Here is a 72,089-nt window from a genome sequence, read left to right on the forward strand (position 1 = left end):
TGCCACCTTTACGACGAGCACGCACTGGTTATGTGTAAGAAATAAAACCCCGGCCTTTAGGACGGCGCCGGCGGCTTCCTGTCAGCCGCGCGGTGACATGACAACCCCGTACCGACCGGTCGGAAGGTTGCCGGCGGGTTCACGGGGCCAGGGACGGTGGGGCGGTGCGTATCATAAAGATTAGCGTCGTCGCCGTCGTGCGATATTGAATTTTTCCCTAGCGAGCTGGGAAGTTCCGACGTTTTTGGCCCGGGGACCACGGTCCCCGGATGTCTTTGCCGAGACGGAAGCGTTAAGCCAAGCGGGGTGTTAACCAGACCGAGAAACATCATGCCCAAATCTCCCGGCCAGGCCTAAGGCACCATCGGGGCACCTGGCGCGGCGCGACACTTGCGCGGGGTGGGCCGGAAAAACTTTGGACCCGGTTCGGTGAGCGCCGACCTTGCCCTGAGACCTCCGGAATCCTTCGGGGCATTCGTCTTTTAACGCCTTCGTTCTTCAAACGCTGGGCTCGGGGTTTTCCGGTGCGAAAAGCTCCACGGTTTTACTGTTTAACAGATAAAAGGATAAAGGGACGATGGCAGGCGGCCGTTCCCGGGGGAACGTTCTGGCAACTTGTTGGAACCGGGTGCCGGTTTGGAGAAATTTTTCGTCGGTTGCGGTGCGCACCCGTGGTGCTAATTGACGGTTTCTGAATTGTTTCCCGCAGGTACGCCGCTGCGAAGTTGGTTGTTACACTCGACACCTCCGACGGAAGAATGGCCACGGGTTTTGGGAAGCAGGGTAAATTAATTATGCATGCTCATGACGACGGACGAGACAGTTAGCAAAAAAAATACGCACAAAAAGGCTTGAAAACAATCGTTTCAATCGCCCGAAGTCCGTGTGGTCTGTACCTGACGGGCCACTCTCGGGTTTGGAACGAAGTGCCAAAGTCCAACGTATGTTTTAAAGTGCCTCAGGTGATCGTCATGTTAAGCACGCTTCCGTTCCATCAATGATCATTGACACCATTTCGGCGTGATTTAGCAGCACCACTCATCATCGATGGATGGTTTCTCATGTCGCGCTGCCATCGCCATCACCATTACACGTGCCAATCAATTGCAGACCACTACGGACTACTCTTAACAGGCGTTCCATCATCTATCGGCTGCCAGCGACCAGCGACGACAGACGCCGACCATTGCCCGCACCGCAGCATAACGCGTCACGAGCGGAACAAAGGAAACCATTATGCTGGGGGCGAAAAGTGTTGCGCGAAGTGTGCCTCGGGCTGGTGGCCCCAAAATTGGCCCCATTCTCCGAGTGTCTGCCCAAGCTGTATGTGGTTTTTCACACACACACACACATGCACACACAGTTGACATAGCGGGAAGCGTTGTTCAGAAACAAAACTTTCCCAATTACGGGAACATCGAGGCACAGAAAATGGCTATAATTTTTGGACCCACTTCAGGAAGCACCAACCGCCCGGGCCCGGGAGTCCCGTGTAGCTGCCGGGACCATTTACGTCCCCTACCCGCCCCTACCCTAGAACTCGTGAGAACTCATTTTATGCTCCCCATCCTGGGGGGGGCCCAGGCTACTAATCATGGGGTCATGAGTGGCTATATTTCGTGGCCCGAAATTATTTGCGCACACAACACACAGCATCGAGCATTGGCCGGGCGGAGGACGCACCGTACGCCACTTTCACGCTCCGATTGAAGTTCCGTGGCCAGAACATAACTCATGTCGCAGAGCACACACACACACTGGCTCGTGGGCACTATTAAGTGATTTAGTTTTCTAACGGCCCGCCGGCAACGATTGTTGACCACTTCCTTCCGGTGACGGTAATGGCCACCGTGCCACGAGGTTGGCCGAGATTCGAATATGGTCATTAGGTGCCGGCAACATATTTGCTGGCTCGCGTATGTTTAGCTGGTTCGCAGGAATGAAAGGAACACGGAGCACCAGGCGTGGAGTGAAAATTGAGCGATGGCCGAATACTTCGCGCAAGACACGACACGATCCATTGATTTACTAACTTCTGGGCTCGAAGGGCGGAGTAGCGAATGAGTGAAGTGGGCCATTAATGGGTGCGGTGGTCAAGTAGCGTGCCAAGGATTGTTTGTTTACTATCGGTTCGGTTTTTGCCACGAAGGAGTTGTGTTAACCCATCGACGACGGGGCCGTGTTTGAAGTTGGCGAAAAAGTGTAGCAGTTGGTCTGAGTGTGAGTTCCGAAGTTATCCTAACTAAAAGCCACCAGCCCCCAGAAAGGCCAACTGTTGCCCCAATCGAACTCTTTAATTAATCCGCTTTGAAATTGGGCAACATATTTCTTGGGCAAATGGAAAGTTCCCTTTCAATGGGGCCACGTGCAGTGAGTACGAGCAGGCGATGCTGGCTCGATACCCGGGGCCCAAAAACCGGACTTTCCAATCGAGTCCTACCGGCATCGAAAGTCCCACCGGCACACACCTTGTGAACCGCAGACTCCATCACTCCATTCACGGGGGAGGGGCGTGTCCCGACCGAAACACTGCTCACCGACAGTTTATGGGCCGTGTTGGTATGATTTACTTTACACTTTTCCAAAGCCCCGGAACGACCACGGGGATGTTTATTGTTGGCAGACAATGGAAGAACAATGCAGGGACCTGTCCGCCCGGGCCCGGGCTCCATTATGTTCGGCGACTCCGAAACTCCGGACTCCAAAAGCCGGAAGACTTCTTTGGACTTCCGGAGGGCGCGTGGTGAAGGAAAACTCATAAACTCCTGAACTGTGCTCGGAGGGTGGCGAGGGCTCGTAAGCTTGGGATGGAAAAGTTTCTTGCCCAAAGTCCACCGCCGGAGACGACGGCGGACATAAACGTCACCGACCGCCGGTGGTGGCGATGGTGGTGGGCGGTCATTAAAAAGCAAGCAACGCGTAAAGATACTTTGAGCGACATGCGGCTAGGTGTATGGCCAGATGGCCAGAAGTTGACGATGGCCATGGCGCTAACATCGATGCATTTTATGGCCGTTGGCGCTGGGTAGCATCTGCAAATGCATTCAAAAAGTGTGTTTTTTTTCCTGTTTCCTGTTCCGATGTCACTAGGCTAGGTAGTTAAACGGGACAAGGATTCAATATTATCTGGGGAAGAATATCTCGTTCGCCAGGGCTACAGGACAATACCTCAATTTTGTCGAGAATCATCGAGGTTTCCGGGCTCCGATGTATTGAATGGTTGACTGGCGAATACCTAAGTAATACTCTGTAAAACAAATTCCGTTGATTCCGTTGAAATTCCGTTGATTCTCAATTATTCGAACACTTGAACAAAAAGGACAGCGGGACAGAAAACGCAAGACTTAAGCACGTGGACATAAGAGAACAAAGGGACACAAGACTTAAGACATCTGGTTCGGTCGACTTCCGACGATGAAGTGCGTTTTATTCTCCTTCCGTTAACGAAAATGTCACATTTGACAGACGTCATATTAGACGCGCCTAGGCTGCGTACACGCCTTGAACTTAGGCTGCGCTACAAGGAGGTCTACAACTCAGATGAAAGAATTTTATATTTTTATTTCAATATTCCCATTGAACTCGAAGAATTATGCCTAATTCCAGTACGGCCGATACCCATACACTTTGTGCTTCCAGCTAGAATCTTCGCCCCATTCGAAAACCAATGCCTCACGCCGCACTAAAGTGTGGCTCCTGTCCTCGACCGGAGCCACAAACCGGAACCCGGTCGGCCGAACTTACCGAACCACCAACCACCGCACCCGGTCCCGCCATAGTGTCTGTATTAATAATAAAGTTTTCCCCGAGAAGGAAAATGAAAAATTAAATACCTTTAATTGTCGTGTTTTCGGTCGGCGTTTTATTGTTTTCTTCGACGTGCCGAAGTTCCCGGGTTCCGGTGGCAGTAGGGGGTTCCGTTTTTTATGACACCGAAAGTTAGTTTTATGCCGACGACGAGGCCGGGCCGGGCCGCCGTTAACGGTCGTGAACCGCCAGGCCGTCAGACAGAGCACGAACCGGAAGGGTTCGAGTGCGGGTTTGAAACCAGAAAGTAGGGCCACCGCTTCGAGGTGCATTAGCCACGACCTGAGGAGTCTATTTCCGATTCCGTAGGGTGCTCGGGTGTGGAGTGTGGGTTGATGGCACGTCACTTGTCGACGGGCAGCGCGGAACAGGAAATGTTGAAATAGAAAACTTTCCCGTTCACCGGCCCGACCCGAGACCGAGACCGAGGCGGCGACGAATTCGGTCGTGTGAGGCGCGCCCGCTACATGCCCGTTGGTTCGATTCTCGACATAAAAGTGGTAGGCGGCACTAGGTCCTGGGTTAAATTCCTCCGACTGATCCGACATGGCCCATGGCCGGGGTCGGCGCAGAGCGTGCACTTGCGTGTCAAAGGTGGTTCACCCAGCGCAACCACTCCCGCACGTCGCACGTCGCATGTCACGAACACGGCACGTTACACGCAATCTTCGGCCTCGGAACCCGCGGCATGCCGGGGTCGAGGTCCATCTCCGCCGCAACCCCGTAAGGGACATTGTATTGAGCGGTGTTCGAGGGAAATGTTGATTTTCCGATTTGGCAAATAAATTTGCTCGCTTTGGCGCCCAAAAACGGTTTCCGAACGTCATTGACGTGACTTCCGCCGTGGGTCGATTTAATAAATCATTCAATCGCCGTTCGCCGGTTGACCTTGGTGAGGTTGGTGATAGTTGTTGCAACCGAGGCACCCGTTAATACCAACTTCCGCTGTCAACTTCCGCCAAAGGCCAGCCGGCCAGCCCCGGCCAGTAATGAGTGTTTCCATAATTGATGTTTGGAAAATATGCTGGGCGTTTTCTGTCCTACTCCTGGGGAGTGGTTGGCGTGACTCGGGCGAGTGATGCGAATCACTGTCAGCTTCAATTAACTTGCACAACGGTTGCACTTTCAACGTCAACGTTGCTGATAGGTTATCAGTGAAAGCGCTGATGGACTTGATGAGTCCCCCCGACGCGGTGGGCCTAGGTGACAGACATTTATTAGACAGGGCAACGAATGGTAAGATGGGCCCTATTTGACCCTCGACATACACGACCCGAAGGCGTTACAATGTTGTTTATTGTCGAGCCAACTCCCACAGCGAGGTGGCCTGGTGCCTTCGGCACATGAAAGGTAATTGAGATAAAGATTCGAGTCAACCACATTGCTGACGAACGATTGCAAATAGTTTTACCGTAGTCTTATCGGTATGTGTCAGAGGACCCCCCTGGGGACGAACGTTTGATCCTTTCCCAACAACATACCTAAGCACCGTTCACCGGGCGGGCTGCCCTTAAATTTGAGTCGCCCGTATTGTTGGCGATGGTTCTGCAGCAATTACGAGACACCGGTCGACAGAACATAACCTCTTTCATTTATTCAATTGCCTGTTTTCCAATCCCGCCGACATGGTGATACCAGGTGGCCATTGCGCGGCCGGGGGGAAATCCGGTCAATAATTTGTACTTGTTTTCCCCAGCATTGTCCTGCAGTTAGCAATGGTAATCGAAAATAGATTCATTTCGATTGCATACTCAGGCCCGGGAGCGGCCGTGTCTTCAAGAAAGGATGCTACGGAGCGCCGTAGCAAGGCGATCGCTTTGAGGCGTCAGTGGGAATGGGATGTTTATTCATTCGGCACAGAATGGCCGTTCGGAATGGCTTCAATGTCGGGTTCGGTCGGGTGGTTGGAAAATGAAAGCTCACACCTGGCGTTTAACGGGAGGGTAGAACATTGCCCCGTACATCGGACTTCGGCTCCCAGGATATCCCTTTGATATTCGGTGCCGTTGCAGCTACCAAGTGGTTCACACCGGGGCATCTTGCTTCCGTACGTCTTACCGGGTTTTTTATATTCCTGGAACAAGGCCTACGGAATTGTACGGTCCCTTAGGCTCGCCGATTACCGAGCGCCAATTGTTTCCTCAGTCTCGGTTGTTATCCTCCCGGGGTACCGGAGAAAAGGTACTACCGGAACTGCCGGCCTCGGCCACCTAACGAGTCATGTGTTGATAAATATTTTGCTGCCATAGATAATCCTTTCCAAATATGAGACTACAATTGTGTGGTGTGCGGTCTGGGCCGGGCATCGGGCAGGCCAGGACAGGCCGGGGTGACCGGCGATGACACAGGGGATACAGGGGCGGGGGAAATCCTTTTATCTTAGAACCACCCAATCACGGCCACAAAGTATCGTATTTTATTGTATCCGTTCTCCTTTGCCGTAAGCTTTTGTGTGGTTTTCGATAAAAGAATAAACAATGGCACGGCATTGTTTCTTTATGTAAATGTGATGTCTCGTAATGGTTTTCGCTTTGCTACGGATTCAAAGGCTAGACACCCGCCGGGGCCGATGCTGCTGCTATCAGCCTGGGTGGCACTTGAACCTGATAAGACTTTTATGCAATATTTTGTGCTGAAATCGACATAACAGCTGCAGTCTGTTTGTCATCGGACATGTTTGTAGGTAAATTTCCACTAAAAAATTACGTTTCATCGGTCCATCGTCGGAATAAGTGATTTTTAGCGCTTTCTGGAGATATTGTCCTGTCGGCGCGTCACTCGACAGGGCACTTGCCCTGAATAAGGCCCTGTCAGCCGGGTGCGTCCTTCAACGTCAAATCTTTTTCAATTCGTTGACCACTTTGTGACCGGAAACGCAAAAAAAAAACCGAAGCTGGAACCGAAAATCTCTGAAGCAGCACTTTCCGCCCGGCGCTCGCAAGAAGATGCTTTTGAGTTTATAGAAATTCCTTAGAACCGTTCCGGGAAGCGTTTGGGCGCGGCATTGGGTGCTGCGGGCGGGCGGGCACAAGGGCAAACAATTTTAATTCATACGCTTGCAGCGCTGTCGCCGCGCCCGAACGGAAGTACGGGAATGTAAGTCCGCCCGGGTCGCTGGGTGGTGGTACTTTATCCGGGTGCCTCTTGCCAACTTGATTGACTATCCAGACAAGACAAGATATAAAGAAAACAGCAGCAAGATAACAAGACTTGATTGCGTTCTGAAGCACTTCTCTATTTCGGCCCGGTCCCCCGGCGCACAGAAAGGAAGCTGTCTGTCCGCTGCTAAGTGCTAACCAACTTTACTTGCTACTCGCCTTCGACGACGGTGTGTTCATCCCGGTGACAACGACGTTGCAAAAATTTAGAAGCAAACACCCCGGCCGGATGGATTGATTGTTTTCGAACGATTTCGATCGAGACCGAGGGCCCCGAGTATATGGATACGCACTTACGGTTTGTTGTTTGGCAGACTGCTTTCTTTGGCGTCAAGTAGACTTATTGTGGTTTTTGTTTCGTTTTTTAGGTCAACAGCGATGTTCGCGACGATGAATCGCTCGTAGTGCGGAATGTTATTTGGTTATTTTCCACCGAGCAGCACTTTCAGTGGTTGTTTCCAGCGCTTCGCTGGAATGAAATCATCGTAATCAGAGTACTTCGACCGTCCGTCTGATCTGTCTCGGCTGTTTTCGGTTCGAGGAATCCTGAAGCTTCCGTTGGAAACTGTCTAATGAACGTTTTCGCTGGCTCCATCTCGGTCGGTCGATTCCAATTTCTGCTCCTAGCGACTGGACTAATTAAGGACCTTTCTCACTCACATTTTCATGCCGCCGGAGGGCTAGCTGTTGGTCGCGGGGTCAATGGCAGCCCGAAGGATAAGCTTGGTGGATGGATGATACCAAAAACAATTGGATTATGCCGAATTACGGAGAGATCGAGTTGGATTCGGTGCCGGACAGAAATTGGCATTTTTTGCGCAACGCTAATCTCTTGTCGTGTAGCGGCCGAAGGCTCTTGACTGGATGGATAATGTTCTTGAGGGTATAGAGTTTCAGCTCCGAAAATACCATCAGAGGTCCACCGGTTTGAAGTGACTGCTGGGCTGGGAACGATTAATTTTGATGCCAACATCATTTCTATTAATATCCATCACAACAAGAAAACCATTTTAATTAACAGTCGTTGAGCGGAACCCTTCAGCTACTGCGCCTCCGTCACGTTAATGTAATCATCCGCTCGTTTGTGAGGCAATTAAAGTGAAACTCCCGATACTTGAGCCGTACCTAAACTTTGATAATATCGGATGCTCCGTCAAGTATCATCGAGCCAAAGCGAATGGGCCCGTGCCTTGCCTGGCACAGGGAGAAATTATAGACTCCGGGGTTCCGCTGACGCTGGTCTGGAAACGGGCCCCTGGCCCGGGTAGTGAAGCTGCCTGTCACGGCTTTGGTCTATGCTTTTCTTCATCACAATGTACGACACGCCATGCCAAGGGTGGTTCGGACGTGGTGTCGATGAGTGATGCCGCTTTCTTCGCCATCATCATCTTCGGGCAAATCGAACGTCTCGCATGCAACAGGTCGATGGAAGAGCGTACCGACTTGCCGAAGACCGTCCCGAGACGTTGAACTTCTTAGGGTGGCGGCTAGTAGTGCTCCTGCGTGGGAAAACAATGCACGAGCCACGCTGTGTGTGTGTGTGCTGCCTGTCGTGTTGGCCGTACATCAATGAGTAGATTGTTTTGACACTAAACTTTGGAATCGTGCTTCGGCTATTAGCACAGCTTTGCTAAGAAGACATGTAAACTTTGCGCTGTTCATCCTGAAGGCGGTCCCGAAGGCGGTCTTTCGGATGGCGACATCCGGAGCCGGGTTTGGCAGTTAGCATGTGCGGATCCAGGTGGATGAGAATGACGGTTCTGTAAATGAAATGGACCGAGTTAATCCGATCAGACGACAGTAACGACCCTTCCCGAGGCGATCATTTCTTTTCTCGCAAATACTACAGGTCTTTGGCCTGTTTTTTTTAGGACTTCCTGACCGGGGAAGCCACTGATAAATTTTCACCGTCGCTACAACGATGGAAACAAATTTGGGAGTTATAAACCCTTCCAAACAGACACACACACACATTCGTGGAGTGGCTGTAACGCAGCGTAACGGGATCGGGTTTTCGGTGCAATGAGCATGCAGCCGGCCATGGGCCAGTGGAGAAATATAATTTATTGCGTAATAAATATTTACGGACGTTAATGGGATTCAAACGGACACTTTAATGGCATTTCGATGCTACGGACACGGAGAAGGAGCACCGAACCGAGCCGTCTGGGGTCCGTCGGGATGCCTGGGGCTGCGGATCAAACTGTGGAGCAGCTGCGAAGCTCGGCCAGGTTTGGGATATGTGTGTCAGTACACCAAGTGGGAATGAAGTAGTACCGAAAAGAAGGGTTCTTTGGCAAGCCACTTTTGTGTGTTAAACAGAATTTTCTTACAGTGTTGCAATTTGAAGTAGCTTTAAATTGTGAAACTTTATTCAACTCGCAAACATTACCCTCTTCTCTCTCTCACTCACATCAGAAAACAATAGTTTCTCGTCGCTGAACTGGGTGAACTAGGTCTCAAACGGAACACGTCCCAGCACACCGCAACCAGGCTCAGGTAATACGAGATTATTCTATTATCGTGGCTTTGTTATTACGCTGGCCGGACCGACGACGGACAGCAGACGGCCCGGATCACGCAGCGGTGGTTTCGATTTCCTGCGATTCCTGCGCGGGCCCTGGGAAATAGTTTTCCACAGCTGGGCAAGGACGACACCGCTGGCTTTCGCCATTGATTAGTGTGTACCGGTGTGCGGAGCGCACCTGGAAGTCACGCAACACGATCGCCGAGCAGCCCGCGGCTGGATTGTTCCACGAAGCCGGGATCTTTTGCGAGTGTCCTTATCGGAAGAGATGCCTGTCAGGATGTTGGGCACACAAACACACATTGTCGAGAGCATGCCCGGCTGGACCGCTGTCAGTCAGGATCTATAATTAATTGGCATCGCCATTGGAGAGCGGCGAAACTTTGGCAGTAGCGGCCGCTTTCGGTCGACCCTAGAGCAGGTGCTGTGAATCCGGACCACGATCCGGGTCCACGATCATCATTATGCGGTGGCGGTGCCCGTTCGCATTACAAAGCATAACAGTTATAATCTTCATAATTACCACTAGCCAGCTAGCCAGCGCTACTACCCCGGGCAGGACAAAGGACTACCGTGGGCCGTGGTGCGGGCGACACCGGAGACGGGCGCTTGAACGGCAGACATAATAAGTAAGTGTCAGAAACAATTCTTTCACACACACACACACAGGGTGTTCGGGGAAATCCCGGGGTATATCCTTTGGCCGGTAGTAACACGCGCCAGTATCTTCACGGCATGTTTGGCATAAAAAATGGGCGCCCGTGCCTCGCTACAGCACGTGGAGGGCCCGCCGTGGATCTCCCGCCGTGGGCCGTGATGTTTATGGGAAGAGCGTGATTTGCTTACATTGCCATCGGATGGGCGCTATCTCGCACGTGTGAGCCACGTTTTGAGGCCACCGCCGATGGGTGCGTAGTTTCGCAACCGAGAAGTAGATGGCCTCTCTCTCCCACTGGTGAAATGTAGGGCATGGGGTGAAACATCACACAGCATAGTTCACGAGAGTGTCCCGCGGGGACCTGTCAGTCGTTTAGCTGTCCCGCGAGAGTCCGGCCCATCCGGGAGGGCGGGTTTCGAAACTCCCGGCCCTTCCGGGAGCCGGACCGTTAACATTGGCCTTTATTGGTTGTGTGTGTGCGTGTGTGTGAAATTAATATGTCACGTTGATTGATTAAAAAGGAAGCCAATCCTTGCCGTATCGGAGAGGCCAGCCATGGAACGCCGAGAGCGAGCCAGGCATTGTTGATAGATTTGGATTTGGATTCTTGATTCAAACGTCAACACGTGAAACGTGAGCTTCATGCAAACTGCTGGCCTCCCTGGGCCAGGTGTTGCACAGGAAATGGGTATATTGAACCACCGGATGAGGACGGACATGGGGCAACTTTCCGGATCAGTGCGCCCCGTTTGGACGCATGCGACCGTGATCACGCGCCGAGAAGCTTATCAACATAATGGATTGTGTTTGTTTTCTGTTCGAAGTGGAGGTCCTTTCGTTCAAGGGTGTTTGCCCCTTAGTTTTTTCCTATGTAGAGAGAGTGATTGAAGTAATTCATCCTTTCAGTTTGTGCTTCCTTAACTTTGATTCGTGCCGTGATTCGTGTTTTACTAGAAACAAGGAAAACATGTTCAATAAAATAACTTTCTCCTGCAATTGTTACTGCGGAGAGTACAACGGTTTCGACCGTTACACCCCAAAATGAACCCCAATAAATGCGGTGTGGATCTCAAAGTGCACTCTCCATTACCATACAGGCAACAGGACGTCAGTCAAACGAGACGCTTAAAACATCGCCCGGGATAGGCAAGCCGTATCCTCCCGGAAGTGTTCGCCCTTTCGCACGCATGTACGGAGCGTGACACGGGGTGAGATTTATTTTGGGCACGCGTCTTCCCGACTAGACTTTGAAGAGCACGCCGGGCCAAAGTCAAGCGGCTGGCTGAAGCGTGACGCGAGGCGACGGAAACGGGCGCCATTCTTGAAGCAACCGTCGGCTCCTTTCAATCATCGAAGGAAAAGTTCGCGGTAACACGGGCGGAAAAAAGTGCCATTCAGCGCCCGCCAGGAGCAACATCGGAACAAAAAAAGTGGCCCATACGAACGGGCGGGCGTGAAAGAAAATCGATCGACGGTGGAACTGTGTACGAAAGTGCCGGAGCAGGAGCCTGAGCGTGGGTATAAATCAAAGCCACTTCTTCGCGCCACCGGTAGCGGCAGGCTTTTCGAGAGGTCTGACGCCGCCGCCGCCGTCACAAGAAAGTATGCTTTCGGGCGTCGTCGGTGGCGGCGGGGGGCGTCATAACGTTTTCGTTCGCTCGCTCCGCCTGGCAGCCGGCAGACAATCAGACATCAATCATCGGCGCAATTCGATTTCAATTCAATTCAATTGCTTTCCCAGTGTCAATATTGACCAGGTTTGACGGCGGAACAAGAGTGCCTAAGTGTGCGATGCAGGAACTACCACCGGCCACGACCACCACTACTGACGACACGGACGCCGGGCGCTAAACTGTGAAGGCCACTATCGCCAGCGGCAATCTACGGTCCGCGGGAGCCCGTACCGAGTTCCTCGAAATGGCGTGCAACATAAATGCACGCAACCACTCGGCACCCCGGTGGCGCAGCATCGCGTAGGGATTGCAATTGTCAGCACGCGATTCCCCGTGGGCCGTGGCAGGATTATCGTGGCCGGACGGCCTGCGGTTGGCCCGGGACATCGCCTACTAACCGCGGACGACGTTTTAGCCAATTACAGCAGCGACGTGCGTTGCGTTGGGTCGTTAATTTTTAACTTGCGCCCATTTTTCAGGGTGGGATTTTTGGTCGCGACCGGCCCAAAAAGGGATGGCCGTATTTTTCCGGTCAGTCGTTTTTATTTTTGTCGTCCCGTCTCGGGATCATCAGTAGCGTAGCGTAGGCCTTTTGCCATTGATTTGTTGCCTTTGTTTTCCTGCCCGTTTGGTCGTCCCGAAGTCATCGGGTTGAAAAATGATTTGAAGCATAAATTATTTCCCCCCGCAACACAGCCTCGCGTCCATCGCGGCGGCGTGGCTAATTGACGCACGGGCGGCCGGCGGTAGAAAATTACGGACCGTAATGGTTTCGATGTTGTTCGGACCGGAGCCGAAAGAGTGCTTCAAATGCTGCTCCAAACGCGTGCTGTTTCTCCGGTTTTTTTTGGTTGCAATCCGACTAATCGAAGGATCGATGCCAGGGATGCTTCGATGCTTAGATGGAAACAGGAACAAAGTGAAAATAAAAAAGCTTAAGCACCGGAAAGCGGGACAAATTGAAAGTACGGCCGGGTGGAAAAACATTTTAAAAAATGTGTCACAAGAAAAATGTGTCGCCATAAATCTTCCAAACTTTCGCGACGCACCGTTCGAGTTCGGTTCGAGATAAATAAGATACGAGACAGCCCGACGGCCACTACGGTTCACGGGCACGGTCTCTTTCTCGCCATTTTTCCTCGCAAAATTGAATTTCCATTTTCCACGCCCCGGTGCGTCCGTTGGACAAGTGGGTTTCTTAGCTTATTTTTTGTTGTTACTTGTTTCTTACTCGTTTTATGTCCCTCGGTGATTATTGCACGTCCGGGGTGCGTTTTATCTTCAAGTGCTTTTTTGTTTCGACGGTTTTTTGGCATAATAAATGTCATTTACAAATGTCGGGCTCATTCGGGCTGCCGTGGCGATGGATAGGCGCGCATTTGTTCGCAAGATATTTTGCCCCCAAGTCGGTTGATTTATGCGGCCAAGGCTCGCCGGGGTTCGCCGGGGAATGCTGTTTGAGAGTAATTTTAGGCGGCCGGCGTGCGTTCTCCATTCGACGTTCATCGAACACGACACCAGCTCGGGTTCGTTCAAGGCTAAGCTGCACCTAATTTATGATCTGTTTGTTTGTTTTCTTTCACATGCTTCGTTTAATTAAATTTTATCGCTCTATTTGTGTTTTTGTAATGTATTTGTACTCTTTCTTCCCGTTGCTATCAAATCACTGCATCCCCCGGCAGGCAGCATAGGTGACAGATAGTAAGGCACTGGAAAAAGGATCCTCTTTTCGCCACACAATTAGGCCCAAACAAAGCCAGCTGATGGGTGGAAAATTGATTCGACTTCTATGGACCGGAAGCACCCGGCCTGGCCCGGCCTGGCCTGGCCCGGCAAAGGTGCTGCGTCCTGTCCTGAGCCTAACCTTCGGTCTGTCTTTTGGATGGAAGCTGAAGCTCGATAGGATGGATCATAATACATTCTCTTTGAAGGCCTCGCCATCCTCGCCGACCTCGCCGTGCTGATGACGCCGGTGATGGCACCGGCGATGATGATGATTATTATTATGATAGTATGGTTCGGCTCGGAACGAAGAAAGTCAGAGAACGAACTTTCAACTACTTTTACGTGCCACTTATTTTCTCACTTTCGTTTCGCTCGTTCTCGCTCGCCTCAGCCCCACGGCCATCCCGGTTTAGGGGTGGCTGAAAAATGAGCCTTCCGGGAGCCGACTTTCGGAGAAGCGACTCGGAGCGCCGGCACAAGGATGTGTACATAATTAATATTAATTAATTTTCGTCAATACCATCGTGTCTCGTGTTTCTTGGCGCTGGCGCTCAACACCTCCGACCGGCTCAGTCGTGAGCGGTTCCGAAACATCCGCTTCCTTGTTCGCTTCGTGACAATTTGGCGCAGCCCCGGGTCGGGTCAGGGGGTGCAGCATCGAACAACGTGGGGGGTGGCTGTGTGTCTCGAAACGCGTCCGCATAATAAGGCAGATTTTATTCATGCAGCCAGGTTGCTTGGGGATTGCTTTGGATGTGCCGCTTTCGAGACACCCGACGGACAGGCCCCGACGGCAGGATGGCTCCTTCGGAGTGGTGCCGTGTTTTTTTCACGGTCCTACGCTCATCTTACGGTGCCACTCCGGTACACGCAACAGCAGCCGGGGCCGGGTCACACCGAATAATGATCATAACGTTAATTAATTGAGTGACATTAAAAATTTCGGAGTACGAACGAAACATGACTGCACATTAAGTGCTTGGTGGAAGCTTAAACATTCACCTTCCCCCCCGGGCCCCGGCCAGTTACCTTTTTCGGTGCCCTTCGGTAAGGCCGGCATGCTTCTCTTTCTCTCTCTCGTGTGTGTGTTTTATAGCGTTTTCTTTTTTTTTTCAATTACTTAAAACGTTACCCTTAAGTACCTTTTTAGCCATGATTTTTGGCAGCGTTTGTTTTTAATCATTCATATTGGTCCGCCTTCGGGCCAACGAATTTGAAGTCGTCAACCGTTGGACCATTAGTTTTAACATTATGGCACCCTTTTAAGGATCCGTTTGCTCGTCCCGAAAGGTACCGAACTCGTCCCCTGATGTGGCTGATGGAATGTCAATCCATGGTTTCGGTTAGTTTTTACTCGTACAGTTTGTACGTTGGAACTTTAGGAAAGAGCTAATAAATAAAGCGTTCTGTCAAAAGCTAAGTAAAACGTTAATTAGCATCGCGAAGCCCCGAATCCTGCTGCGCTGGGTGTACGTTGCAGCCACACATTGAGCAACAGGATGGCGGATTTTTCGGTCAGCGTCGGTGTGACGGCGAGTGGACCCGCAACGAATTAAAATTAATACCCGTAAAACACACTAAAGGGTAATCGGTCTTAATTAAGATATCCCGCCCGGGAGTTCCGGGCGCGTACACAAGGAACTGTAACGGAGCGCACCAACCGGGTGGCCAACCGGGGTACGCTCGTATATTTTGCACAAACTTGTGGACAGGGATTTCCGAAAATTTGTCTTTCGTGCCACCCGAAACGGGGCTTATTGTGCCACGGGTAACGGGAAAATATGGCGGATAATAATCTCTTTCTGCACCGTAGCTTAAACTCGTTACAAATTGTTTTTTTACCATCCGAGGCCACGTAGTCACAGCATGTAATACGGTTTTGAGGCGGATTTGGAACAAAGATTTATTGAATTAGAATTAGTTTCTCGTACTGGGAGATTAGCGAATGCCGAATGGATGTTATAAGCCTTAATTAATTGATTAAAAGTATTACGTTTCGGTGGCGGAAGATACGGTTCAATGCAGCAGCGTGACAGCCTCATTACCTTATTTACCATTTTCGAGTTCCAATAGCGAGTGGTCGTGAGTGAGCCTTGATCGGTATCGGTAAGTTACCTCTTGCCAGCTGCGAGCTTCCGCATATAGAGTTCAAATGACTGGCCATTGGAAAGTGGATCGTAAAATGTGGGAAAAAAAATGTATTCGATCAACCGTTAAACGAAACATCCCCAACATAGGACCGTGTCGAGTTACGCCGGTTTCCAGTCCGGTTTGTTGGGTTGGGACTGTCCACCGGTTTTCGTGCCCAGTGCGTTCGATTGATTAATATCAATTTCGAATTCTCGATCATCGCATAATGTGGCCGACCGTCGTGAGTTGGCCGCTGATGGATGGGTGTGTAATCACTTGCAGCACACTGCACAGGTGGGAAGTGGGCGCTGGGAGGCCATGCTGCTTCCCACCGATTGCATCGGCCAGTGACCAGCACCCGGAACAGATGGCTCAACGCGACCGACCACCGGACGCAGTTTGGTAAATGTTTCCGCCAATGCTTTCAACAGCAGCAGCCGCATCATCGTCCCGAGGACACATACACTTTGCACACACACATGCATGGGTCAGATATGGTGCAAACATGCGTGCCAGCATTACTCTCGTCAGAAGCAATCCATCGATCGATCGATTTCGAATCGGTCACCATCGGAGTGACCGTTCGATGGTTTTCCACGGCCACCACCCATTTCCGCGGCGGTCTCTCTCTCTCTCTCTCCGGTGCTGGGGTGCCCTTTTATCATGCCTCCCTGTCATCGTCCGTTAATCCGCCTTTCAGCTGGCTGGCAGGCCCGCTCGGCGTCCGGGTCGGCTGGCCGGCTTTCCGGTTTCGCCGGGGACCGGAAACCGAGCTCGGTTAGTTAGTTATTGATACACGTATTTTGTTTCAATAATGGGATGTGAGTTATGTTGTGTACACACCTAATGAATACGAAATTAGTGTTGCGGTTGTCGGGTGATGACGACGACGACGACGATGCGCTAGCTTACGGCGGTGGAACGGCCACGGTTCCCTTGGTCTTCCTTCAAACCACCATCAACACACACTGACTGCGTAGCCTATTTGCCGCGCAACATAGCACGGGCACAATGGGGCGGGCTGCGGGCTGCGTAGTTTGTTTGCTTGCGTTTGATGCGCACGCACAGAAGCGCCCACCGGTGGTGCACCGATGGCCAGGACGATCGATGGCTGGAATAGTTGGTGGCCCAGGAGTTAAATGTGGCACAATGTTCTCATAACTCATGCACTGCTGGGAAGCATTTAAATGGGAAATGGGAAACGCCCAGGAATTTCAGGGTTTTCATTAAAATGTTGTGGCTCATCCGTCGATCATCCGCGTACGTTGGGCCGTTTAATCGCGTCAGACTACTAATGCTCTGTTCGGCCTAAACGTAATAAATAATAACGATTAAAATGTTTATAAATGAAAATACATAAAATCGACCTGTCGTCCTGTTGCTTCTCGAAGTTTTTAGAACCATTCAAAAGAAACACCGAAACGAAGTAATCGAAAATGGACGAAACTCGCGATTGTGAAAAAAGTCAATTGCACCATTAGACCGCGTGTGCGGCTAACGACACTTCGCAATCGTTCGCAAACTTTGCCAAAGTTTTTGGCAAACTTTTTCTGCTCCCCCCGGGCGACTGTAGCGTGACTGGCGCGTTGCGGAGCATATATCGCCGAGGCCGAGGCCGAGGCCGAGGTCTGAGTGCCGCACGGAGCAGCTTGTTCGCGAAGTGGTTTGGGGAAAATAAGCGGCCCACTGCCAGGGACTGCGAGGGGGGCCGCACGAGAACTCAAACAACGGCGTCGTATGGTGTCGTAAATTATGTTGATCACTTTTTCGAACGTATTCGGCCTCGAGACGAGACACGGCACACCGGAAACGCGGTATCTGCGCGCCAAGTCGCGCCGTTTCGTTCCTTACGCTCGGCGTGCGACATATTCATTTGCTGAAGCAAAAAAGCGGAAGAACCATCAAAAATCCGTCCCCCCAGTGCGGCGTCACGAAAGGTAGGCGGGTGGGCCACCCTTTAGTGCAAACAACCCTTCTGTGCCGCCTCGCCAACCCTGCCCGCCGTGGGTAGGCCTGGCGTATTATTGATGACATTTGCAAAACGCTATCCTCACGCTGACTGGTTCGTCATCGTCGCTCGTCGCCTCGAGGCTTTTACGCCGCGTGGCTCATTTTTTACGGCCCGAGTGCATTTGTCGTGAGACTTTATCTACCTTTGCGCCCTCCGGAGTGTAGTTTTCTTTCGCGCCTCACCAGGACGCGCCAGGGTTGCTTTCGGTTGTTGTCGTGAACCTTTCTTGCACCCGCCAAGGCGCAAAGTGCGCGCTGCCGATGATTTATGCTCCGTGTCGGCCGACCCCAACGGTCCATTATTTTCTTTAATTTATGAACAAGCCAGCGGAAGCGTGAGGCGCGTTTGTGTAATGCGTTTTTATTTTCTTCGGAAGAAGCTGCGGGTCCTGCGAGGGTTCGAGTAGACGCTGTAAACGATGTGCCCCGCACAAGGCATCAATTGCTTAGTGGTGATTGCGAGCGACAATATTTATAGGCAAATTCGGATGGCAAACGTTCATCTCACAATCCATTGCCCTCCATTTGGACTCAAGCGTCCGTCGTAAACCGGCGAAAGGATATGAGACCGATCCGAGTGGACGGGAAACCCTTCCCAAACACACACACACACATATTTTGCCTGTAAACTGTCGCTACCAATAAAATCAAAATGAAACCACAAACCCCAGGATCTGGAGGATGCGACGCTATCTACGCAGAGCCGTCGTAGAAAGTGTCACCCCGGCACACCTTCGCCAGACGAAGAATGATGTCGGGGAACCGGGGAAGGAGAAAAACGACAATAACCCAAAACCATATCAAGCCCCGGGGTCCGCTGGCTCTTTGTGTGCACCTCCGCCTGCCTCCGGCCAAACTTATGGTGGGGCCACACAGCTTTCCATAAGCAATTGTCGTCATTACGACCGGAACATATGTTGGACAAGGCGCCGAGGCCGAGGTCGGTCGGCCGAACAATATGACCGACGAAGCGCTTTTTACCTTTTCTCCGTTCCGTTCCGGCACTCTCCGCACACTCCGGTTTCCGGTCCCGTTCCGGGTCTCGTGCCCGGCGAAGAAGGAAAGCGCCAAAGAAGAAAAAAGCGTCTTGGACCGGGAAAACGGCCACTCGAACGGCAATGGCCGTCGGGGCGCAAGGCTGCAGAACGCAACAGATCTTGCCAGCATCGCTGGGCAGCGCTCGCACCATGTTCGCTCCTGTGTTCTACAGATGTATTGTTTCTTTGCTACATTCGTTCTTGTTTTTTTTACTCCTTGTACACATTCATTGCGGCCATTGTTGCAGATGATGGAGGAACACTTATTGGCGTTGGCTGGGGTTGTAGTGCGAGCACGGGCAGAGAGAGAGAGATGGGTAACGAAACTTCTTGAACCCGGGGGTTCTTGGGTAGATGATGCAGCATCATGGCGCCGCAGCTTGGTCACCGATGGAAACGAATCAAGCTCATTTGAGACACTCACACGCATAACGTTTATCAGCATAACGGACCCGAACGCGGTAGACTCACAAATGCCACCCGAAATCGATTTTAGGTGGGAAACAACGTTGCCTACTGGAAGTTCCGCAATTCCCGGTATGAATGCCGTGTGCCTGTTTACGATACAGTAGGCCAGTGGTTCCACTTTAGAGAGCTCCTTCTTATTGCCAGCCAGTTCAACATTATTACATTCCTTCTCCGACGCACGTTTATCGGTTGGACTTCGGCTGGGCGAGCGTGAATAGATCACCTTGATCTCCGATAGATAAGGGTGCGCCGGATCAGGGTGGATCCACTCCGGCGGGTGGTTAATTGAAAAGAATAGTTTATTGGATCCCAACCCACCCCCGGAAGGGCTTCTTACCGATGTGCGTGTGCGTCGGATGGTTTATGACCGCCCCCGCCCGGTCCGCGATGGATCGGAGTGAAGTGGATTTACGAGCGGAAGAGTTATTTATTTTCATTAAAATGAACTACCATGCGTCTCCATTAAATCAACGGCTGCCGATGGCGGCCACCAGGCGCCTCCACCGGAGCGAAGCCGGGTACGTTTTGATTGAGCTCTCTCTCTATATTACTTCCCCTTTCGGCGACCCCTGGATCTCCTGGATCCGGCCCGGTGCACTTCCGGTTCGCGTGGAAGGGTGTCATTTAGCATCCGCAGCGCGGCACGAGCAGCGAATGAAGTGACACGAGACGTTGGCGATGTACATTAAAAGGAGATGAAACAGTCACCGACGACGAGGGTGCAGGCCGCGGGGTCGGGCGGTTGCGCACGGTTATTGCACCATAAATCTTTCGCCCTGCCAAACCCCGGCCCCGAGGTAAGATGGGTTCCTTCGTGGCCGGCCGACCGCCCGCCAGCCCGGCACGTCCGCTTGCCGGCGGTCACTGGCTGCGGTGGTGGTCGACTTTTGACTTTCTCGGCGAGTTGCCCGCTAACCTCGAGCTCCCCGAGGCGTCATTTATCGTGTCGCGTCTCCGGTGTTTATTCGGTGGCCATAGTTTTTGGGAAATTCCCCCATATTTGCAGGTGATTCGTTGGCCATGCTTTCGGCAGGTCCCTTTGTGTGGGTAGCCGGAGCTTTCCTCTCAAGACTCTAGCGGATCACTCGCTCTCTCTCTTTGTTTCTTTCGCGCACCGGATGATGTCCTTCCGAAAGGTGAGCGCTTGTTGATGGCCATAAATTTGTCTTGAGCCCCAAGAAACTGATGTCTTGATCGTGGGGCATTCGGGCGTCCGTTAAAGGGTGGTGAACGTTTCAATATGGTCGCCCTTTTATTGTGACCCCATTGCATTGGTCCGTTGCGGAAAATTCCATTCTTTGGTGGTTTCCGGAAGATAACACCGGGAGATGCAATTGATAATGATGCTCAATGATTAAAGTGTTTGGCGACCGTTAACTTGTAAGTTTTCTTCATGTACTAAGCATTTATAGACATGAACTCAAGTGTCGTTTCAATACGGCATAAATGAGCAGATGGCAGAGCGATCACATTGTGATCGCTACGTGCTGATGATGATTGTTTGGGCTGTGGAATATCGTGAAGTACCGTGAAGTGAAGGGCCTTTGAAATCATGAATGAACGATTGGTGGTTAGAATTTGCTTGATCTACTCATTTTGCCGTTCGCAAACTACGAATTCACAAAGAATTTGCAATGTAAATATTTTAGTGAATCGGCTTCTATATTGGAGGCAATTGCTCTGCATTGTTAGAGCAATGCTAGGAAACTGGGAATCCAAATAAGGATCAAATATGCGTGAACGATATCGTTCTAATTGAGCTAGTAAACATTCAAACCTGACACTGGGGCCGAAAATTCTTTTTATATAAGTTATATTGAATTCTTTGCAAGCGTTTCCGTACATAAACATTAGAAGCACTTACGTGCCGATGTGGTGAAAAGGACACTATTTGCGGTGTTAAACTGTTTGATCAATATGCCTTTGCAGTAACGTGCGTTACGATCGACACTGGAAAGTGATCCGTCAATTATATTAAATTCGCAATTCATCGCAAACTAACCGGGAGCACCGGTGTGCTGGCACAGGGCATTGTTGGTTGAGGGTGTTGCTATGGTTGTTGAAAAATCCCCGCGTTCATATCCCTTCTTCTGCGGGGGTGCTACACAAGAATGATCGATGACTTTCTATCGCTCGCCCGTCGCTGCCCTGCGCTTATTGATAGGTGTGAAGCTACTGGTTTGTTCGGTGTCTAGCTAAACTACAATCTCACCTTTCAGCTCAAAATGCTAATGAAACATGAAGCCGGGCGGGAAACCGCCCGGGAAAGCGTCGGTGGTTGGGAGCCGCCGCACCCATTGACCCTACGGAACCCGCTGTTCGCTGTTGCCATTTCGAGTGACAGGTTCACGGGGCAACCACTTGGGGTAGATACGGGGAATCTATTCACTTCTTTGCGCGTGCGAGCTTCACGCTCCACGCGACGGTTGATGATATTGACACAAACATGGCAGCGAGCTGTTTATCAATCTCTCGACGCTCGATTCTTGGCGGAATTGGTCGGCAAATGGCTGCGGCCCGGGTGCCCGATTTCAAAATCAACACCGACAGCACCACTGGTGGCCGATTTGTTTACCGCCGGGAGCATTCCTTGGAACTTTGTAGCACCGGAGGCGAGTGGAAAGCATAAATATGCACCGGGCAGATGTTGGTAGAAAATTAAAATACGTTTGCAAGTTAAAAGGGGCAAGTAACCGTTTCGTTGTTTCTTTTCCTCCTTTTGGCAGCGCAATCGACCGCGGTTATGATCCGTTAAATGAACTTTTTTCCAACTGATCTACGATGTCTTTGGCGGACGGAGAATTTCAAGTAGATATTATATCAACCGCCCGCCGAAAGCCGTCCGAGAACACCAAGATTGCGCTGCATAATGAGGAAATTTAGCAAACTTAATTTTGTATACTTTCAACCGCCATCGTTTCGTGTTTTTTGAACACTTTGAAGCCGACTGATGGTTGAGCTGACCGGGCAAAAGTTGATCGAAGGAGACAAAAAAAAAACCCCGGAAAGCAAAATGGCGACCACCAAAAGACGGGTTGACCAGAAACCGTCCGCAGTTTGGTGGAAAACTAGTATCTCGAAGAAATTGACCAAGAACTTGTTTGCTTCTCTGCCCGTTCGCAGCGCCCGAGTATTGACTGTTGCAGGCGGCAGGGCAGCAAAAGGACAGCTCCTTGAAACTGCCTCCGTGACAGCTGGCGGGCGGAGCGGGGCGGTGCAGTTGTTTGCATAATGAATTATGGTCGCCGAACGGTACACGGTTGCTGTCGGACGCGCGCTGACGAACGCGTTGGCCGTGTAGGCGTTGGTCACTCGGTTCCGGCGGAGCCGAATCCGTAAAACTGGTGTCCAAGAAAGAAGCAGACGCGCAAGAAGGACCCACACCCAGGCGAACAGAAAAAGGAAAGAAAAAGGCATAGTTAAACAAACGTCTCGGCCCGGCCCCTCGGTGCACAGTCGGCGGGAGTCGTTGGGATTTACGGTTAAAAAGGAAACTTTTTGCCCAAGAAGATTGTGCATTTGGAATCGGGTCCGCCTCCACCGGGTCGGCGGTGACGGAAGTTCTCGAGAGAGAGAGGGAGCGCGCGACCAGATGAAAGCAGAACTTTTCGTTTCCGCCCGCCCGCGCGTTGTCCGGCTTCCGTTTGCCTAGCCATCCTAGTGCTAACCGCAGTCCCGCGCGACGAAGAAGACAAATGTGGACGATGCTAATTTATCATCGCCACCGACCCACCCGGCCCGGGGCCCAACAAAACTGGGACATGATCGCGCTCGTACCGGAAAAACGCGCTGCCGGCGGCGAAGAGAGAGAGCGAGCGGATGACACGACGGTAGGGAAACGGAAACGGGGCCGAGACAAAAAAAGGGCCCACAAAAACCTGAAGCATCGTGTAAATGAATTCGCCGAAGTCAGTCAGATTGCAAGTGGCGCCACAATCGAGCGGCGAGCACGGAGTAACTGGCGGTGACCTGCTTTGCCGCGTATCATTACTGAAACCATCGTCCTCATCACCATCATCATCATCGTCGCCGCCGTCGTCGTCGTCGTCGTCGTTGACGATGCCGGAACCTTCTTCCGTGCGCGCTGGTGGTGACTGATTTTTATTTCGAACCATTTACCAGCTACCTTTCGTCCCGGCCTTTTGGAAGCCTGCGGGGAGGTCCGGAGAGGAAAAAGTAAATATCATACACCTCAAACATCAAGCAACACGAGTTCTGCAATGATACGGCCATTTCGGGTTTTTTCGGTTTTGCGTTTTGGGCCACCAGAACTTGAAGGGTCCAAGCCAAGTGTCCTTCGCGTCTTGGACGGATGGACACACTTTGGAGGAATGAAAAGTCTCAGGGTCCGTAGGCGTTGGCGCTAGATTAGGCCATGAATAATTAACCAACCCCCTTTTCGGGGCCCTCAGTCATCGACATCAGGATAAGCACCGGTTGGGCACGGCTAATGGTGTATGAAAATTTAGATGGATCCTACGGATCCGCAGTCCTATTAGCAGAGCAGGAGTATTGTCACATCAAAAGTCTGCTTCAATTCTTCGTCCCACGCCCGATCCTTGGTCCGGCCCGGGGATGCACTCACAGGAAATGGACAGGACACCCCATGCATTACATATGGGTTAGTGGTTCCGAAGCCCAACGCTGGCCTCACGATAAAACCCCACAATAAGCCTAGAATTCTGATGCAAATGCCGGGGTACGTCTCAGAAAAATGGACCCACTGCACGGGGCGTGACCTGTGACGCAGAAGACGATCGAGGGCCTAGTCAGTGTCCTGAGTGCGCCCACTCCACTCGACACGGAGATGATTGACGGTCGGAGCCGCACCGTCAGGATGAGCATCGTTAGCATCAATCCGGGAGTTGCTTAATAATTTTTGAATGTGATTCAAATGCCGCTCCGCTCCACCAGGGGTGAGCCGGGCTGACGGGGGGAAAAACGGGCTGGAAAATGTTTTGTACCCTCTGTTGGCTGGCACGCACTGCTCCACGCCCCACGCTTTTGGCATTTTGGATATTTCGCCCGGCGGCGAACGGAGGACATTCCGGCTCGACCTGAAGGCGCTCGAAGCATTCCCAAACACTCCCTTGATGTTTGAAGCCCGCACGGCTTGGCACGGCAGACGGAGCGCGGAGCGCTAGAGGGAGCGGGGGCCACTCGCCACATCCGCCCGGTGAAGATAAATGGATTCTGTCCGTGGATTGATGATGCCCCGCGCGTGTGCTCGGGACAATGGGGAAGGGTGGTGCGAGCGGGAGGACGATGCGGGGCGGATATGCGTATATGTCAGAGTGGGGTGGCCCGTGCCCGGCCACCCGACCAGACTTATGGTACTTGAGCGAAAAGCTCTTCTTCCTTAAGACGGTCCCAGCCCAGACGAGCAGATGGAAATGACAACGAAGCCCTTTCCGTCCTAATGCGGGGGGGCCACGACGGAGCTGGTGGAATGCTTTTAAATCCCTCTCCACACCGCACGACCCGGGAAGAATCAACGACGCTGGGGCAACTGTCAAACGGCGTGGACGACAGAAAGCGGAGTTAGCAAACAACAAACAGCGTCCTGGAGGTGTATTGGAATTGTATCGGACGCCATCGCGTTGCGGTGCGGTGCGGAAAGGACGAGCAAATGAACAAAAATCTTACACCCTTCAGGAACCCGGACGGATCCTCGAGTGGCGGAAATTACTACATCCGTGGGCCACCCGTGGGAGACACTTCCGGCACCGTGCGGAAGATACGAAAGTAGCGACAAACGCGGCTGACATTGAGACAAAGTGAATTAGATTAACGACTGATCCGGTGGAAGGCCTGGAGGAAAACCGATTACTCCGGCCGGTGGGTCGGCGTCAGGCTAGACCAGTTTCCTCTAATAAAAGGAAGACGTCTCCATTTCGGGCGCCGTCTCTCATCCGTCCGCTTGATTGATGTGTGCACATGTCTGGCGGGAGGGCAAGAACGCCCGTCCGCCCGTGTGTGTAGCGTTTAATGGAAAACATGTCAAATTGAGTTGTCGCGTAATGAGTTGTGTAATCAATGTTTCGCGTGGGTAGCGGTGGCCGTTGCGGGTGGGCTCTTGTTACGACGTGCCAAATGGAGTTGGACTCACCGACCACAGTGGGAGTGTTTTTGGGGCGTTATTTTCGTCCGAAAAAGCGACTTGAACTTGATTGCCCAAAAGCGTACCGTTGAAGGATGTTATTCTGAAATTGAATCTACGTTGTTCAGGCTTGTGTCCACGACCGGAAAGGTTTTTGAACGATTAATTAATGCGACAATTGAAGTTAAAATGATAAATAAGTTAAGAAACAAGACCTCATATTCGTTGTCCGTCGCGCATTCCTCAAGGTGGCCTTGGATCCGTTAAGGCCTTGGAGCCTGATGATGCCTAGTATCGGAAAAAAGTCCGCAGATGATAGGAGTTTAGTAGAGAACGTGTGTCACAATTAAATAAAACAAAATTTCCCACTATTGACAAAAAGAGCAACTATTGAAATGTTAGACATTTAATTAAATAATCGGCTTTAAGTGATGTGTCGTCCTAGAATACTGTCGAAAATTCAAGCGGGAAGTTAACTGGAAGTGAACACACTAGCCTACCCCTTGAACCACCAGCCTATCCTTAAACCACCGGAACTTTCTCGTCTCAACAATCAGCCTCGATTTTATTTCCGCTTCGTATTTATAGTCGATTCTACGACATGATCCGATCGGATAATTATAATCCAACTGAAGCATCGCAGGTAACTTCTTATTTTTGCAGAAATGGAAAAAAGATCCCCGTTTTGAGATGCACCTGAGTAAATAATGCCATTCTTGCATGGATCGTTTTGTTTGCGTTGTTTTCTTTTGGCCTATGCAGACTGTCTGTGGATTGGACATTTTCCGATACATTTCCTGTCTTTTAATTTAATCAATCCCTCTAATGTTAAACTATAGATTTAATAGCATCCGGATTATTTTGGCCAATCAGTTCAGAGAGAATACTCTATCGCTAAACAAAACAATGATTGTCACCCAATTGATTCATCACAAAAAGACGCTGCCAAACATGGAGAATTTATTGTTAAATTTATAATAAATGTTATCATCTTATTTTTGATTGTATTACTGATATTGCATTATTGCAAACTTGTTTCCCCATTTTCAAATGATCACAACGAATCACTCAAAATCCACCGTTCAGAAGGTCCTCAGAAGTTATGGCACTGATTTTGGCGAGACATCCTTGCCTCTTTTTTAACCTACTGCGATTCGATGGTGCGAGTTCATACCATGAAATTGCCAGTTTTGTGTTACAACCGGGCATCAGAACTATTGCAGGACCCAGCGCCCCGTGAACCAGTATCTTTAAGCCACCAACCCTAAACCACAAGCGAAGGATTGACCGAACGGAACGGAACAACATCAAACAGTGCGGAGAGCGTGTTTATTAACTACACCCCGAACTATGATGTCACAGCCGGCGGTTCCATTTCGTGTCTCCCTTTTTTTCGCAATTCAACAACTCAAATCTCATTCCGAATCGAGATGAAAGTCGCCTAACTAGCACCACCAGGGGCCACCCCGACTATTGCGTGAGGACATTCAAATCGCAACCGAGCACCCTTGAACTCGACCACCGGTGGTCCCCGCAGTCGGAGTCGGAACCGAAGGCATTAAATGTAAATTTCGTGCCCACAACTGTCGACCAGGCCACCGACCCACCGACAGATCCCGGCGCGAACAGATTTCCGGCGCTCCTCGGGTCCTCGAAAGTTCCCGAGGCACCGGAATTGTTGTGATCTAATTTTTGGGCCCATCTCGGCGAGCTTTCCGGCCACCGAAACCCGTTCGCTCGAACTCTCAAACGTCGACGCGCAGTAATGTTACGGCGGAAACTTTCTGCCGCCACTCCCGGTAGTCTGGCCGGACAGTGGGGGAGAGAGAGAGAGAGAGAGAAATGACTTTTAATTCAAGGAAAAAATCGGACGGATTTTTTACCCGGACCCCTCTCCGGGGTCCTTTGGGAGCGTGAAAAGCAGCGACGTGCAGCGAAGTTTCCGGTCGCTGCTTTCAGCATGTTAATATTCGGGTTGGCCACCGCCGCCACCGTCGTCGTCGTCCTCGCTGTCACTGGTTTACGGGGCCGTGTGCCGTATATTGTCGTAAGTTATGCTGCCTTCGCAGCAACGCCTGTCGCTGCTATTTTGCTTCATATTAAGCTCAATTTAAACTTTGTCGCAGAAAGTATTTTTATTAGGCTTGCGGTTAGGCGAAAGGGCAACAAAATGGTGGCCGTACGCCGGATGTGGTGTGTCGTAAACCGGACCAATGCCAATATCCCTCGGCCCAGGCAGGTGGGCGGCTGCGGCTCCGTGCGAAGCAGTGGACCCACAACCGTGTACTAGTTACGCCCTCGGGAGATATTTCATCTCCTTACACCGTGATTCGGGCTCGGATCGAGTAGTATGGAAAATGTTCGAGTTTCGGAGAAGGAGAATGTTTCACGTTACGCTACTCGAGAGTAAACTTTGTGACACTTTGCGACAGATTTGGGGCGTTTTGAATTGCCCAACAATAGCCCGTCCAACAGCGTGTAATCGGATAATGGACCGAAAATGATGACGGTAAAGTGAAATTTTACCCCGCCTAATCGAGAATTGAGGGCAAAAAAGGCACCAATGAGCCTGTTTCGTTAGTTATAAACCTTATAATTTCGAAATTTGGCATCAACATGCTTAAAATGATGCAAATGCGCACACGGAACGCGTCAGCCGTAGGAGGAACGCCAAAACTCAACGACCTTAGAATACGCCGAACGCCGAAGAAGTACGTATAAAATCTGGTTCCGTTTTGGGCGTAACGTGACCGCGCGTGCCTGCGTCAAGTCTAGGGGGGGAATTGCAGATGGAATAGGCATTTTATGTAAATTCTTCTCGCATAAACATTTGATCTCGGAGTGGGTGAGAGATGGCCCATCCACGGATGGCTGTGCCGCCCGCTGGAAGTCATCCGTTTCAAATCATTCTTCATTTTCATGGTTATGCCACCCGACCAACCGACCGACGGCTTCATAAAGCCCGGGCCGCGAGATATTGTTCTCATTTCGAAGGCGCTCTTTTGTGGCGTGTAGTAAAATTATGTGGTGAAATGGTTACTTCTGCGTAACGACCCACAACGCCAGGTGGGCAGGTCGGGCGAGGCTATAAATGTTGATTAGCACCGGTGCAGATTGGAGGATCAGTAGCGCTTGGGCGTCGTGTAGCAACATCCGTGATTTTGCGGAACTACAGGCTCATTTATTCATGTGGAACCACGAGCGTGCAGTCACTGGCGCTAATTTTGATCGTCTGCAATACCGGCTGAATGCCACAGACTGACTGGTTTGTTCGAACTGAAGCAAAAAATTGGCTTATTAAACCAATGCATGCCTTGCAATACATTTCATCCGTATCCGGATCCGGAGAATCTGCGTGCGTGGCGTGCTTATGTTGTTCGAGTGGTGCTACGGTGATTCCTCCGAAGCGTTGGTTCTGGGAATCATCAAATGGCAGCAACGCAACTATACGGCACACAGCAAGCAGCAACCGATTCAAATGTAAACACTTATCCTTTTGTTCCCGACGAATTCCGTGAATCGCCATCAGTAATTTGCCCAGGTTACTGTTTCAGGTGTCGTCTGCGCAGGAAAAATGATATCCCGTAATGGATGGTTCTCCACTCGGGTATTCCATTCGGTGTTGGGATCGGTAGACCTTCTTTGACACTTACTTCCCTGGCTACGTGCCGGGTTGATTGGCGTGATGGACTCGTGACCTGCTCACAATTCAGTGCGGGACGTCTTTGACGATTCATTCGTTCCATTTTAGAAACTTCAATCTACATAATAATAATTTCTTGGATCTCTTGCTCTTGAACCATCTTCTCCGAGGAACCCCTGGGGCCTAGGTTTCCCATTCCGTACGCTCGTCGTACGAGCTGCACTAGTTACACCGCGGCCAATAATGAAATAGTTGCGCTTGTGTTTGCGTTACTCCTTTCCCGGATCCGAGATTTCCGATAGTCAACTGGTTGTTTGTGTGCGGCGTGCTGCGAAGTGGAACGAACAATTGTGGGAAAGTTTGCACTTTACGCCGACCGCACACTACACGGGCGGCGGCAGCGAAATATTCCACGCTATTCCGAGCGCAGCCTTCCTCTCGGAATTCTCACCCGATCCGGAAGAATCCGAGCCGGGGAGCTTTTGAAGCGCACAAGGATCCCCGGTCCACGGTTTCGGGGTTCCCCCGTTTCCGCAACCAAACATACACTCGTACCATCCGAAACCTGCCATTATTCATTCGGCAGACCAATTCATTCCATGAATAATTTATAGGCAAGTGTGTATACTTTCCAACACACTGCTACAGCAGCACCGGGCAGTCCCGGGTCAGGGCCAGGTTTATCCGTCGTCGTCGCACCCGCCGCCACCGAACCGGAGAGGTTTAAAGCATCTGCAGTCACCCTTTTTCAGCCGGGCCATCCATCGGCATCGCCCCAGCCCGATGATGCTTTTTGATGCCGTACCATAAGCTTCTGCCAGGGTCTTGGGTCCACGCGTAAGCCTTTAATAAAGCACTTCCGTCTTGATTTAAAGTGTATCCAACGACACTCGACGGTCGCACACCACTACTACTCTGCTCGGGAAGGTTTTGTCGGTTCCAGAAGAATGTAGAGAAGACCGATTACTTCCAAAACCTGAAGGAAGCACCGTCGTGCTTGTGAGAGCACTCAAGAAAGTGGCGGTTGGCGACGCTCGGCACGGCTCGGGCGGGAATGATCAAGTGGTCAGCCATAATCCGGTTGCACTTTCCCAGAGACAATACCCCGAAAAATTTGACACATTCAGGGTGCTCTCCACTGGAGCACGGAACGGCACGGCATCCAGCAGAAAACTTCAAGAGCAATATATCGACCGCAGCAGGATACACACGCCGACAAAACGGGAGCACCGCATACGGGCAGCATCTTCCGTTCGGGGTACAAAATTCAAGGACAAACAGGAAGTCGTTTGCTCCACTACGGCTCGGTCGACGCTCGCTCGTATCCCGTGCGGAAGAGGGCCGAGGCCGGCCGGCCGGCCGGGAAGCAGGAAAAAAAGGAATCCCTCTACATTCGGTGCATAAATTATTGATGCAAATATTTCACTGTCACATTTTGGATTTAATGAGAGCATTATTATTAGGCAAATATTTTACGCTTATCTAGCAGCTTGCGCTTCCCGGCCCGTAGCCTAGACCGTAATCTTGCGGGCTGTGTTCCCTGTTTCGATCCCGGTGTCCCGGTTCCATCGAAGTTCCGGACTGTGCTAATGGCGGTGAACGGAACCGTATTACGGCGCACGGACAGGAATTGTCATTCCCGGGGACTTTGTTGGGCTGGATCCGGCTCGTGGAGCATTCTCAACGCCCGGACGAACGGGCGAACTTGCCAGAAGTTTTTGTGGACGCGGTACATGCATTTTGCCGGGGGACTGGGAAGGCTCTTCCCAGTCTTCGCGCAGGAAGCGTCCGAGTCGGAGCGGTTCCGTCGGGCGGAATCCGGACCGTGGCGGAATAATAACAGTGTGTAATTTGCATCGTGCGGGGAGGAGGCCAACAGTTGACAAAGCGGTTCATATATTTCATAAGACGCGGGAATCGGGAAGCTCTCGGACTAATCTAGTCCATAAATTGTCACCACCGGCGTCGCCGCCACCAACGCGGTGCGGTTCCGCCGTTTGGAATGCTGGCCGAAGTCAAGAAGATGGCACTGCACGCCACTGTGGCGCCGAGTCGGAAAGAATAAGTTTTCGGGGACAGGCGTTAAAGTGAAGTATCATATCCACGCCGCGCGGGTGTAGGGCTATTGAATAATTTGTAGGACACACCTTCCGGGAAAAGTGGCCGGCTGACGGGAGATTTTGTTAGCCGAAAGGCGTACTTCGGTACGCCTGAGAATTAGGCAGGTTTATCGGGATAGGGTTGCAAGTTTGGAACACTGCTGCCATTCGAAGGCCAGCCGACATTCAAGTAGATTCAAGTTGCTCCAAATACTTCCCTTTCCAGTTCGTACCAACACGCACGGGATCCCGTGGCTCCCGTGGCCGGTTTATGATTCGAAGAAGGGTCGTCTGGAACTCGATGCTTTAGTTTGGCGTTTCTTCTCAAAAATTTCCCTACCTTCGCTTGTAGCTCGCGCGGAAGGTTACAGCCTCGGCACTGGAGATCCTCGATGTTTCGGTTCTCCCCCAATACTTGCAGAAGCTTTGCTTGTCCTGCGCTACAAATCGGAACACAGTTCATGGTGAGCTTACGCAAGGGCGCGTGAAAACCGAGCAACTGGATGATCTGGAATCGTGTCAGACAAGAAGCGCGTTAACACGTCACCAGCTACCCTCGGAACATCCGGAATGCGTACCCGAAAGGCGCCTTCGGTGCCCATCGGACACCCGGTGAAGTTGAGTTCACTCAACTGACGCGTACCCTTGATCGCACCGCCCAACAGTAGGACTCCCGACTGTCCGACCGGATTGTACGACAAATCCAGCCTGTCAACGGTTCCCTGATAAACGCCTAATCCGGGACCGAGTTGGTCCAGTTCCCGGGCGTCCAGCCGGTTGCCGGAGAGATCGAGCGAGCGGAGCGTCGGTCCGAAGCGGCTCAGAACTTGCATTCTCTTCTGGTATCGTGTAGTGATAGCTACTATTTTTTTCTCTGGCTCGTGATCGCTTTCCTTCGATGCTTTATCTTTGGCTCGCTCGGCTTCGGTTGGCATGCGTGACAAAAAGTCTGCCACAATATTCTCCTTCCCTTGTTTGTACCTGATTTCTAACTCTGTGCCCTGTAATTTCAATCGTAGTCTCGTGAGCACAGGCGAGCTTTCCTTTAACCTCCAAAGAGATACAAGGGGTCTATGGTCGGTGTAAACTATAAATTTCTGACCATATATGTAATGCCTAAAATATGCGGCAGCCCAAACAATGGCTAGTAACTCCTTTTCGATCGTATGATAACGAGTTTCGGGTCCATTCAACGACCTGCTGGCGAACGCTATAGGTCGGTCTACTGTTTTTTCGTTTGAAAGCACCGCTCCAATGGCAAATTTACTGGCGTCGGTGGTCAATACGAAATCTGTCTTGGTGGTTTGGCCGCACTAATATTGGTTCCGAAATTAGCGCTTTCCGCAACGTGCTGAAAGCATCGTTGCATTCGGTCGACCAATTGAATTTAGTGTCCTTCTTCAACAGATCGTTCAGAGGCTTCCGTATTCTTGCGATGCCTGGGATGAATTTCCCATAAAAATTTAGGGCGCCTAAGAACGAACGTACTCCCTTGATGTTTGTTGGTGGGCTCATATTCTCAATGCTCTTGACATTGTCTTTAGCGGGCCTTACTCCCTGTTGGTTGATTATGTGGCCTAGGTATTTGATCTCTTCCTTCAGGATCTGGCATTTCTTTGGCTCAAGCTTTAAATTGTACTTGCGAAGCCCTCTAGCACCTTTTCAAAATGTTCATTATGTTCATTGATTGTCCTTCCAAAAACGACAATGTCGTCCAGGTATACTACTGCCCTGACACCTTTGATCTCATATAGACCGTGTTCATTAACCGCTGGAATGTGGACGGGCTGTTCCTCAACCCCATTGGCATCGCTCGGTACTGAAAATGGCCGGAGGGCGTTGAGAAAGCTGTCTTCGCAGCATCCTTGGGGATATCGGGATCTGGTAGAATCCTGATTTCAAATCTAACGTGGAGAAGTATTTGCTATCTCCCAACGTGTCTATGATTTCGTTAATTAACGGGATTGGGTAAACGAAAGGTTTCGTGACCTCATTCAAAGCTCGGAAGTCTACTACAATTCGATATCTTTTCTTCCCGTTATCGTCCAGCTTCTTGGGTATGCATAGAACGGGTGCGTTGAATGGACTTGTGCTAGGTTCGATAATTCCTTGTTCTAACATTTCGTCTATTTGTTCTTGTAAATGAATTTTGTTACCTCCGGGAAACGATATTGCCTCTTATAGATAGGCACATTTGTCGATGTTTCGATCTCATGGACGGCTGCCTTAGTCTGAGTGAGTTTCTCCTTCCATAAAGAAGACATCATTAAACCTACGCAGTGTGTTGGCAATTCATTGTTAGGCCGGTTTCTAAATGCAAAATATTGAGCAATTGTTTTTCCCTTTCGTAACCTTGTAGCCTTTTAATCTGCTTATATTCGACGATGTCGCAATCCAGGTCACTGTCTAAATCTGTTTTTCCCTGATAATCGTCGTCCGGCATTTCTTCCAAATGTTCCATTCCTAACATTTCGTTTTCAAATCTCCCCTCTCTTTCGTCTACTGCAATTCCGATGCGTTTGCTCTGATTCCTCTCTCCCAGATTTCTACATTGTCCATGTAATTTGTCTCATTGGTGAGCATGTTATTTTCATTGACCCTTCCTTCAGGTTAATTTCTGCTCCTTGTTGCTGCAGGAACTCTAAACCCAAAATTCCTGGTATTAATAACTCCTTAATTACATGGAACCTAACTAGCAACGTGCTGTTTCGATATTAATTGTAGTTCACATGATCCCATGGTAGTTATATTATTATTGCCTATGCCTGTAATTTCTGCTTGATCTCGGCAGTCTATTTTACGTACGCCAATACTCTTGGCCTCATCCAACCTAAGTAAATTAACTGTGGCGCCGGTATCGATGTAATATTTCGTTTTTCTTCTGTGTTTTCTTGCGTTGCTAATGTAACGTACACCATTTCATCTTGGCTGCTTTCTAACCGTACTAACTTTTCATTGATACCTCTTGCAGTTTGTTTCTCTTGCCTGCTCGTTTGATTAGCTACGTATATTTTCTCTTGTGTTCTTTTTCCCGTGTACTGCGCGTCCTTGATTCTACGGCCACTATTGCCTTCGTATCTGTGTCTATATCTCTCTTCACCGTCCCTTTCGCGGATATCATTTCTTGGGTAGTTTGAATTATTAGCGTTTCTTTGCCAGCCTTCGTTCCTTGGTGGGTATCCTTTTTCCCTTTCCTTCGTGGGTTTCTTTTTGTGGCCTATAGCCTCTTTGCCTGTCTATCAGTGCCCACTCTCGATTTTGGGGATGTAGTCGAGCATTACTTTTATCAAACTTCTGTCGTCGATTACCTATATGCAGGATTCTGAGCCTTTCTTCAATCTTTTCTTCCTGAACAATATCTCTGTATTCGTCTTCTAATTTTTTTAACATTTCTAATAGTTCTAACTCTTTGTAATTTCTGGCTAGTCGTTTTAGTATGCCACTGTTTAATCCTCCAGTAAAGTGGAGTCTCAAATGTTGTTGCGCGTACGATTTTCGGTCACCATTGTTTGTTTCATATTCTTTAATGTAATTATGGAGATCGATTGTTCTTTTCCTGTAGCTTTGGAACGTCTCATTTTTCCCTTGTTCGAGAATCTCAATTTCTAACATGACTTCCTCCAGTCGCATATCTCTACCGAATTCATTGATTAAATTCTCCTTCACTTCCTGCCAGCTCTTTGCCTTTATTCTTGAGTAAGCTGTCGCCGCGGGTCCTCTCAATTTTGCTACTACTGTTCTAATTAGCGCGTCTTGTGAATCCTCCGGAATGAGAGATGCTATGTAGTTACCCTGATCTACAAAAATTTGCACTTCCTGATCTCCTGCGAACTCGGGTAGCAGGTTCATTGCCATTTCAATTACGTTGGTCGGAGTCATTTTAATTTCTTTATGTTCTTTTGGTTTCAATGTTATGTTAATATTTTTACTCGGAGGTTATGTTAAAAAGACTCGGTAATATATAAATGTTTTTCCTCAATTTCCTGAACACGTGTATGAGTACGCCATAATCACTCAAACAAAATCTCTAACGAACGAACGAACTAATCTTCATGCAAAACTTTTTCTCGCGTAATTATTCAAACAAAAACAATCTAACTATTCATCACACAATACTGTTTTGTCTCACATGTCACTTCATTTTTCAAACTTTAACACATTACTCACAGGATTGCTGCCTCCAAACTGCGTTTTCCAAGATCGGTGGCTGGTTCTCTGTTGCACGATCGATGGGTGGTCTCAAACTGCATTTTCCAGATCGATAGCTGGTCCATGGTCGATGGCTGCTCTTATGATGCGCGTGCCGGGCGAAAAATTCTAAACTCCTTCCTCTGCTGAAGTGGCGTCGATCTGCGTCGTTCTTCCTTCTAGGCTGCTTCGTTCGTCCTTCGTAGTTGCTCCTTCGATTCACTGCGTTTCTGCATTCTACTGCTTTTCCACTATCACTGGTTGACTTTCACTATCACATTCACCATACTTGTACTGTCACTTTGTCTGTATGGACTTTGGGGTCGTTTCCCACCGGGAAATTTCCAAAGGTCCTGGGATATCCTTGATCCCACCGCTGTCACCAGTTGCGAAGGACCTTCCGTAAGGACTCTCGATCCTCGCAATATTTTCCGAAGTGGAAAATACTTACTTCTATTTCACCTTCTAAATCGGGCGGACTGGCGAACCTGAACTCGAACAAAAGATCTCACTCGTCGAGGGTTCAACTTAACAATCAATCAGCCAGCGCGTAGCCGCTGCTGTCTGACTCTGACGGTGTCCCGTCAATTTTATTATATATATAAACTTACAATAATTTGGGTCGCTCCCAGTACACGCGTACGTTATTAAGCCCCTCTCGTTCTAACGCCTTACTCCCTTACGAAAAGCTTGACCTAGTCCGGCGCACATCGCGCCGTTCTCAGCTGTTCAATCCTTCCGTTGTATTGTTGTCCCGGTCGGTTCCGGGTTTACCTGCGGTCAGCTGCATCGCGCCGCGCTCGTCATTGTCGCGATTGCTCAATTCCCCATATCGTCGCGGTGACCTAGTTCTTTCTGTACGTCGCCCTCTCCTCGTCCGTCCAACGCGTTCTCGGTCAGGCCGGTCGGCGAGTCGCTGTTTACAGCTGATACTGCAATATGATCCATGCGCTTCGTTCCTCGGGTTCTTGGCCGGCGCGCTGCGATCGGCGCACTTGCCCGGTGGTGACGAAAATGCCGACGATGCACTCTGCCGCATAAGTTCCGTCTCGTGTCGCAACGGGCTCACTCGGTCAAGCGACTGTGGGTGTCATCAGGTTGACGTCATCGTGGGGTTCGCGGCTGCATAGATCGAGTGTGGCGTGATTTCGATGATCGGGGATCATCGACTTCCTTTGCTCCAGTTTTGGTCCCGCGTATGATGGCGTTGCGTTTTGTCGATCGGGTTCTCGGTGATCGATGGCCAGTCGCTGAAGTCGCGGTTGCGCAATTCTCAATATCGTCACACGCATTGTCGCCGCTAACGGGTGTTTCAACCCGAGTCGTCGGGGCTGCGTTGGCCGCTGGTAACAGCAAGTCAGGTGATGATTGTTTTGACGATCGTAAGGTGAGCGTCCTCTATTGCCCCAGTTTCGTTGGCCGTTAGTAACAACGATTCGGCTTCTTCGTTGAATTTCGCAACGGCTAGATAGAATCTCTGGATGCGCGGGCTTCTAGGCGCTGCATTCGATCCCTCTTCTCGAGCTGGAGGATACTTCTGGCACAGAGTAGACTCCAGTGGATTGTAGGACTCTAAGGTACGCTAGCTATTATTGGCACTGAGGATGAAATTCTGGTTTGCGCGGGCTGGGCTCTGCAGCCGGAGAGATCGAGCGAGCGGAGCGTCGGTCCGAAGCGGCTCAGAAACCTTCCCAGAACGCCGCCGCAGCCTTCGCCCAGCTGGCAGTGGCTCAGGCGGAGCGTTTCCAGCCTCAGATGCGTCACGGCACGAACTAGAAGCGTCAGCTTCTCGGCGTCTAGACGACTGTTTGATAGGCTAAAGTTTTTCAATTCCACCAGTCCCTGGAGAGCCCTGGAGGGAGTAGATTGGAACACTGATGAAGTTCGGCTTGAGATGACACTCCCGAAGGAACCTGCTCACATGCCCAACTGCTCAACGTCGGCGAGCGAACACTTGGAGTAGCTATCGCGATAGGGTTTCGTCCAGTTCTTGACCCCGAAGACCAGTGACAGCGTCGTCAGGTTAAGGAGATGATCCAACACCGATAGCGAGCCGTGGTGACACAGGCCGTCGGGTGGGTCGTGGAACTTATAGGTCTCGTAGTTTTCGAGGGGTTCCACGGCGGGCAACGGTGTCAACTGTTCCAGGTCCAGGTGACGCACGAAAGGTGCGGCCTTGACGATAGTTTCTTCCAGTTTCTCGACGTGCCAGTACCTCGGGTCTTGTTGCTCGATCAGTTGAGCCAGTTTCAGTTCGATACCCAAGCATTTCCAGTTATCATCACTCGCCTCGACACTGTGCTCGTAGTACGTCAACAGTTGTCTCGAGAAACACCAAACAACGCGTTTCCAGAATGTGACCTCCTATGAAATGGTTGAAAGGATATCCATTGCGAGCTCTACCATTCGCCAGCGATTACTCACCTTCAGTTCGATCAGCTTCAGAAGATGAAGATCCGTATCGAGAAGCGACCCAAACGTTCGCCTTTGACAGCACGTTAGTTGGGTTGGTTCGGGTCCTCCGTCGAAATGGAGCGCAAGATATTCTACCACGATTGCCGACAGCGCTTTCGGAACACGATCCTGAACACCGGACGTCAGAAGCGGCGATGTCGCTTCAAACGATCGACACTTTCTGTAGCCAACCAACGTTACCAACTCACCGAACAGAGTACGCTCAGCTTCACTCGCCAAGTGTAGCGTCTGCCTCGAAGGGGCCCACGTTTTATGGGCATTCCAGAGTGTCCTATCGGATGGTGCGCGTAAATGGGGCACCTGCTGCTGGGCAGCTGCAAGCCGCCCAACGTCGGTTTCTGACATTTCAATCCCAAACTGCTGCAGCGACCAAAAGCAACGCCCAGCCCGAAGCAAAGGCTACTACGTCTGTCACTGTAGCAAATAGTTGCGAATCAGTGGCTGTGTGGTGAGCTTATTAAAATAAATCTTGTTAATTCGTCGGCACGTTGCAGAAATAAAGCAAACCCCCCGGGCCCATAAAGCCGGTCGGTCAAGGTCTGGCAAGGCATTCCCTTGCCATTTCCGGGCCGTGTATCGCCGAGCACCGTACGGTATCAGATTTCCACGTTAGGGTAACTTTGTACAGGATGTAAGTCACACCACGGTGGGGCCCCGTGGCCCAGGAAGCTGGGCGGTATAGCGGCCCCTCCGTCAGCCGGCAGCAGCCGTACGACACGGGAGTTAATTTTAAAACATATTTTATGGTGGCCATAAAGCAAACTTTTTTTTTTTGCGCTCGCGTTGAACATCGGTCTGTCATAAAGTAAGAAAATTTTTAAATTAATTTTTCAATTTCACCACCAACCGGACGAGGGGCCGGCGGGGGCCACTGGTGTTGGGGTGGTGTTGACGAGCGACCATGGTCCACGCGGATCGGAACGCCCGTGCCGTGTTTAAATTCCTGTGAGTCGCTTGTCGGCCATTTGTACGAGTTGATTATGGTAGATTGAAATCGAGTCTTTGTTGGTGCGATTGCAGAGCGTATTAAAATGTTGTGGAATTATTGATTTCGATTTTGACTGCCCGTATTACTCTCTACTTGTTGCGCTATTTGCGATGTTCTGGGAAGTTTTGAGACAAGCGATATTTTGTTAAAAAAGGTATTCAGTTGATTAATATCAAAACCCACCATGGATCGGCTGTCAGTTTGACGTTGTGGTAACGAGTGCATTAATGACCGACCGTGGTCTATCTTTATTAAGTAAAAAATATCGCCAGCTTTTCGTTCCCAACCATCAGCATCGGAACTGGACTTGGCTTAGGGAACGCAACACCAACAGCTGCCAACAGCTTTGCTTCCTGCAGACGGCCCTAGCTGAATGTCTGAACGGCTACAGTACGGTGTGTTGCAATGTGTTTTCTTCCTGATGCCCGGCATCGTCCATCTTGGCGTGAAGATTAATTAACTGGTGCTTAGCAGGCCCACGGGCAGCGCATCAAGGTCCTGCGGGCACAATGTGATGATGAAAAAGGATAAAGCTTAAGGTGCACAGTACGACAAAAAAAAGGCAATACGCTGGGATCGTTATTACATCGCTTAGCCCGGCAAGCGAAGGATACGAGCGCCGCCCGACGGTGGCCACCGTTCCTTGAATTCCCGGGCACCGTTAGACGGCCCGTAAATTTAGTGTGTCTTGCCGCTTCATTCGCCGCTACACGGTGCGCAAAAATGCGCTGCACCGCGTGGCATTGTTCCTGGCGGTGTGTCCTTGCGTACGCCTGCCGAGCATCTGGTCGGTTTCGTTGGAAGAATGACTATTTTTAGCGCTCAGCTGCACCCTTTAAGCTGGAGCTGGAAAGAAAAAAGGGTGAAGCTTTTTTTTTTTTGAGATGGCATCATTGAAAAATGGTGCTGCATAAGCATCACCGGCTAGCCAGCCGAAGACACTCTCGGGAGCTGAGAAAGGCGGAGATTTGTTGCTGAGCAATGCAAATCTCGTCTGCCGTCTCGATTGGCCGGGAGCGCCCGGTGAAGAATGACTTGCTCCACCGACCGGACCGACCGGAAGGACAGACCGTGGGCGAAACATAATTGAGATGTACTCTCCGTCTTTGAGCGCTCCCATTAAGAAGCACGTCCAGGATCCCGGGTTTTTTTTTTTTTGGGTCGGACGATCCCGCGACGTCCCGGGAACTAAACGGCCTGGCTTAGCGAGCACCGTCAGCGTGTTGGCGGTGAGCGCAAAAGTGACGGCGTTGCACGGGAAGCCCGTGCAAGGTGCCGGTGTTGCTTGGGTTGGGCGCACTGAGAAATTGTCCCAGGCCAAGGCCCCAGGATCACACTTCCCACGGGCTCACGTCAGAAAGGTTGACGTTAATGTTTACCATTTTAAACGGACCCAAATGGTGCAGGCAGGCTCGCGGTTCTCGTTATCCCGAAGCTTAGCCCACGGTGGCCCACGGATCGGTGCAGGAATTCCGGCCACCGAGCCGCTCGATGTCACGCTTAGTCAATCTTGCCCATCGCACCCAATGGGTCTGTGAGGTCTGAGTGGTGGCAGTTTACGAAAAACTGAAACGAAAAATATTGTAATTTATGAACACAATTATTATGGATTATAATCATTATCCGGGTGAATATAAAATGAAGAATAATGATGATGATGTTGCGCTCGCGGCCCACGGCCGGGTGCCGGATTCGTCATCACCTGGAAGCCGCGGAAAGCTGTGTCCGCCGGTGCTGGGCACGGTGCCCTCCTCGGCGTTTGCCTCATTAAGCCGGACCAATGCAGCAGGACGTGGCCGGGACGAGGACAATGTTGTCGGCTTAAATTTACTTTTCGCTTCCTGGTTCCTGCTGGCGAAGTAGAGTCGGTAGAGATTTAGTCCCGGTTTTTAGTTCCATGCTCCGAGCACGCCTTCCGTTAGCGGAAACGGCACTCAGGGACTTCTGCCAGCCAGCTACACGCATATTGTGCCGCAGCAGTTTGGTGAAGTAAAAGTTATGTGAATGTCCCCCGTTCGATGCCGGCCAGAAGTCGGTGTCTTTCGGAGCTCGCCGGTCGCCAACAGCCAGCCATCTGGCCCGGCCGTTCGGGCGTTGATTTGTCTCTCCAATTCGTTCGGTATTAAAATTAATTTGTAAATTATTTACATTTCACAGACATTTTTATGCTCATTACACCGCTATTGTGTGCCACTCTGGGGCTGTCTGGGCGGGAACGGGAAATATTTCAACGGGAAAAAGGGGCGGCCTGGCTTTCACACCGGCTGGCTGGGTCCGGAAATGAGAAAAAGGTGGTACCCACGTGAATGTCTGCCGGCTTTGCTGGTGCAGTTCGGTGATGCCGCGGCAACTACTGGGTCCGTGGTCCTGAATGCCGACCAGTTTGACTGTTGAAGGCATTCTTTCAATATGCGAGCAATGCTGGGTTCAGTTTTTGGTCAACGCTCCCTTCCTCCGAACTAGGTTGGAAAGAAGGCGTAAAGTGTGAGAGTTGACCGCCGAGAGAATTAAATGGAAAGCCAGACTGGGCCCGGGAGTTGCCAGAACGTCCAACAATGTGCCCGAAATTGTTTGGCTTTCGGACTATAAAACTGCAAATCAAAGCTCGAACACCCTCAAACCACGCTGGCCAGGCGCTGGCCAGGCGGGCCCGTCCCAAGGTGTATGGTATTATTGATGGCAAATAATGTCAGCGGGCTGTGGGATGGGCGCTTTTAGGTGGAGTTTATACGGACGGTCGGTCGGGAACCAATTAGTTTGGCAAAGGGTTTAATTTTAATGAATTCCTTCGGATTGTCGACACAGCCGGGAATGCGCCCGGAATTGTTAAAAGCAATCGTATTGAAGCGGGAGGAATGTTTACACCCGCGCTGCTTTCCGGAACACCGGAAGGCGTCACGGTGGATTTGTCAATTTGGGAATTTGATTTGTGGGCAGCAGGACTTTGCAAACATTCAGTGTTGAGCCTTCAGTGTTGCGTAAAACCATTCATTACGGTGGACATCGCGGAATGTTTATTGCTTGATCTTGTTGTAGTCCGCCACGCTAGCCGATGGCAAATGTTAGCGGTCTGGTATCTTGAAATTAGAATTACTTTTAGTATCAATAAATATATTAATAAATTAATTTATTAATTTCAATTCGCATTCAATCAACTTTAACCTATTGAAGACTCATGCAAAAGGACTCCAAGAGCAGAATGCATCAGATGCGATAATGGTGGAGTTGAGTATGAATCACCCATTCAATCTTCCTCATAGAATATCGTGTGAAGTTCCGTTGTATGTTTTCAATGTGATTGATCCATCAGGCATGGAAGTGGACATAAAAGGATTTCGTGAACGTGTAAGGCGAATCACACTGCTGTTATAAACGCTTTATGACATTCCTCACACGGCAGCTTATGAATAGCAACGGACCAAGGATACCCGCACAAGGAGATACGGCTGCACACAATCAGATAACTTGACAATCAGTAACACCAAGATGTGAGCAAACCTAGCTTTGCTTTGCTGCTTAGCGAGCTGGACCATTGTAAATTGCCTGTGTCTTAATCTGCAGTCTTACAGATATTGATATGCTTGCATTTGAATACGAAATCAGCCTATGAAGTGACCCTCAGCCTTTACGGCATGAAGTCATGTTGGGCGGTACTCGGGTATAATGGTCGCATCCCTGAAAGCAGTTTCTGTTACAGTAGAAACCAGAGAGGGGTTGGGATCTCTTTTATATGAAGGGATCGCTTTTGTCACCTTTTTTGGATATGGGTAGCTCATTTTCTGAGTTCCTTGCGACTGCAAAAGACATGCAACGGATTGAAGGACCAAAGATGGTAGCCTCAAGATTGGTGCGATTTCGCTTGTCAGGGTAACCACTATCTAGAGCCGATAGAACAGCAGAACGAGTGATCCACCAAGACGATCACGTTCTTGCGCAACGCCATCCGACTTGCGCTTACCGGAGCGACAAGACGCCACGACGGCTCAGTTACGAGTTTCGGTGGTCGTGTTGGCCGAATGCCCCTCTTAAATTGTAGTCACGGTGACAGTTGCAAAACCCCCGGGGGCCGGAACCCCGAAGCGGCAGGAAGCAGTACATCTCCCGCCGGGGACCCCGGCCTTCCACACCGGAGCGGTAGCGGTAGTGGAAACAATCTGCAGCATGCCAAGAATTGAATTAGCTGGCGCGCAAGATACGAGGCCGGCGAAACAAAATTGTGGAAAATGCAAAGGCGTGGAAAAAGTGTGGTGGCCAAACGAAGGTGGCAGAAAAATCGCCCACCCGTGGCACTAAACATTGGGTTCCTTTTTTTTTGCTTTCTCCCGGGGTGTCTTCGGTATAACTCCCGTTTTCCGGAAAGCCTTCCATTTGTTTCTGCGGTTTAACGCGGTCCACGATCGGCGCGCCGGCCATTGTCTGCGAAGCGAACATAAGCGAGGCGAGGCCACTTTGCGTGGCGCTCAATTATTCGCGTGCAGCATAGTCATTAGGGCCGTCCCGCCCGCACTCTCCGCCTCAGCCGGCGCCGCCCCGCGGCTCATTGTTTAATTTTCTATTTTAGCAAAAATCATAAATTTGACACTCTCGGTCGAGCGCGCACGCGGGCGCGACGGTGGCACGGTTTTCGCGACACCGGAAGCGGAAGTTTTCGCGGATGGCACTCACCGCAGGGTTCGTGCGAAGTGAAATGGTGCACAACAGTGAAAAAATAGTGAAGAGTATAAAACGAAAAAGAAAACATTATTTGCATTAGCATCGCCCCGGGAACCGCTTTCCCGTGCGAAGCGTTGCAGTCGGGACTTTGGTCGGGCTCTGTCGCCTACACCAACTACGCCAGGCGCTGGCCATCCGTCGGCTGGCTGGCCATTTCCTGCCCGCCCCCCCCCCACACACACACACATACCTTGCCGCAAGCCGGTTCGCTTCGGTGTGCGCCCCCTTTTCGCGCTGGCCGCCATTATTCTCCGGGACAAGGGCAGCTTCGTCGTGCTTTTCTTTTTGTTTTGTTTCTGCATTCGGACACTTCCGGTGCAGCCAACGCGACCGCAATGGCCAAACACAAGAGCTTAATGGCTCAGGCAAAAAAGGAACATACTAATAAAAGGGGCCGTGCCCAAAGTGTCACACTCGCATTGGAAATGGATGCACCGGGTCCTGCGGATCGTGGGATGGGTTTCCCACAAAACATGACGCCCATGACGAACAAAAGTCACCACCGGGCCGAGCCCACAGAGCCGCCACCGCCATGGTGGCCCGGCTTTGTGTCTTGTGGCGGTCTTCGCCAAAGGACGCCGACATCAAAGGACGAAAACATGGGAACAGCGTCACAAAGCGGCGGGCAAACGTGTAGAACGTTTCCAGTGGTTGAAAGTCAGGATGAAAAGATGCATGACGATCCCATTCGTGATACGGCATCGCGGTGATTACGTCATCCGGCAAGGATCTTGCTAACTGTTTGCCCGTTGAAGCCGATCAATCGAACAGTTGGGCACCAGAAATTAGATTGGGCTTTTGTTGAAACCTTGCTAGGGGCCATTCTTTGATTCATTTATTACATCTGTCAAAGTTGACGATTCAAATAGATGTCCCTCGGTTAGAGGAAACGACTTATTCGGCGTGCAGCGTGAACGAATGGATATGAATCGGCCCCCCATTCGAGTGCATTAAATTATGAGAATTATTTTAAATAAATTATCCGGGTAACCGAAAACAAATTCCTCTTCAAAAAGCTCAAAGGACGCCCGGTGCTGAGCCAGCAGCCGAACGGATAAAGCCTAGCCCATTTATTAGGAAAATTTGACCATCACTTTCCACCAAGTTCACCGTGACGAGCCACCGAGAGAGCGCCTGTGTGTGCATCACCTTCGCACACCTATGACGGTCGTCCTGGCCCCGTAAAGCATAGCCCCATCGTAAAGTTCCACGACCGAACGACGCTCCCGGGGACTCCCCGGACTGGGCACCCGGTGGGCGTTGGTGTAAAATGCAAATATAACCTCATTTGTATTGTTTCACCTCAAGCACTCAGGTCGGGGAGTGGTGAGGAGGCCACCCGGTTCCGGCAGCCAGCCTTTCGCATAAGCAGCATCAGAACGACCGGCGCGGCTCCGGCTCCGCCTCCGACTACCTCCCGCAACTTTGGCCTAGTTGTGTGTGTGTCGCGGTGGCGACGAATGCAAAAGTTTACACCGAGCCCTCGGAGCGCCACAATTTGTTCGTTGCTTAGTTTTCGCCATTTTCCTTTTGGCTGTATTTTTTTTTCGGTTCGCTCCGGTTCGGACTTTTGATTCCGGTACCTGCGGAACTGCGATGTGGGTGTGCCGGAGGGGGCAACCTCTGCCGAAAGGACTCAACAATATTTCTTTGACTGGCTGAAAGTGGACCCCAGCATTCGCACGGAAGTGGCCATACATCACACACACGAGCCAGCCGTTGGGAAAAAGTGCAAAAAGAGATCACACGAAAAAGCACGTGTGTGTTGTGAGGAGATTTTCACTGGCCACTCTGCTCCGTTGTTTATGCACCATCTTTTACACTTAATCTATTAGCTCGGACAATGTGTACTTCCGGCCCGGCAGGGAGCGACCGCAATGGAGCTTAGAAGCGTAAGGTAACTGAATTAAATTGGCAGCTTTGTCTTCGACTGAGCATTCGTTTTTCCGTCATTTAATAATGAAAGTTAGGTGAGCGTTTAGCTCGAGGGTTTCCCACCCAGCAACGTCCACCCTTCTACGTAGTGTTCGATGTGCTCTGTTTTGAGTAATTAAACTTCAACCCTTGCACGGCTCAACTTTAATTGCAATTAAAGTGCAAACGGTTCAGGGTAAACGGAGCGGTGCCCGGGCCCCCTAACCACGGACCACGGTGTTCCTCGGATGTGCTGGAGATTTCAATCAACTGTGAAGCATTTTTCTTCGGCCCAAAATTTTCCCGACCCGTCCCGACAGAGCAGGCAGGCGGCCAGCAAACAAAGGCGCGGTAAGAAATTAGTTGAGCTAGCGAGACAGGACAGGAGCAGTGCTACGGGGGCAAGATGATGGAGAGCGATTGTGTGTGCCAGCGGAAGAAAAGTTGGCCCTCTCCAGGCGACGGCCGGCCTGACGCGGGAGCCCGTGGCACGTGGAAAAGGAAAAGTTTCAGCATTATGTTCCGGATATTCCATCCATCACATCCACACACACACACACACCGCCAACACTCTCGTCGGACTGGCGGTCGGAGCGAAAGACTGACGTATTTCGGCCACAATTACCGCAGTTGCACTTCAACGTTGGCCCGGCGATTGCACGGTGGGGCTAGTAAGACGCACGGTATGGTTGGAACTTTTACCTTCCCGGCACATACACACACACACACACACGACTTTGTAGGTGAAGAATGTGAAGAAACCCTACCGGGCCGAGGCGGGGGGTGGCCACCGGTGCAGGTCGGTTTCCGGGGTCCGGAAATGCACAACATGAATTTAATAATGTTGCGTTCGCCCGGTTCCGGTTGTTTTTCGGTTTTGAGTTCCCAGAGAAGCCGTGTGGCCCGTGCGGTGTGTGTGTGTGTGTTGTAACATTTTTCTCACTGATTCACCCGCCCCGTTTCCGGCTACGACTTGGGCACGGGAAAATAGTTTCATCCGCTGCTGCTGCTGCAGCTTGTCATTCAATATTCGCTGATTCTGATGGTTTTGCTACACAAATTTGATTGGGTTTTCAGTTTGTTTTCCGGTTCCGGTGTGTGTGTGTGTGCCGACGAGACCGACGAGTAAATCGAATCGAACAGTTAATCATAAAACTTCTGGGGTTTCAATCAGTGCGGCGGCAGGAGTTTTGTGGTGCAAAATTTCGCCCCCTTTTGCCCGCTCCTTATTATTGGCCCGCTGCCACCTTCGCGGTGCAACCTTGTTGTCGTAATGTGCATGGTGATGTCGCCGTTGAATCGAAACGATTGCCCAAATGGGTCTCTTTGGTGACGATGCATAGTTTTCGAGTTCTATCAGTTATGCTCTCGGGCAAACCTCGGGCTCAGCTTCGTCATCGTCGTCGTAGTCGTCGAGCGGTAAATATTCATCAGGACCAGTAACGTCGATTATGCAAAATGTGATGATGTTTTCACTTTTTATCTACAATCTTTATTTGCATTGCTACCGCAGACCGCAGTCGGGCCGCAGGACTCCATCGGCAGCCAGCGATAAAGACACTAGCGACACGGGATGGCGGGTAACCCACGGTTTCCGACGCAGACAGCCAAAGTCATTTATGGTTATTCGATGTTTGCTGTGGAGCACCGCACCGCACCGGTTTAAACCTCGCACCACATCCTCGGGATTCTGCGGGCCCCGAAAGGGGCTAGATCCGAGAGTGGACGAGACTGAAACAGATTTTCTTACTTACACCACCAAACGTTACTGCCCACTTTCGCTCAAATTGCAGATTTTCTGGGACGGACGGATTCGGAGCCCCGGGAACGAGTCCGGCTGTATCGTCCGGGGACGGGGAGAAACATCCGATTGGACAATGTATGGCTTGCGAAATGTGTCACGATGCTGGAAAGTGAAACAAAGTGCTCGAGCCAGATTGTCGGGCGATCCGGTTCGCCCACCGGCAGCCGATTGTGATTTTCATTCTTCGACGAATTTCGTCGCATTCCTCGAGCTGGCGGGGATGGCCGGTGGCGGCCGGTGACCGGAAAGTAGCATAATCCTGCGCGGAAAGGAAAAGGGAACGGAAAAATCGAAACGAACAAACCTGGCCCCGGCGATCGGAATTGAAATCCGATAAGTGCCGACGGACGCAGCGTTCGGAAATAAAGTGGACATTACAGAACCTCGCCTCGCCGTGACTTGCCGTGGGAATGCTGGGGAGGGGACTGGGTGGGTCACAGTGAGGGGGTACTCTGTTTCAGATTAGAGCGATGTTTACACAGTATCGCCAGCGTGGACGAGCGACAAAACGGGGCGAGCTATCCGGAGGAGCACTCGAATGCTATTGTTTCGTCGTCCGAAGACACCGACGTCCCACCCGTCCAAGGGAGGGGTTGGAGTGCAGCTGCACTTAAAATGGCGCCCAAAGGGTGCTGTGTCTTCCACTCGAGCTCCGCGTCACACCGTACCCAACCGCCCCGTATGCGTTATGCGGAGAAATATTTTCTCCACGCTGCTCAGATTCGTAGCATATCCTGGGGTTTTCAGTTTGAAAGGATCTCGAAAAGAATTCTTTCCCCGGTGCCAGACACAAAATTGCCATCCCATTCAGATGGAGTCCTTGAAGCCGTGCCACATCAGCACAAAATGGACCCCAAAGTGGCATTATTGTGAGTTCGAGTGCGCGGTTGCTAGTCTTCGTGGCCGCAGCCGTCTTCGAAGCCGTCGATCGCGAGTCGATCGGCTCCGGTTTTGTGTCCAACCGGGGGTTTCTGTGTGTGTGTGTGTGTTTGTGTCAATCAAAACCAGAAAATGAGACCGACCGATTGTCGGTGGTCGAAGTGGTCTGTCCCTGCCTGCCTTGTTCAGCTGTTTTTCGTTGAAGAATGCTGCCGGACCGGAAGTACTTGATCGTTTCCGTCGAAACCCGCTGCGGTATGCATGCTGACAGTTTTACAAGATTAGGTCATTCTTGCGCGAACAACGCACTGGCCGAAACAAGGAGTCCTGCAGCGATACGATGACCGGAGCATGAAAGGGGAAAATAGTTTACAACGATTCGACACAGCATTATTGAGTGGCGGACGGGTAACGATTGGGCTCAAAAATAGCTGGTTAACCTGTGGACCACACGAAATCCGAACCGTTTCGTGGTCGATAGTTTTTTGGGCGACACTTTTAAAGGATGTGGGACGAACACACCACGGTGAATGGTTAATAAATGAACTCCCAACGCCTGGCGCGCCAGCTAATTTTATTCTCGCCTAATAAACCGTTAGGCGACAGATGGGGAAGATGGATGCACGAGAAGTGACCACAAGATTGGGATTTAAATGACCCGGCGGCACGTGCGTCACTCAACATAATCGAGCGAGCGGGCGTGCGTGACGACGGTTGACGGTTCCGGTTCGACCGGTGTTCCGGTGTCTTGCACTGTTTGAAGGCCACCGCGGAACGATCGATTGGTCCGTGAGGTTTGCCGACCACCCGTATTTAATGAATCAACAGCAGCGTTTCGGGCTGCTTTGCTATTCTCGACACGGCCCTATAAAAATCCCACCCCACACACACATACACATGTGGGCACGCACGAACATTACAACAGATGCGCGGCCGCGGCAGTGGACCAAGGCAAAGGATTTAGGGCCCGGCATGGTGCGCACACGGAAAGGAAGACAAATATTTGATATTTGCATAAGTGATGTTTGATTCTGATATTCAGTCAGTGCATATTAATCAGTTCCACTCCGGCCACCCCTCAGGGTGGGGCCGTGTCATATAAGGTCCTTTCAGGGCGATGTTTGTTTGTTTTTGCTTTTTTTCCTGCTGCTGCTGCTGCTCGCTCAACATGTTCGCTGGGCATGGCTAGCGAAACGTGAGGTGTTTTCGATCGGTTGACGGGCGACTCGGTAGGTGTCCGACAGCTGGTGCCACCGTTCGCTTCCTGTTCCAGTCAGGAACCGGCGACGTCAAAGGTGCCTGTGTGTTCCGGTTGGGAGCCTCTTCCGGAGCCGGTAGGACTGTGGTCCATTTTTTATTGCCTAGTCCATGGTTTGAACTATTTTCGTTCAGTGGGTGCTTTTGGTGCCCGTCCCCCTTCATATGCGAGTCAAACTAATCGATCGTCCACTCACCGGTGTAATCGGCGCTTCCGGAATAACTCAGCGAAAATGATGGACGTACGGGCCATTAAATAATGGCTTCAAATATTATGTTACCACTTGTAAAACTGAACAGCACTTAACACTGTTGATGTGTTCCCTTTTTTCATTCAAAGGATTTGAAAAACCTTTGCAAACAAAAATATTGCGCTTCTGTTCGATCTAGATCCATTTTCATTCGCACAAACTGCGCCTAAAGGTATGCAATCAAACAGCATGAACTAAACCGGTCAGCCAAGGTCGGTCGAATATTTCCAAAAACTCCCTAACGAACTCCCGGTGGCATCCGTATTTCGACGGAGAGCGTGTAATTTAAATAGGTAGACAGCGTTGTTGCCAATACAATGGCAGTCCGGTGCACAATTGAAGGCCGACCACGGACGGTGTGGCTCACATTACTGCAATTTCGGGTCCTGCTCCTGGTCAGTGGCCCTTTAACAGTCTCCGGGTTTTCGCCTTTTTTCATCCGCACTTTAACAGTACCGGATGGTTTGGAATTTTCATTGCCATGTACCGGTCCGACCGTCCAGCTTTTGCACCGTCGAGGCACTTGGGAAGGAAGCACTATCGCTCCTGTGGCTCCTGCGACTAGTTTAGGCACTTCGTCGGTCGTTCTCGCACCAGGTGAAGCTGCGCGAGGTAATGCTGCTTGAAAGTTTATTGCAGCCGAACCTCTCACCGCCACGGTGGTCAACAGGAGCCAGTGGGAGCGCCACTGTGTGAAGGTGTTAAAACAAATGTTTACTATTTACGGTGACCGAGCACGGCGGTGACTCTTAGGTGCCGGTGTTTTTCGGCCGGGTGTGGGGGGGAGCGAAAAAAGAAAGGACGCACGGTCTCGAGCGGATGTTTCGCCAGAAGTTTCGCCAGTTGGTGAGTTGGTTGGAATGGAGTGAAAATAGAAATTTATTATTTTATAGCTTCGCATGCCTGGCCCACTGGCCGATGGGTGTGCCGTCGTCGTCGTCCCGGGGTCCGAGGATGCGTCTTGACTGGCCAAGGACTCCCGGTGCCTGTTTCACGCAGCGATGCTTTACTGGTGGCTTATGCACACACAGCAAGGTGATTGCACCTGAAGCACTCTTACAACACGGGCTGATAGGCGAGAGAAACATGGTGCAGCTCGTTTCGGTGTGTGTTAGAGAGAGTTAGTTACTGACACAACACGTGCACAAACACGTATGCAGCGATCCTGCACACTTTATCGAATGGCTGCCGGTACGTGTTGGGGATATTTTAGTGACTGCAGCGCGATCTATGGCACTAAGGCTCTGAGTCGTATATTAGAATAAGCACAGAAATGTTTAACTTTTTCCCAGAAATTCCAACGATTGCCGTAAGGATATGCCAATAACTCTTCACTCCGAGTATCAGTAATGATCGCATTTGAAATCGGGGTCAACTTCGAGAACGTGATGTATCGGGCTTCCGGTTGAAGTGTGCTCAATGTCCTTAAAACATCGTGTTCCGTCGCTTCCGGTAACAGCACTTTACCTGTAGTGACCGTTTCTCCTCCGACGGCGCTGACTGTTGACCAGACGACCATCTCGGAGTGTGTGGCCTACTAGATACACTTCCATTACGAGAGTACGACTCCATCGCACCATCATAGGGTTGTTCATTTCAACCGACAATGATGGACCAGGAAACGTTCTTTAAAAAGACGAGTACGTGCTGTAACGGTGCGATGACCGATGGCATATCGGAGCAGCCCGAACCCCCTCCCCAATTCGGAGTTAGTTTTTGCCAATCATAATTGAAAAGCATTTTCACAGCCAGCGAACTTTGGGGGCCGCTGGTCCACTCCAGGGTAGACAGTGGAGGACGAATTTCGATTTGAAATTTCATAACACCCCGCACGCGGTGCCACCCCTTCGCTTCCGCTTTCCCTGGAGATATAACGGCAGCCAATAAATTTGCTTCTCTCACACAAAATCCCATTTCCATTAATCAGCTTTACGACGATGATCACTAATCAATTGCATTTGCCCGACCAACCGCCGGCGGGTGGCCGGGTTTCGGGGGGCGGGGGTGGGTGTGGACCGTGGAGGTTTGATAAACGATGTTTCCCCTCTCGCCTGCCACCCGCCGTCGGCCCATCCCACTGGTTGCCTTGTGTTCCATCTCATTCTCATTATTTTATTTCGACTCCGTGGTCATTTTGTGACCAATAAAAAGCAGAAATAAAGCAAAAAACGGGGCCATAAGCACACCACACACACACACACACGCACGCACAGCGGTAGCAGCTGCCGAAAGTGCTGTCACAGTGACATAAATTCTGCATCACTTCCCGCTCGCTCACCCGCTCGCTCGCGTCGCCGGTGGCTTCCGGTCCAAGATGGTGTGGCGCGATGGCGATGGCGGTGGCGGTCACTTTTTGCCCCTAATTCAATGAATGAAAATTTGCCATTTCGACGAAATTGCCACCATTCGGATGAGGAATAAAACGGTGCCGGGCCTCACGTTGTCCTGTTGGAGTCACAAAAAAAAAAAGAAAAAACGGAAACGCTTCAGCCCGCCGTGTGAGGCCCGTGTGGATTGAAATAATTTTCTCCCTGCGCGCGGGACATACCCTAAATTAAGTCAATAGCGACCATAAAATCATATGTGCAGAATAAAACGATAAATTCATTAGCTCCAAGCCATTGCGTTAGCTCACGCGCCCTTGTCCGTTCTGTTCTGGTCCGAGGATCGCATTTGGAGCCATCCCCCTGGTGGAGCCGGTGAAGGATTTGTGCCGTGGGCTCCTTCTCGAATGCTCCCCGTTATGGAGGGGTTTTCTTTTGCCCAAGCCTTCGGTTAGAAGAAAAACCGGACTTTCTACATGAACCCGGCGAAAGTCCGCCGGCGGGGGTCGAAGAGAGTGTGTGTGTGTAATTGTACATCAAACGGTGACCTCGAGGAAAGCCCCCCCCCCCCCAACCTCGGCCCAGGTCGGCCCGTGGGAAATGGCTTGTCGTGAAGCTAATGGTGTCTCATACGTGCACTGGAATAACTCAACTACAATTGGCATCCGGTGCCATCCACTGGAGCACGTCCCTCAACGACGAGATCGCCTCCTGCCGGAAGTGGGGCGGGCTGTAGGGGTCTTCCGAGACCTCACATCCCCGAGAGCATGTGTTTGTGTGTGTGCCACAAATGTATGTTTTCTGTGCCGCTCTCCGGTGGGCGGCCCATCTTTGGTCGTTTATGTTTATTAGTTCACTATCTTCCAGCAGGCAACAATTTACTTTAGCATTATTTTACGAGCACCGTTTCGGCCCAGGCTCCGGCTCCGGGGCAAGGCGTCGAAGGAAATGGCCGGTCCGAGGCCGCAGGATGGGCCGGGCCTTTCAAAGGACGCCTCATGACGATAATAATGATCATCCGCTATGACCGGTTGCGGTTGATTCGGTTGTTGTTGCGCGGCCCCGGTGGTTGTTGTAGTCCGCTGTCGACACCCGCAAATCACTCACCGGGGGCGAAAGCTATGGGACGGTGGCCGGCCGGCCAGCCAGCCAGCTAGCCAGTCAAGGGGTAATAAAAGTGAAACTTTATCGTCCCATGATCCCTTTCATACGTTCCGGCCGGCGCACTTTATTGCGCCGACTCAAAAACAAGCCGCCTGCCGAGCCGAGCGGGTCAAAAAAAAGGACTCGACTCGAGCGCAACCCCTCGAGCGGTTACGGTGGAGTACTCGAACGCTGCCTACCCGTGCCGAGCCGAGCATTGTCTGGCAGCATCCACGGGACGCGCCCCGGCCGTCTTTAATATTTTCAAGATGAAGATCAAGTTGTCACTAGTTTTTTGGGGGTTTTCGGGCCGCTCTCGGTTGGCCCTCGGTTGGTCGGTGGTCTCGCAAACTGTTTTAAAGGTCTCACCGGGCCTATTGCAGCCAGCCAGCGGCCCTACAGTTTTAGTGTCGGTCCCGGCCGAAGGTAAAAACACTCGCCGGGAGCATAAAACTTGTTGGCCGGGCTCTCGTTGCAGAGAAGCGTTTATGAATGCGTCGGTTCGTCGGTCCTGTGGGCCTCAAAGGTTCGTGAGGGGGAGCATTTTTACACTTACTGTCGGACAGGTCTACCACAGGAATAGCCCGTATTCGATACTTGTGTTCGAATGAGTAATGTAAAGATTATTCGAGACCCCGTATTGTGTGGCTTGTTGTGTTCTGCTTGGTGCTGTGTTTCCTGTCCTTTCATCATGCCATTGGAGTCACTGGAACACTCAAGCTTATCCGTTTCAAGCAACTAATCCGGCTTCAAACTTTGACCTTATACAGCTCGCTTCCGGTGGAATGTGCACCACGGTACTGCTGCAAATGCGTCCCGTTAATGCTGGGCTCTTCAGCAGTTTCATGGACCAAATCCTGTACCGAGCGTAGGAACCGAAGCAATCCTCTATGCCTCGCTGTCAACCGAGTTCCAATTAAACACACCCAGCAGCAGTTGTAATATTTTTCAACACCTTCACCAAGACCGGCTGCAACCTTCGTCGACGGCTGTTGCTGCGTCTAATGCTCCTCTCGACGACGACGACGACGACGACGGAATCTCGATCGTTCCGGTCAACCGCCAGATATTGCCCGAGTTCCGGCAGGACACCAGACTGGACCAGCGCCCAGTGCAGTGGCTGTGTTTCGGTACTGCCAGCAGTCAACGAACCGGTCCGTTCGGTTCGGACCGGTTTTGATAGAATTTGTAATTGAAATGCTCCAGATGGTACTTATGGGTACCGTTCGCAGTTCATCCTTCAGTCGTTCTGCCGGCTCGGGGCGGCAGGAGCGAGTCGAGACGATGGTCACAGTGAATATTACTGGCACATTCGCTCCCTACATCCTCGTATACTCATCGGAGAGCAGAGGTCACGCGTGGTACAGTGTGTGATGCAATGTGCTTGTGTGCGTGTGGCCTGCCGGAAAATGCATAACTCTAGTTGGCGTTGCTTGACCACCTGCTTGCTGCTTAGTTACAACATTTTCTGGCATTGAGAGTTTTTGTGAGTTTCTACTACATATCAAACTCCCGGAGCTTGACTTCCCGTTGCAAGTTGGTTGCCACCAGACGAAGAATAAGGCGAACACGAGCTCATGAACCCTCATGTGAAAGAAACTGCTGACTGGAGCAGTGCGGATGGGGCAGTTGTTGGTTAGCCTGACGATGGAATTAGTGATGGTGGTAGGGAGTTCATAATTCACCGGCTTCATTAGAGGAGCTCGTTCGATATTGGACAAACATGCGGGTTATTATAGATACGTTTGCTAACGGGTTTCACTAGAGAGCCTGTGATCCTTTACCAATCATGATCCGCAAGATCAGTCCCCGGTATGATTGTGTGCTTTCCTCTTCTTCGTAATCACGATTATCAGTTGATTTTCATAAAATTAGTTCATAAATTCATTCATCAGTTAGAATTAATTCATAAATCTGGTTCGGGAGCAACTACATAATGGCGGCAGCATTCCCTTGTCAACAGGATCAACATATTTCTGGGAACCGGACCCAATTTGCCTTCCAAAGAAGCAAACGAATGTTATTTGCGAATGATTGACGTAAAATGCAGGTTCTGCTCAAAAGCGTAGCATAAAGGAATGAATGTAAGGAATGTATGTAAGGAGCTCGAGGGACTGAAATTAAACAATGCATCGTGGGATTGATCGAATTACTGTAGCGTCTGTTCGACTGTAGTGTAGCTTTGGGGCAGAACGTATTTTAATGGGCATTATCATTCCAAAACGAATTTTGTAAACAGCTTTCTGATTGTGAAAAATTCCTCCCATAAATGTTATAAATGAAAGCATTTAACAATGCAACCCGAATGTGAAGCTCCAACTGCCCGTTCGGTTCGTTATTTCGGAAACGGCAATGAAAACGTGGTAGAATACAGGCAGTACACAATCAATGCATCAATTTGATTACGACGGAGAGGAAATATTCCAATGTAATCAATGCGTATGCCCTTTTCTGGACCAACCCATATCGGTTTGGTGAGCAATCAACGCAGGACCACCGGTTAATCTGTTGCCCAGCCCTCTCGTGGGTTGATGTGATGATGTGGGCCCGGAAACATCGAGTTGAAATGGGATTCAATCATGGTTCGGTGTTTTAGGGAATGGTTTGGGCTTTACAACGAGAGACGGCACAGGCGGTACCCTGACGTGTTTGGCAAATAAGATTACTACAGTTAACAATTGACATGGGATTGAACTTTTCGGTCTTCGAGCTCGCCACAATCGAGGGCACAGTTGAATCATCCCGAGATGCTATAAACATGTTACAGTGCATGCCCCAAAATACCGTCATGTTCTAGGAAAAGCTTTTTCGATTGTAAGAACCATACGAAGCAAATACGTACGCCGTGCTGAGTGATGCGATGGATAGTTTGGGTTTACGGGCTCTTATCAATTAGCTCAGCAATCTACTCCTGGTACAGGGCTGTCGCCATACAATTACATCAGCTTGGTGATGGCCATTTCGATGAAACGAGAAAGGGATTTAAAAGCTGGGGGTACATAACATTTACCATCGGGAGTTTAAACAATATATTTAACAGATTTCCGGAAGCTCTGTCAAAAATAATTCCAGAAGGAATTGGATATGGTTCACGGTGGGGCCTGCAGCAATGTGCCCTGTCGATCGGCCGACACTGCCTAACGCTGATGAAGGTTTTGTTGAAATGAAAATATACATAATTCAGGATCCCCGTGACCTGAATTGTTTCCCACGCAATAAAATAGGCTCAAGTGGTTGTTTTGGAAACAGAAATAATTTGCTTCACGGGCCGGATTTTTTGAGAGAGTATTTTTTAACCGTTCCTTCGTTACGGAGCACAAGTATGCTGAAATTGAGTTTTTAAAATTCATTTTTCAAAAGAAGATGATGTTGAAGACAAAGAGGCAAGACATTGAGGAAAATGATTAAACGATTCCATTTCAAACGAAGTTTAAGGAAAGAAATCCGAACTCAATATTACTTTTGGTTTTAAGACAGGTTCCCTTTTATTTAAACCCAAAGAAAAGCACAATCAAATATTATTGATGCTCAATCATTGTATTTATTGGAGAGAGATTCGTGATCCGGTTGGATAACGACCACCAGCAGCAACAGCATCGAATGCAAATGCTAACCGACTCAGTATGAGTTTGGTTATTTTTGGATTTACATTCCAATACCATACGCTAACCAGTAAACGCCAATGTTAAGAGCTGCTTCCCCAAATGAATAAAAAACAGTTTAAACATTTTCTCAATTTGCGTGGGTACGACATTTTTCAAGTGCCTCTTCAGAAGCTTGTCGCAAAACGAAGCTGCCGTACGTGAGGTAGTAAAAGCGAAACGTTCTCTCATTTGCTTCTGCTTCGAAACATGCGACCCCACACTCGGGTTTATGGGTGAGTTTAAATTGCATCAAACAATTCGCTGCATCCTGCACGTCCAGCAATCGAAAAGTATCGAATCCACTCGAAATGGCCCCACTGTAATCGATAAGTAAACTGGCCCCCGGCCCCGGTGCGGTGCAGCATAATAAACAATAGTGAACCCAGTAGGACTGCGAAGTGTTCGGGGTTTTGTGTTCGAATACACTAAAATTCCAACAGACCCCCACCCCTTGCGGCGCTCACGGACCAGCACAATTTCGACGGACAGCGTTGTGGTGTAAGGTTCGATTTATGGCTTCGTTTTGCTCCGAAGCCGAAGGACTCGCCACCGTTACGGTTGCACCACCTTGTGCCGCCGCGAAAGCACCACACCGCGTTGCTCATTTCCCGCGAGTGGCATTTATTTGGCGGATTTTCCCATTGTCTTGGGTTTCAAATATTTAATAAACCTTTGTAAATTTGCACACGTTGCTGCGCCTTTTTACGGTTCGCGGCAAACGTGCCCCCCGTTCGCGTATGTGGCTTCTGGAAGCTGCCGCTGCCGGTTTGGGGCCTGTGGCTTTTTTCGGCAGTTCGCAGATTCGCACACGTGCCGCAACCGGGATGGTGTTCATTTTTGCATTTCACATCGGTATTGAATGTTTCAACATTAAACTTGTGCTCCGGAAAATTTGTCCGGTGGTTGAGAAATGGGAGAAATCCTTTTCACGGATCAGGGTTTGCTTTAAGCCTGCGATGCAGTTTTGGTGAGCAATGTATTTGTAATTATTTTATGTTATGTTTGAACTAAATTTAAATACGTATTTTATACGAGTTCAGTATGAGCCCGTGCTATTATGAATTACAGAAGGCGCAAATCTCCGAACAAAACACGGCACAAGTGATGAAAATACTCAAATAATAAAACATTTAGCAACAACGATAAAATTGTCTTAGAATGATGTTTTACTAAAAATAACTTTAAAAAATAAACAAATTTTTTTTTAATCTTAGAAGAACGGACTGGGCCGTATTTATCACGCATTGTTGCTTGTAATCCAACTTCTAATACTTTGCTACTTGTTTACGGTTTCTTTTATGATTCCCGATAATGCTTCTCGCAAAACGGATCTGTTTAAAATCTTTGAATAGTCTGCTTGGAGTGCTGTAAGGAAAAGTGTTGAAATGCAAATATATTGTTGAATCGGTGGATGTCGATATTTTCCAGCAACTTCCGTATGCCAGAGGTATGCGCTCGGGAAACAAAGCCCGCGAAGTGTTCGATTCCGCGAACTCCGAAATTCGCAAGTCCACCGCAGCCTGCAACACAGAGAGCGGCGATTGCATAGTGGACCGGACCGGAGCGGGCTGGACGATGAACGGAGTGAGTCGCCATCGTAAATATGTGAACAGAATTGAAATTTTTTCGCCCATGAAAATATCGCCCGCAGACCAACAACGACCAACAGCCCAGACCGACCCAGACCCCCTCCCCCGCCAGGTGGGTCGATTATTTTTTCACCCAAACGCACGCGTCCTTTGTTTCGGGTGTTTGTTTTTCTTTCCCCGGGCGTGTGGCGGTTCTTGGCCCGCGACACCGGAGTTCGAAGTTTGCCCCGCTCCGAATCACCCGGGTTTTCATCGTGTGAACTTTTGCATGGTGTGTGGGGGGATGGAGGGGGAAGGCCAAAATACAACGCTCAAAAAAACCTGGGGCATTGAAAACGTCCGAAGTCGAGCGCAAAAATCGCGATTTGCGCGATTCGTGCGATTGTGGACGGTGTGTGTTTGCATTTCTGATGAAAACCGATAACTTTGCCCAACATTATGGCACACGGGAGGACGATTTGTGCTAATAAAGTATGCTTCTGAATTATGTTTCGTGGCCACACCGGGCACCACCAGGTTGTTGCAGGCGTTTGCATAGCAAACCTTCGAGTGAGCACTTTTTTGGTCGGTGTATTTGAAAAAGGAATTAAGGGAACTGGTTTGTGATAAGTGATTTTTTTTTGCCTAAGTTCGTACTCTGCTTGTTTGGGGCACTTGGTACTAACATAATTCATTCATTATCACCGGTAGTAGTAGTATACGGCGACACTACGCTCAACGGGCTATATATCCGAGAGTTTAAGTTTGTTTTCAACAATTTCGCTGTCTAATATGTTGTTGCTGGTTGCTGTGCGGTGCGACCATTATGGTCCGTTTTTGAACGTGAACTCGTAGAAATGGAATCTAAACTGAGCACAAAAATTCATATTAAAACAGATCACGACATCAGTTCTCGTAAGCAAAGGCTGCTAGACGGTTCCGAACGGGCCAGACAACGTGTGGGCATCACGCTACCGTCCGGGCGGTGATTTATTCCAAGAAAGCACCCCGCTCTCTAGTCTCAGTGGTCAGGTTGGTGGCGGTTTTGCTAGGCTTGTCGGTGGCATCATTTATTTTCAGGCCCGTGCATGCAAACCACGGTCCGTACGGTAGCATATTTGGTTGAAGGAAGAAAAAGATAATACAAACCATCGTCTTAAATACAAACCGCCACTCCAATTGGAAAGCTTCTAGGCTCTCAGACAGGGTTCTTTTATCTGGCGCACCGTACGTGTGGTGTTTTTAGTGATGGCAGCAAAGGAAATTCGTAAGGAGTATTTAATTTCACTGTTTGCAGGCGAACCACTTGCATGAATGCGTTCGCATCTATTTGCGGTCGGCTTGTGTTTGGTGCTTCAGATAGATCCATTTGTTTCTGGCAGAAAGTGATTCATAGAATGTGATGTGCTATTTTTGTTCGGAAGGTAGATTTTTAGAAGAAATGGAAATGGAATCTTGCTTCAATTTTGCAGACACTAAGCGTTACTAAGAATTTTTTATTTTCGCTTCGCAAAGGTAGCCTTGCGCTTATTTAGTCCATTCTAAGAACTGCGGCATTTGTCGTTTCTTCTCGCCCGGATACTCATTAGTGACTGATTGGCGGTGATCATATTTCACCGAACAAGAACTTCATACCGTCGTCGCCTGCGCCAAAGCAGGCGATGAATCAATCAGAATCATTGCTTTGAAAATTGCAAAAACATGAATAATGCATACGCACCGATTTGCAAAGCAATCGATCAAAAACTTGATGGATACAAAATTGCATTCGCATCCTGCTGAAGGGCGTTCCAAAACGAGACTAGCTACAAACGAAGCACCGAGGCTCTATCGGGGGCTCAGGTTTTTCATTCCAAGCGAATGTTTCCGAAATCACCACAATTCTCTGCCACCGGGGAGCCGCTGCAGACCACAAAAACATCACGCGAACACCAAAATAATGATGCTACGACAAAATTTGGGGATTCTCTTTATTTCGGACACGTTGTGAGCATGGTGAATTGCAAATGAAGAATTAGGTGACCAAAAACCGACAAGAGCGAGAACAAAACAAAAACAACGAACGCTTGGCCGATTATGTTGGGCTTACCGAGGAGCATCGCAGCACCGCATCCTAGGGCCGCATCGGCCACCGTGCCACATGCACACGCCGCTGTTCGGTGACAGTTCGATGGTGGTTTGCATGACGGTTCCATAAACACTCGGAGTTTATGACGATTTATCAGAAAATTTGTGATTCTCGCCTGCAACGGCAGTTTGGTTTTGTTTCTCCCTCGCTCCCGTCGCACTCTTTTGCCCCACTTTCCTTCTTCTGCAATGGGCCACGGGAGCATGGGCGCCCGGGAGGAAGGTTTCGTCCAACGCCCGCGTTCAGCACGTACTCGGATGTTAAAGGACCGCAGCCAAATGCTAGTTTGAGGTTTCACTTTCGACCTTCCAACGGCCCGAAACCTCGGTCGGGCCACTTTCAACGGTTCCGACCATCCCTGACTGAGACCTCCACCGGCGGGGAAGCCACCGCATTGTGCAGCGGTGGAACGTGTTTGACATATTGACCACTATTTTTGTGTGGCACCCGAAAAGGAACTTTTCGACTCTGACTCCTGCCTTGCAACTCGCAGTCTCACAAGAACTGCGACGGACGGTCCGATTGAGTCGATTAGTTGGGTTGGCGTTGCTTTTGGTCGGAGCATAAAACAAGCATCAGACACCTCGTAATTAGATTTGTAGCCGAGATTTTTTGTGCATTTTAGCTTTAGGAATGATTTTTTTTCTGGGCAACTGAAACAATTGTTTAAAACACCTTTTTTGTTGTAATTTTTTGTTCACTATTAGAACGGACAGAGTCGTCTTGACCGTCGGCAATATTCAGTCAAAAGTAAATCCATTCTCAGGATTTGCACAGAAACAGATGAACTGGCGCAGTGAGTCACTCATAGCTATACGTAATTGATTGATATAAAATATGATTGTTATCCTAATTATTTTGACTGTTTCTAATCAAGGCAACACAATTCAATTAAAGCTTTAGTGTAACAATCGTTTTAGTGAGTTTATGTCAAAGATTTTGTGAAAATGGACTAAATCGATTATCGGGGTGTCTTCAAATATTAGTTTTTCTATGGCAATACGCTTAAGCAATTCAAAGATGAGATGGGTTCTGTATATGGGGTCTCTGTATCATCATTTAACACTCTAAAATGTTGGGCAGCTAAATTTAAACGTGACCGTAAGAGCTTAAGAAATGATGAACTCCAAAGCTCACCAAATGGTGCTATACGTCCAATCGGATTAGGTAGGAGAAATGACAGAGGTTATGAACACGTCACAAGACATGTTTGTCACATTTAAACTCAACATTTAGTCATGAGGAAGCTCTCCGCACGTTGGCTCGAGCGTTTTTTTCAACACGTTGCTCAGCCATTGCCATGGTGAAAATCCGCGAATGTCCATTCGTCTAAGCTTTATCGGATCTGCTTGACCATCTGTCTTAGTTACCAACTCTAGCTCCAAGAGATTTTCATCCATGAAGAGACCTTCGTGATCAATAACTTTGAGGAGAAAAAGTACCTTTTTTCCCAGTACTATTCCGACTAGTTATCGAGCCATGGAACCATGGCTGAGAAAAGTGTGTAGAGCTACTAGGTTAATATTTTGACAAATTAATCAAAGCTCCAAAAAAGATTTCTTGGTTCTTTGTAATTTCAGAAACATTTCAGAGGACCCCTCGTATTCCCATCATTTGCCATTTGGGTTCCGATGGATGTGATACCGAAAGACGATAACGGGTTTAGAAAATAAAAAGAGTAACACTAATGTAGCATCAAAGAAACCACTCGCTACACCGCCTAACAACCGTCCACAGGGCCAGGAAAAAGAAATCATAAAACAGATAATAAGCGCCACTCAGACATTGCACGTCGATCGCAAGGACCCGCCGCGGGACAAGTTTTTCATGTGCTGCAGCGGCGCTGCTGCTGTTTTTGCACTGTTCGCCACGGATCACGGATCGGTCGGTCGGATTGCGCCATGATGCAACATTTGGTTTCGCCCCGACGACAATGGTCGAGTTTGGGTAAAGTTTTGTGGCGCACGGTTCGGTTCCGTAACTATGGTCGTCATTATTCAAATTGAATTTGGAATTAGATCAACCATCCCGTCCCGGGCGCCAGTTCTGTGGCGGTTGCGGTGCCGCCACCAGCGCCACCAGTGACCGTCATCGCCATCATCATAACGCGGAGCGATCAACCCGCGCCCCGGGGGCACTTTCTCGCCCAGGAAACCCTTCTAATGATGCCGAAAGGATGGCACAAATGAGAAAGAGGCGCATTTTTTCTCTTTCCCGTGTCCGTCAGCATCGGTCGGTCGGCGCACCAATGGAAGCCCGGGATGAACCGGTCGGTTCCGGTGGAAGTTCCTGGTGCAGGCACACCGGAATGAGGTTCGGTGAGACTGTCCATTATTAGCATTCCGAATGGTTAGCCTTTGACTGGGAGGCTCGATCGGTGGTGCCATCGCTGCCAGCGCCGGCACTGAGATGGTTCGCAGCTTGACGTTTTTTCCGCCCAATTGCAACCGGATGACCAGTGGATTGTCTATACGTACACGCGCGAAATCCCCCCGGGGGAGGTCCTTGCTGGGATGGGAGCGGCGTGAGCGTTGTTGGCAGTTGCCATTAAACTTTTGTTCCAACTCATTGGCTATGCTGCTGCGGTAAGCGTGGCTGCGACATCAGTGGCCGTTGTCAACATTATCATTACGGTGCAGCGTGACCGAAAAACTCTGCGCCGTCCCCGGATTGCGGCGTAGAAACTTTGTGTCGGGCGATGCTTTTTTTCCCCCTTCTCGCTGTGTGTGTGTGTGTTATTATTTCCGTTTTTCCACGGCCAATCGCCATTATGATTTTTACTCCGCAAGTTGCCCCGTTTCGTTGGCCCTGTTTTCGCAACGCGTTTCATTGCGATGCGATTGTACAATTAGGAAAATTGCCATTTTCTGACCGTCCTCCGTTGCATTCTTTCCTCTCCGTAGTTGCAGCTAGCGGAGACAAACGAAGGCAAAACAAATTGAACAGCAAAAAAAGGACAAATTAAATCAAACGTCATTGAGCCGGTTCGATTTGGCGCAGTTTACGAACGGTCGATCCACTGATTGACAGGTTAACTTTTCCACCGCCAAAGTTCGCCACGTATCGGCGACCCTGCGGCCGGTGTTTGGGTTTCAAGTTCCAGCGAACAAATTAAATTACTCATCAAACAACCGACCGATGACGAGGGAGAAAAAAAAATTTAAGCCATCCACTAGAGACCGCGGCAGCCACCGGGGTTTCTGCTTCACCGTCGACGCGATCCCAAAACTAATGCTTCTTGGTTTAAATTCCATCAAACGCCCCAAAGGAACTGGCCAAACGACCGACCGGCAATGCTCCGAAGAGTGACGGAGAGCCTTGTTCCCCAACGATTCGTGGTGAGCATTAAGAGATTAAACGCGCCCGAAAAAAAAAACCCCTAGTCCGTGTCGGTGGCTCAAACACGGCCCGGAGTGATTATTAGAGCCGATCCTTCTAGCGGGATAGTTGGACACCGGTGGTTCCGGTGGAAGGATTATGAAATTGGATAGACATTTTCGGATAGGTCCGGTGGCGGTGGTGTGGAGCAACACCAAGACAATGGCTTACAGGGCACGGAGTGGTGAGCAGTCTTCTCCGCCGGCCAAGATAAACTTCACTACAGACGGAAAGACATCCGACACGCGAACGATAAACCCATCGCCCTACCATCGCATCTCGCTCTATCTCTCTCGGTCTCTCGGGCTCTTCAACCAGCAGCACGGGATTTGAAATTTATCAATCCGTTTGTCTCGATTTTGCCCCCCGTCCAGCCGGGCAACGTGCGATCAATCCCACGCCGGCGCGGGTACTTCCGGCGCGGGTTCCCGGTTCCGACGCAGACAATCGTTCGTCGGGCGGTAAGCACCATCTTTGTGTTCTCAATTTCGTTTCATTAATTTGGCGCCCCGGGTGCTGCGCGGAGGATTTGGCGGAAGTTCCGGTGAAAAATCACCGCCCGCCCCGCGGGATCCGGCTGACGGGGCGGTCGTGATCATCGCTCGGTCGAACTGAAAACAGGTATAATGTGTTGGGGGAAATGGGATGGCAAAAAAAGAGACCAAAACCGGTTCCACCACAATGAAACCTCCTTCGTCCACACTTACCGCCCGGCGGATCGGGGTCGGTGAAATTACTTTCCGAAATTTAATCTGCTCCGGCTGACAGCGGGAATCAGTCTTGGGCCCGCAACTTTGGCCCGCTGAAACCATTAATCTATCGCGGGCGCGCCGTTGTTTGGTTGAAGTTTTCATCGCTGAGTTTTTTTGTGTGTGCCGTCATCATCGTCCACCTTGCCTGGGGTCACTCGGTCGCTGTTTATTTTTTTGTTTTTTTCCGATGGAGTTCAAAATCGGAGTCCCGCACTTTATGAGGCGCTGCCCTGGCCGCCACCGTCTAATCGAGCCGAACGATGGTCGGCGGTGACTTTCGGAAGTTTTACATCGTGGCCCCGCGGATTGGGTGGTGTGGAAAATTGATTTGATTTAACGTCACCGGAAGCACGGCGGAGCGGGAGGTCAAACAACACCACCGGGCGCCTCCATTAAAGGTGCCTTTCGCGGTTTTTTGCGGTAACGGCGTGCGATGGAACGGCAATTATGTTGAGCCGTTCGTAAAGTTCTGGCTCCACTGGACGAAGCTTAAAACGAGCACCGTCCGGTGAGAGGTGGAAGTTTTTCTTCTCCTTCTTCGTTCCTTCGACGATGAGATAAAATGAAACAATCGGTTCCTGTTTGGGAGGCTCAACTTTTGAAACGTTTGCACCAGACGGTAGCATTTATTAAACAGTTATTATGTGATGCATGATTATGGGGTCATTTGCTAACTCTTGATAACCTCAAAACTTGTATTAAATGAATTGCGGAATCATTGGAGCTATGATTATTCTTATGAAAAACATCAAACCGCCGAAAGTTGGCAATGGCACTCGGCTTACCGTAAAATAAGTTAATGAACAACATAATGACAATAAATAAGGCCTGCTAAGGTATGTGACCAATTCTAATAACATGATTAAAATCTTAACGTTCACTCAAAGCGAAATTCAAATTGAAAAGTCCTTAAATAGTAGCAGGAGCGCAAATTGCATGTAGGATCCAAAATTGAACGAAAAACACTTTAAGAAGCAACGCTCTTTCCGTGTGCAACTAGTTATTATAAGAGATACAGTTACAAACCAAAATTTAAAATAATAAAATTATTATAATACAGATGTGGAAATCCCTCCAAAGAGCAATAAATTCCAGTGCAATGGAATGTAGTTCAAAAAAGGAGGTTCCAGTCGATGAACCGGGTCCGGTCTGACATTAACATGTCGTAAAACATAGCGACGACACACGACGAATGGAGTCAGCCCTTGTTAGCCCGCTGGGGGAAGCAAAGTTTGATTTTCAAATCACCGAACGAGATACTCCGCCACCGGTTCCCAGGAACGGCGGCACTCACGTCCCGGACTGCGAACCAGCACCGTAACGCAGCGGGTTTTCCACGACTCGAGATCGACTCGTTTTTCGTGAGCCCGTTGTATGCAGTCTGATTTGACCGAGTCCACTTCGGTTGATTTGATTTGAAAACGTGACAACGATATCCGAGCTGACCGAGCTCGTCGACGGACGGGCCCGGGCTGGTGGATGGTCCTAGCCGGTTGGCTGGTCGATGCTGCTCGAATGGCGCATCTCGAATGCGATGGCCCGGATTGATCCCACCCGTCATCGGATTTTAAGCAGCTCCAGGCCGCTAAGAACGGCGAGGGATGGGCTTTTTTTAAAATTCCGTCCATGTCCGGCTGTGTCCGGCAGTTGCTCTGTCGCTTTGGTTTGGATCGAGGCATCATTAGCCGCCGAAGCCAGCAAACCCAGAAAGTGCTCCGTCCGTCCGTATCCGCGATCCGTGTGGGCGCAGGAATTGATTCGGAATGTGCACATCGTACGAACGACGTCTTCTTCACGGTCGATAAATTAGAAAGTTCGACTTTCGCAGTTTCAAGTGGCGCAGAAGACGTGAGCACGGTGATGGATCTGCCGCCTGGTCTGATTTGAATCGTGCCAACCGAACGACTTTTGGCCTTCGGCATCGGATCAGCAGATTTTCAGCTAGCCTCCGGTGGACGACCACCGACTGGCCACCGTACCGTTCGTGCTTCGCCACCCCGCAAAACGCGTCACCAGAATGCAGCCAACCAGGTCCTCGGTGAAAAAAGAATGCAAAACCTCGGGAGCCACGCTGTGGCAGTTCGCATTATCAGCGTTTAGATTAATGACGTGCTAAAAGAATGTAATGCCGGAGCGTGCCGCGGTAACCCGTGCTGCGCACGATGACGTCCGTGACGATGGCGTTGACGGAAGGCCAGCCGACATCTTGCCCTGCTGTTTTTGCTTTCTCACTCACTCACCCCCTTGCTAAAAACGGGTCTCTTTCTTTCACGTTCGGCCCGCGCTTTAAGGGCAAAACATGAGCCAAATCCCTTTCGATTCTTTCGCTCACCCTTTCGGGCTCGGGCTCCGGTTCCGGTTCAGCTGGCGCCCGGACCGGAAAACGCACCGATGGTGGCCGTCCACCGGCACGCCAGGCACCGGACATGATTTGTAGCCGCTTCGTGTACGGTGTGCTTATCTCTGTCATCGACTTTTCAGGGAAATATTACGATTCGAACTCGAGGCGACCGATGCTGCCGTACTGCCGCATTGCATGTAGATTAAAGAGGGTTTTTTTTTCTTCTGGTCTGCCCTCGCGTGTGTGTGTGTGCATGTAGCATGTCAGCACCGCAACGATGGAGTGTGAATGGGGGTTAGAAAATTTACATACCACCCTCCCATTGGGTGGGGAAAAGTCGAAAAATCGAAGCGTGATTTTCTCTCTTATTTACGGTTATTTGAGTTTTGGGAATCTCAAACAGAAAATCCCCAACGCATGCGCAGGATTGCGCGCCCAATATGCCGTTTTATGATTGGTTAGGTAGCAGTCACACAGTCCTTCAGCGCCCTTTCTCTTGGCATTCGTGGCGTAAATATCAAGGCCACTCGGGTGCACCACTCTACCAACGCACCATTCCGGCGATCCGTCGTAGTTGCGCTGGTGCAATGGAACTCCGTGTCCCGTGACAACATGCTAAACACACGCTACCACACCATAAGTCAGCCGAAAGGTGCAGCGTGCAAAAAATCGCCATCGCCTCCGGCCCCCGAAAGCGCCGGAAAGGAGCAACGGACGGACGGACGAAGGAGCTTCCACGCGACCGCTTGAAATACCACTGATGCATTAAATATCGACGGTGAAGGACGGTGTGTCGCGGCTGGAATGGCGGCGCGCGGCGAGAACCACTGGCGGCCGTTCCCATGCTGCACCTGCACCAGGCTCGGACAAAATCGATTTGCATTCATGCAAATTTGGTGGCCTATTTTCGTTCGCTCGTAAAACACTCATCGCTTTGGCAGCAGCAGCATACTCGAGCCGGCACCGGCAGTGACTTTGAAGAGGGGGAGTCCTCTTTGTGGTTCTGGTGAGGTCTAGCATATTAGCACCGGCCAGGCGAACCGGCTAACAGATGGGCGATTGTAGCTACGACCTTTCCTTTCACAAAACTGTGCCTCACCTTTTGTTGATCCTTTCCGTTTCGATTAAACTCGAACATTAAAAAATGGGACCAACGAAAACATAATGCTGTCCAATGTAACTCCAAAGATCCATTTCTTCGTTAAGTTCAATATAAAAACCCACCCGTTTGTGATTGTTGTTTCGTTGTTTAATAAATCTGTAACATGGAGGCGCCTGGTGCCTGGTCCCATTATGGTCATTCAATTTGTTCACCTTTTCGATCATCATCAGGGTAGAGAAGAAATTTCTCCACGCTTCTGGAAACCATCAACAACAACACCGCCTTACGGTAGCCTATTCAGGGTAGACGAATTGCTTGCAAATGGCTGTAGCATATAACTTTGGCCTTTCTTTTACGGACGTGCGCTGCTATCCGGCGGAGCGGAAACCACATCGTGGGTGACCGCATCGAGGCACCTTGGTTCGCATCGAGTTCGCTGTACAATTTACCTTTTCGCTCCGGAATCGGAAGACGTTCAATCTCGAGCTCAATCGATGCCGCGCACTGGTGCCCCCCCCACCCCTTGTGCCCGTGTGGTATTATTTATGAAGGTCCATAGATAGATCATATTTTTATATTAACTTTCGGCCCTTCACTCGCCCGGGCCCGGGTGCGGTGAGCCGGGAGAAGTTATACACCAGCCCAGTAAACAAGACCGGAAGCTGCTTGATGTTAACCATTTCTGTTTCTTTTTTTTGCTCCGAAACGGTGGACGCATAATCTAGTTCCTCCAGGTTACGTGAGCGGAATGCTTGTGCGGAATAGGAAACCCTGCCATGTTTCCACCGTCTTCCACCACCGCTGGTGGGGGCTTCCAAACATTACGGATGATCTATGGAACTACGTGTCGGAGGCTTAGGCTTTCTCATCAAATTCGTGAAGAATCGGGCCCGGTATACATTCTAGTGCGTCGGAAATTATGAACCGGCTGCGTGGAACATCGCTTCGCGAAACACATAATAAATACAAATGCATTTAGTTTCCCCATGCCTACTACGAATAGAGGTTAACGATTATTACAGCGTTCGCCGGCGGGCCTGGTGCAGTCTAGCGTACGCCAGTTGAAGAAGCTCTTGAGTGCGGGGTTACCTAGCACCAGTGAGCCGGTGAGTGTGCGTACATTGTGACCATTCCTTCGCACGGCCCTTCCCTGAGAGTCTCCACTCACATTGTTCGTGGCACCTAATTATGGCCACATTGAAGTGCCAGACGCGTAAAACGAGCCAACCCATCTCAGCAATCCATTTCAGCGCCACGTTGTACGCCTATCCCCGGTAATGAGAGCGACGTCTAGAACGTCAGGGGTCCGCCACAACCATTGGCATGCAACTATGCAAATAGCAGAAGAATAGTAAGGAGCATTGTGGGATGTAATTAGCAAATACGTGGCTATGAAACATTATTTGCTAAAGTTGAGAGACACTCAAACCGTGTGCACGGTGCACATGTGCGTCGCACAGAACCGTTTCTCTGTACTGTGCGTTCGTGTAGCTGGATGTTTTCAACTGGCATTCTGAACATAATTCTTAGTTTTCTTGATTTCATCATTAAATCTAGCTGAAGGCTCTGTATGGCGTCCAATTTAAATGTGTTTTTGACGTCTGGTCTGGGCATTACTGGGTGGAGAAAGAGTTCATAATTCTTTTTAAACTCCGGTGGCCTCCATTTTACCATGCGAAAGGTTGTGTTTGTAAAACATTTCAAAGCGGTGGCATCTCCGCTACACTTGGTTGGGCTACGTAATGGTTGGGTGGTTGGGCTCTACAAGGCATTTCTTTTGATGCATTTTACTGCAACGACATGCAATCATCAAGTGTTTTTTTGTAAAAAGAAAACAGACGAATAAAAAGCCAGACAGCTAGCGAGATGTCGCACCATTGGAAGTCGGATAATAGGAGCCAAAAGTCCTTAAGTTCATTGAAACGAACGGCGTTGCCTGTCTGTGAGTGATTCTATCATCGTCCCCTCGTTTGCTTGATCCCAAAAAATTGAAACAAAAAATAATGAGATGCTTCATAATGAGGCATTGCGTAATGCTGCAATACTTTCTAGCTCCTTGCTCCGTTCTTTATAAACATAAAACACAATTTTCAATTAAACTTGTGCTGTTGATCGAACCTTTGCGAGATAGATGGTCAGCTAATGCGGTCGAATGTAACGAAACAGATAGTTGCAGATGTCTGCCCAGACCCAGCGATTCACCATCGGCTACTAATCGAGCACAAAAAGACGCAATCAGATCAAATTCAATATCCGTGCACCGAACCGAGATTGATCGTCATCAGGAAAGGATTAAGAAGCCAAATCGCTTCCCGTGCAAGTGTTACTCGGGCTTCGGGCCAAGAAACAGCGTTCGCACTGATTTCATTTTCCCCGAGCAGCCAACCGGCAGACGCAATTAACCCTAAATGAGATGTCATTTTCCCTGCACCGACCGACTGGCCACCCTGGCAGAGGACGGAAAGGCCACCGTTATTAGCTCCTTTTGCCAACAGCTCGGTCCTGCTGCCGGTTCCCAGGGCTGACGATGAATAAACAAAAAAAAAGCCGAACCCTACAGACGCCACAAGCGGCAAAGTCTAATGATCCGCCAAGCTGTCATCCGTTCGTCTCATGCGCTGCACGCGCTGCCATGCAAAGGCGAAACTGGCCGAGGCCGAGAAAAGTATTGTAATAAAAGTCAATTTATATCTCCAACCGTGCCGTCCTAAAATGATGTGGAACTATTACGGCCCAGCCCAGCAGTCCTGCCTGCTGCCGGCTGGCGCGGTGTGCCCACAGCAGAAAAAGACACGGAGACGGAGCAAATTTTCTATATCTGCCACGAGACACCAACGTGGGGATATTGGAAAACTTCTTCTGCGTGCGGAAAAACCCATCCCCGGACCTGAATTCTGTGGTGCAAAAAACCCGAAGCGAACGGAAGAAACAATCCGATCCTCAAACGAAAGTTGTTCACGGAAGCAGCCGAAGCCCTGGATGAAGGGATGCGCACGTGTGTGTGTGTGTGCTTCTGTGCTAGGATCAGAAGGAAGCGATAAATCTTTCTTCATTAACTAAGTTACATCCATTCACACACACACACAGGAAGGGCGTCATCATTGAGCACTCCGATGGACGCCGTAACGTAGCGCCGAAGACACGTCGGCGCGTAGACATGAAGGCAGCTTAGCCGAGGGTTTTACCGTGCTCCGAAATGATAATCCCGCCATAATTATGTGCGGTGTGCATTTTCGTCCTGGGCCCATCCCCCCGGAGCAACTCATTTTCGGAATCAATGATGGACGACGGCTGCCACCGGATTTGTGGCTATTACTTTCTCCAGCGAATCATCCGCCTCAGACTGCAGGACTGTGTTTTGTGTGCAACATGTACGTATTTCAATAAACTAACAAAAATTCAACAAATACAGGACGTTGTTTTATGTTGTCTAACTTGTTTTCTTATCATTCATCGAATCCGTTACAATATTATGAACCGTACTTTACAGTCAATATAGACTTCACCGACCCAACCTAACTGCTAACGCCGGCAGGTTTCTGACACGGTGGCAGAAAAAGGACACGCGCTTCGGCCACTCGTTTGCGGGCACATAACACCACGTGGCAGCATCCTTGCTGCTGGTCCGCCGACTGACCGCTTAAAGTTGCACTCCTACGTCCGACGCTTCGGCCATAACGATCCGCGTTTATTTATATTCCGTGAAGCCAAACCTTCCGGGCCGGGTGCCGGCGGCTGGTTTTCTTCAACCTTTCCAGAAACTTTTCCGAGCTTCCGGGCGAATGCCCGTTGCTGTTCGCCGGCACCGCCACCGCCGCGGGGGGCATTGATTTAAATGCATCAGCAGATTATGGGTTCCAGCACGGCCGGCCGGCCTCCGGATGTTCCGTGTCCGTTGCCGGTGGGCGTCGATTTTGGTGTTCCGCTTTTTTCGGTTATGCTGCCAACATGCTCCACGTTCATCAAACGTGTGAGGGCGACGGGTACCTTGGGAGCAAACGTTGACCCCCGATGCCGATTGGAGCTGTAAACCGATAAAGCCCCGCACCGCACCGATTTTCCGAACCGAAACCAATCTAAATCAATCCGAAGCGAGCGTGCCCGGGGCTTATGCGTTTTATAATGTACATTTTACGATCCTTTTGGCATTCGTTTTACATCGGTTCGGTTTTCCGGTGGGATGGATGACTTTCTGTGTACCGGAA

At 50.1% G+C, this 72,089-nt stretch overlaps 1 protein-coding gene across 1 annotated transcript; it reads right to left on the bottom strand.

Moving 5' to 3' along the window:
- Positions 1–31,119: 31,119 nt before the first annotated feature.
- Positions 31,120–38,043, bottom strand: LOC128279073 (uncharacterized). The gene is made up of 6 exons (XM_053017795.1): positions 37,648–38,043; positions 37,145–37,587; positions 36,897–37,075; positions 31,614–31,855; positions 31,376–31,543; positions 31,120–31,146 (listed from the first exon to the last, which is right to left on the bottom strand). The coding sequence occupies exons 1-6, from the start codon at positions 38,041–38,043 to the stop codon at positions 31,120–31,122; spliced, it is 1,455 nt and encodes a 484-aa protein (XP_052873755.1).
- Positions 38,044–72,089: the final 34,046 nt, after the last annotated feature.

The sequence above is a fragment of the Anopheles cruzii genome, chromosome 2 (genome assembly GCF_943734635.1).
Source record: "Anopheles cruzii chromosome 2, idAnoCruzAS_RS32_06, whole genome shotgun sequence".
NCBI lineage: Eukaryota > Metazoa > Arthropoda > Insecta > Diptera > Culicidae > Anopheles > Anopheles cruzii.

What these genes read in the sequence shown, in the direction of transcription:
- LOC128279073 (XM_053017795.1), bottom strand. Translation starts at nt 38,043, where the DNA reads ATGTCAGAAACCGACGTTGGGCGGCTTGCAGCTGCCCAGCAGCAGGTG. An exon ending in TGAAGCTGATCGAACTGAAG is followed by an intron (nt 37,588 to 37,647) that starts GTGAGTAATCGC and finishes ACCATTTCATAG; the next exon opens with GAGGTCACATTCTGGAAACG. An exon ending in CGCGCGAGCTACAAGCGAAG is followed by an intron (nt 31,147 to 31,375) that starts GTAGGGAAATTT and finishes CCTAATTCTCAG; the next exon opens with GCGTACCGAAGTACGCCTTT.